This window comes from Thrips palmi, unplaced genomic scaffold, assembly GCF_012932325.1.
Source record: "Thrips palmi isolate BJ-2018 unplaced genomic scaffold, TpBJ-2018v1 HiC_scaffold_5, whole genome shotgun sequence".
NCBI lineage: Eukaryota > Metazoa > Arthropoda > Insecta > Thysanoptera > Thripidae > Thrips > Thrips palmi.
This window is the reverse complement of record NW_023144632.1, coordinates 184,620-253,470: the sequence shown is the minus strand read 5'-3', so window position 1 is coordinate 253,470 and position 68,851 is coordinate 184,620. Positions and strand designations below refer to the sequence as shown.

Here is a 68,851-nt window from a genome sequence, read left to right as displayed (position 1 = left end):
GAGATCCAAAAAAGTACCCAAATGGGTCTCAGATACTCAAAAAAATGCGCTCTTTCGAATGCCGTGTCGAACGAGGCTCTACGACGTCGGGTTTGGATGCTACGGGCTCTCAAAGTTGCTCAATTTCACTATTTTTACTGAAGATTTGAGCATATTAGGGCCGTTTGAAGTAGACCATCGGCGATTTCGCTCCTCTTTGTCTTAAATGGTGCCTACCCATAGGTAAACACCCCCACAAAATTTCAGCCATGTCAGGCAATTATTAGAGGAACTGTGAACAATTTAAGTTTTGGGTCATTTTACCACTGGGCCTAGGTGTTTTTGGGTCCAGAAAAAATAATTTTTTTAGCTATCTACTTTTGATCAGCACCTCTTGAAACGCCTTTTTAACATGGTGCCTCAAAACCCTCGAAAACAGCTGTTTTTGGGGTGTTTAGACCCCTACCAAAGCCACAGGGGGTGTCGGATTTCGTCCAAGTGTCTTTTCGGCAGTTCGTATACTCAGAAGGAACCGATAAAACACCACAAGCGCCCGCTCCTAGGATGTCGCCGACCAAGTGGTTTTTTTTGTCTGGAGCTTCTCATTGAAATCTTTTTATGCGGACACATGCCGCTAAGGGCTCAACTATGGCAAAAAAATGATTTTGAATTGGTTTTTTCTGGAAGGTGAAAAGAGATATACAGGGTGAGTTTTTTCAATATGTCAATAATTTGTAGGTAGCTTGGGCACCCCAAGAGGATCTTTTTTCACCACTGAACTAGTGGGCGCAAACGTCTAGGTACGGAAATAATTGATATTTAGAAATGGGCATTCACACCTGCCAGATATGCACCTGCTGTCAATGAGGGTCACAAGACCTCACGAGAGGATGTCGTGGGTCTAGCGGGGATGTTTTGAAGGTCGCAGTGGTGCGGCGGACCTTTCAATTGTAATTTCAGAGGGGTTGTCGAGGTTTTCAAGTGGCTGTCGTGGTGGCCTGCGTAACAGTGAATCTCGCGGCTGTCTTCACGAGGGAAGGAGGACTCAACGGTTTTCCTGTGAAGCCAGTGGCCCTCCCCCGAGTACTGCGAGTCCCATGACACCTACTCGTGAGGTCCCGCCACCCTCAGTGGCGGCGGAAGCCTACCTCGTGGGCGCCTAGGAAAATTACAAAACACTTTGTATCTCAGTAACTGGACGTTTGCGCCCACTAGTTCAGTGGCGAAAAATGATCCGCTAGGGGTGCCCAAGCTTCCTACAAATTATTGACACATCGAAAAAACTCACCATGTAGTGTTTTAACCAAGTTTTTCACGTTTTCATGGCTACTAGGGTGGGCCGTGAAACACGATTTTTCGATATCGCAAACGTAATAGCGCGCCAAAGTTACTTCATGGCATTACAAACTCAACGCGATCTGGGGCAGGTCTGTAACTTAAAGCTTGACCCTCGCGCATCGACGTTGAAAATTCGAAAATTCGACTTTTACGGGTTTTTCTAAAAACATCCATAGAAACTGAACCAGATGTCCAAATGATGTTTGCGAGACGGAAATGGAAACGTCTGATCATGCTTTATCAGTTTAAGACCACCGGGACCCTCTCCGAGCAGTAGGGGACCGATGGGAGAAAATTACAAAATTAAAATTTTTTTTTCCGTTTTTACAAAATGAAAAAATTGCCTTCGGGGTTTTGATACGGCCATCCTGACGTCCCCGTACCCGAACCATCCCCCGAATCATTTCTCTAAGGGCCCCCTTTTCCCCTTTTAAGCGCACGGGGTACTCCGGGGTCCGTTCACACGTTAGGATTTGGACGCCATAAAAACATGTTTTACTAAAAAAGCAAAATTTTCGGTACTTAGGGCACTCGTCACGTCCGTATGAATGTAGTGACTCAAAAGGATTACTAGATGGTGTCTTTGCGTCACAGGCACCTACAACCCATGCGATGGATAAGAATAACCTGTATAAAAGTGCAGCGACCTTCTGTCGTTAATCCAGACGAGCCAAATACGTTTTTAAATCTAGATTAACCAGTTTTCAGTGTAAATAGCGTTCTAAACGTCTCTTCGTCCGATTGTCTATATAGGTGGGTTCCTGCGACGCAAAGACACCATCTAGTAATCGATTCTGAGTCACTGCAGTTCATACGGACGGGGCGAGTGCCCCACAGTGCCCTGAGTACCGATAATTTGCATTTTTAGTAAAACATGTGTTTTTGGCGTCCAAATCCTAACGTGTGAACGGATCCGGAGTACCCCCTGCGCTTAAAAAGGGAAAGGGGCCCTTAGAGAAGATGATTCGGGGTATGGTTCGGGGCGGTGACGTCAGGACGCCGTATCAAACCCCGAAGGCAATTTTTGCTTTTGTAAAAAACGGAAAAAAATTGTAATTTTGTAATATTCTCCCATCGGTCCCCTACTGCTCGGAGAGGGTCCCGGTGGTCTTAAACTGATGAAGCATGATCAGACGTTTCCATTTCCGTCTCGCAAACATCATTTGGACATCTGGTTCAGTTTCTATGGATGTTTTTAGAAAAACCCGTAAAAGTCGAATTTTCGGATTTTCAACGTCGATGCGCGAGGGTCAAGCTTTAAGTTACAGACCTGCCCCAGATCGCGTTGAGTTTGTAATGCCATGAAGTAACTTTGGCGCGCTATTACGTTTGCGATATCGAAAAATCGTGTTTCACGGTCCACCCTAATGGCTACTGCTCTTGTCTTGTTTCAAAATGTGATCATTGCCGGGGTTTGACCATAAAACCGAGATAAAGGAACATTTTGCCGCAAGCCCCATTGAATCATCTCAATTCTTGCGCCTGTGAGGGTGGCACAAAGGTTCAAAAGTTGTGTATTGAGAAAGAGGTCTTTAAGGAGAAAAAGAGATTGAATGTGTTTTTGCATTAAAAATGCAAGTTTTGGCTTATTTCAGTTCAGTTTGCACCAAAATGTAGCTTTTCTTAGCCCCGATTCAAAAATTCACGGAACAATATCATTGATCTTTAAGCACTGAACTGGTAGAGGAAAATTTGCTATTTAAATGAAGTCAAATTCAACTTTTACACCGTGAAAAAAATGTACAGTATTCACCGTTAATTTATAAACAGAATTTGCCTTACTTAGAAAGTACAGTGTTTACCGTACAGCGTTCATAGAAGAAGAGCGCTTACTCCCGACGGGCATGATTTCAGGAAATTACGTTGTCACAACGTGTCTTACGTTGGCCTTCGTTACGGGCCGTTTTCGTTGTCTGGCGTTGTTATGGCAACCATGCCACATGCGATGGTTGGCCAGATCACGTTGTGCCTGACTTAAAGAAACGCAAACGCAGCTACATCTTAAAGGATACGTCGTAGTTACGTTGTCGCAACACTCCCGCCCGTACGCAATGTCGTTCACGTTGCTGCAACGCTGCTGCGACTAGTGCATCGTAACCATACCCAGTATTGTCACCACAACGTAACAGCCATGTGTTCCGTCTCACGTTGGTGTGGACGCCTCTCCACAACGTTCAGTTCCGGGCCTTCCCTGTACGTCTCTGCGGCAGCCAAACGGCAACGACAATGCCACCTTTGGGGTCTGATGTGCTGGTGCTTTGGTCGCCGCAACGTTGCCCCGACGTAGCCTGTACGCTGTTGCCCCGCCGACGTTGCGGCCACAACGCTGCTCCTACGCAGCTATGGCCACTATCGGTCAACATAGCGACAGCCAAACTAGCCTTCAGTGTAACGCAGTCACGTTGCCAAGAGATTGAGTCAATGTCGCCGCGTCTAGGTAGGCTATGAAATGGCGCCTGTACGTTGTCGTGCCAACGGCGCTCTGGCCATCACATGGCAACGTAAAGGCAACATACCGGGGAATAGGTCTGTAGCACTACTCATGCAGTAACGTTACGGCAACGAAGCCACACACACGTGAAAGTGCTAACGTCACTCCAACGACGACGCGCTTACGGTGCCCTGGCCTTAACAAAAGCAACGTTGGGGCAACATAACGGAGGACAATCTGTAGCACTACCCATGTTGTAACGTTACGGCAACGATACCATATTCACGTAGTAGTGCTAAGGTCATGCCTACGATGGCGTGCTAACGGCGCCCCGGCCTTCGCTTGGCAACGGCGGGGCATCATTACGTTTAACAAGTATGCAGCACTACCACTGCTGTAACGTTGCGGTAACGATGCCCACATCTCGTGGAAGTGGCGACGTGACAACGACGATGTCGCCCCAACCACGCCCTGGCCGTCACATGGCAACATTGGGGCAACATAACGGAAAACAAGTCTGCAGCACTGCCACTCCTGTAACGTTACGGCAATGAATCCCTCATGACGTGGATGTGCTAACGTCACTACTACGCTGTTGCGCCGACCACGCCACGGCCGCCACATGACAACGTTGGGGCATCATTACGTTCAACAAGTACGCAGCACTACCACTGCTATAACGTTACGGCAACGATGCCCACATCTCGTGGAAGTGCTGACGTGACAACAACGATGTCGCACCAACCATGTCCTGGCCGTCACATGGCAACATTGGTGCAACATAACGGAAAACAAGTCAGCAGCACTGCCACTCCTGTAACATTACGGCAATGAATCCCTCATGACGAGATTGTGCTAACGTCACCACTACGGTGTTACACTGACCGCGTTCTGGCCGTCACATGCCATAGTCGCGGCGCAGACACAGTGTGGCACAAAACTACGGAAAAGTGGCATGGCATGTCAGTCACGACGTCATCTACTCGAGCGTGAATGACAATGCGTTTCATGAGAGAAGTACCAAAAAACCGGCATGACAGGAAATTCACGCCAATCAGATCTCGCCTACGACCCCAGTCCTTTGTGAGGCCTACCCCCACTGCTCCATCACCTACTCGGCAGCGAGTTGTTCGCAAGGCCGGGTCAGCGCCGCCGTCGAGCAAGCGAGGTGCTCATACTATGTTTACACGGCGCGCTCAAGTCAGCGACTAGCACAAGTCACTCGAAACGCGGTCGGTTTACACGCCAGTGACTAGCTAGTATCTTAATTTAATTTTCATTTAATTTTTCAATTTTATGAATTTTGCTTCATAGCTTTTTCAATAATTCGAATTTTCCGACTATCAGAAACATAAAATACCTCAAATTATTTGAAATATGAATAAAAAAGGTTATGTCATGGAAAGTGACTGACTTGCTCTGAAACACTCTTTATGTGACCTTTCAATTTTTTCTGGACCTCAATGATGGTTAATACATTTATTGCTGCCCATATTTGACAACCTGTTGCCTTCAATTACGGGATTCAATCAAATATATTTGTCCACAATCCGAAAACAACCTTTGCTCTAAGTCATCATTCCCGTTTACACGGCTTTAAGTCAGCGCCTTACGCTGGTCAGTCACCGACTTACGGCTGACCGCCTTACGGTTGGTCACCAGGCGTTTACACGCAGTTTTGGTGCCTCACTAGCGCTAAGTCACGCACTATACTCTGTCTCAGGTCGGAAGAAGCCTGGCGAGGTTCACTTGCCTCCTCAGCCACCGCAGCAACACGGCTACCTGCGTGCGGAGGCGGAGGCCCTCGCCGGGACCCTCCCGACACCCCCCATTGTGGGGGTCCAAGCGAGGACAAAAGAGGCTGGCTTTTAACTCCAGTTCAACTACAAAATTTTAGCTTTTAAAAATATTTTTCCCCGTTGTTGCGTGGTAGAAATAGGCGCTCAAAATGAAGTATTTTCGTGCAAACGGGACGTTTCTGTGACCATTTTGAGGCACCACGGAGCTGAATGGCGTCGGAATTCCGGCACTCAACTTAGCACTCAAAATTGAGGTACGGATTTCAATCTTTTTTGTAATCCAGCTGAAATTTTCTGTTCAGTCCATTTTTGAAATCAGACTGGACAAATTTTATGTCAATGCACTTGTTCAATACGCACTGCTCGATGCTCATTACCAATGCGGTGCCAAGTCGGGTGCCAATGAAAAGGGACAGACCCTTCCCGGCCCGGGCCACCACCCTCAACAGCAGGTAGTGGCACTACCACCGCGCCAACGCGACCGTCGCCAGGCTTCTTCCGACCTGAGACAGACTGTAGCGGCGGCGTGTAAACATAGTACCTGCCGTCGCGCGCTCCCCCGCTCCCCCGCCGAGGAAGGCGCGCGTGTTTCTAAACACTCTGGCCCTCGGCTCGGCCGCCCGCCCCGCCCGCCCCGACCGTACCGTAATCGACGAGAGGAGTACGCACCGTTCAAGTCAACAGCGCCTCGGTGGATATTTCATCTCGAATCATTTCTGTTGAAACGTAACTATCGCGTGTGACGTAGACGTAAACAACTGACAACAATATTTTTATTGATGATTTGAACAGCCAGTGCGAGCGCAGCGAATCAGATCTCAAATACCAGGCAAGTCCATTGCGGGGGGGGGGGGGGGGCGTCTAACCTTGATGAATGACCTTGAGATGAAAGAGATGTACAGAGGCACGCAGATATGAATACGGGAAGGCAATCATACCTAGGCCTGCCCCTCCAGGGGCTGTGTCGCTACCATATAGCTGCCCGGTCTCCCAGCATGCATCTCGGTTGCGAGTGCGAGAGGGACAATGCATGCATGCGGCCGCCGGCAGAGAGCGGCATTGGGCGTTGCAGCTCTAGCGCGCCCATCGCAACTCGGCTGCAAAAGCCCGCCCAGCGCCCGCCCATCCAATGACAGCGCGTCTGGTCCGGCCGCAGCTATCCGCAGCGCCGGAGCCAATCAGAGCGCAGTTTCGATCGACGGCAGCAGATCAGTGGCGAAGGTGTCGCAAGGTCGGAGTCGGCGCTACCGACCCCACCTCACATCACGTTGCCTTTCGGTGTTCTAGGAAATTTTATCCACCCGATGCCTCTCTCTTGCCGCTGGCCGCTGTCGACAGACACGTTGGCGTACACCCGCTCGGCAGTGCGCAGGGCCCGAGGCCAGGCAGAATAAGCAACGGTCCGGCGAGCTCCGGGTCGGCTTTGCCTGCTTGCATGACGCTGCAAGTCGCTGGTCGCCTTGTTCACGGTGCTCAGGTGCAACACCGCGACGGATTCGAGGTTACGCTCCGCCGGTCCACCGTATCTCGGTACCTGGCGAGACATGATCTTGACTTAAGGGAACCCCCGTGCGCCTCCTGTGCAACAGGAGGCACCAGGCATGGGCGGCTAGTCCTATCGGCCGCATCGCCAACTCGGTGCAAACCCACGACCAAGCGCCATAGTCGCATTGATAACGGACGATACCGCACGTGAAACAGAAGACAACATTAATTCACGTACAAAGTGGCTAAGTCCAGTGGCACGGGGCTACAAACAAAGTTCCTGTAACGCGTTAATTTCATCCTACCCTGTAATCGTTGCTGAGTTCATGCGAATTCACGGCGTTTAGCCGGGTCTCAGTATCACGGCATTCACGTGATCTCGGTTCTGTTCACCTGTAATCTGGCCACATGTACACGGTGCTCATGGTGTTCACACCGCGCGGCGAGGTTCCGCTCCCGCCGGCTCCACCGTTCTCAGAGCCCCTGGCGAGCATGGGGTAGGCAACCCACCTCCCACCTGTGCCGAACAGGAGGCCTACCCAGCAGGGCGGCTGAGAGCCACCCGCCACCCACTCCGCGAACCCACGAAAAGCGCCATAGTCGCAGTAACGGAATACCACTGAAACAGTAAACAACCAATCCTACAAAGTTGTATCCTATGGTAGCGCAGTGGCGGGGTGTCTCAGGAGACGGAATTCCGCACTGGTTGGTGGTGGTTCCACGCTAAACCAGCATGTCGCATGACATAGATGCCCGGGAAACAATATAGTCAATATCGTCCATTCCTCTCGAACTATCTTTGAAATACTGCTCCGCATGCAGACGCAATAGGCCGCACTCGCGCAGCGGGACAAGGGCAAAGAGGCCCGCTTAGTGGGCAAGCATCTCTAGTACGTGCGCGGCGGAGCCCCTGGCGGCCGGGGGATAGGCAGCCCACCAAGCACATCTGCACAACAAGCTGCCCAGCGCCAGGCATCAGTCTGCAGCTCTTTGCAATGCTGCGAAAAGCAGCGCGTTCAGCACCGTCCTTTGAACAGGACTCACCGCCGCCTCCTCACCACTCTCTGCATCAATTTAGCCTTAGCCTTGAAAACTGCTAATACCCGGCAAGTACATGGCGGTAGGGGGGGACTTCGAGCTATTGTTGTGACGCTGTGCGAGACAGATGTCGCCTACTCAACATTCAGTGCTACCAACTGTGGAAAAGGTGGCGGCGAAATACTTTCCACCGGTCTGGGTGTAGAACCCGAGTCTCTCACCACTCTCCCAGTCGGAGTGACGCTTTTTACCACACGACCACCGATCGCTTACAAGTGTCCGGGAGCTGGCCCGGTACTAGAGCTGCCCTGGACAGCGGTTGGCCAGGGGTCTCAGACACGCGGCCCGCGGGCCGCTCAGGCGCCTCTCGGGCCGCACTGGGAAATATAGGCGAGAGACACAAGTCCAGGCCGGGCCGGCGACGGCGGCTGGCTCGTCTCCCTGCTGTCGAATGTGTCGAGCGGCCGGCAGTGAGGCTGTCTCTCTCGCACTCCCACGGTTATAAGGGAGGGACAAGGACAGACAGTGTGCTCGCGCGGCCGACGTGAGCATCTTCAGGACGCATCGCACGTAACGCGCTCAAGAGACACCCCCCCCCCTCCATAGCTGCAGCAGTGCAATTCTCGGATGCGGCAGTAGCGTCTTGCAGGAAATGGGGGGGGGGGGTTGCCTCCGGAGCATCGCCACACAGGTAGGCTCTGGGCTATGCTAGGCAGGAGGCAGCAGACACCGGAGCTCTCTTCACTCTGTCTCTCTTGCACCTATAGGGGGCGCCCCATGAGTGCGAGAGAGACAGAGCGACAAGCCGCCGGCCATTACCCATGCCGCCAGAGCCGAACCCAGCCACTTATCTCCTGACTATCGCACCTCGCTACTCGCGAGTGACGGAGCCACAATAGGACAGTGGGATTACCGGATTACAGACGTGGGGTAATGAAACGGTAGTTGTAAAAGCGCACGACAGAACCTGCGACCCGCCAGTCTGCCAGTCTGGGCACTTTCTCTTTCGGTACATACACTGCGTTACTTTACTCGCGTGGGCAATGGCTGTTGTTCGCGCCCGACTGGGCCTCGTACCGGGACCGCGTCTGGGCCGGTCGCGGTCGATTCCATCATGGGGTGGTGGGGTGGGGGAGGGGGCGGGCGGGCGGGCGGGCGGGCGGGGGAGGGAGGCCTCGCGGCTCGACGCGGCAGCCGCCACGTCGCGCCGCTCGCTAGTCTACAGTCTAGTGTCTAGGAAAGCCACAAGTTTAGGAGGGACGCTGTGAGTAAAACAAATCGCAATCAATTCAGTAATTTCAAAGTGTTCGATGGGTCTCAGCTGGAGTAACACCGACGTGGCCCGAAAAGGCATCTACGATCATTTGCGGTCCAGCCGTCAATAGCAATTAGCAGCAGGCAGGAGCATCCAAGCCACCGCCCGGCTGGTTGCCTACCAGCGCGGCGCTACAGCCCGAAGGGCGCCGGGGCTCCGAGGGCCAGGGCCACTACGGCCGTCAGCCGACTTGCACAGTATATACCTACTCCCCAGGTGGACAAAGAAGAGGAACTTCTTGGCCACCCTCTGTTGAGTAACCCCTTTCGGAGCACCCTATACCACACCTGGCCGGTTGGATCAAGGATGTAGTTGGGAGAGGGGGAAATCGTTATTTTCGGTTCGGCCTGCCTGCTAGCCAGCCTGCTGCTCTGCTCGCTGTCGCGTCGCTCGTTCATTCGGCCGGAGGACAGCGAGAGCAGCACAGCTCCCATGCAACGTGCATTCGACTCGAAAACTGGAATTCACATAGCAGTAAGTCCCACAGCGCGTCGCGCGGGAGTCAGGATGGGTGAGAGGGCGTGGGTGTGAAGCGTGTAGCGTCTAGGCGAAGGGGAGAGGGGAGGGTGCCTTCCCGGCCGCGGGGGGAGGGGCGAGGGGGGGGCCTTCGCGGCCGCGAGGCGATGCGGCCCGGGGGAGGCGATGGCGATGCGGCCGCGGCCGCGACGACGCCATCGTCCGCCATTACAGTGGCGCACCCAAGCTGCTGGTGCAGAGTGAAGTGGGGAAGCACAGTTCAGTCTTGGGTGAGTACATTTATATATTTTGGAATGCATATCATTCGGCCATCCAATTCCATGTAATGCTCTAAAAATTTCAAAATCAGAAAACGCATTACAGTTTATATTATGTTGCATAATTAATTAGTGGTTTGACTGTCGCTGACGTGTAACTGTCAGACTCAGTTGGCTCTATGCAAAACAACAGTCACAGCAATATATATACATATTTATGAAAAAAAAAAAAACCAAAAAGGTCTTTGGCCATTGGACAGAAAAATTCAAATCAGTGAAAAACACAGCAACCTCTCAAATTATAAGGTTGCTGTGTGGCATACAAAAAATTTGTAGGATCAAAATGAATGAGGTTTTGAAGAGCAATGTCACTTGATATTGTTTGAAATAAGTCACCCAGCACTAATTTCAAGAAAATCAAGTATCTTGTCCCATTGACACATAGACCACTAGAATTCATATCTGAACATTATTAGGGCAGAGGGTTATCAAATCACTGATGCAAAAATTAAGGAAATAGGCTTAAAAATATTGATTTTGAAAGGTCTTTTCATGGAATGTGTTTGGATGGTAACTGCCCAGCCGCTGCCTTGACTAACCTGGCTATCAGTAAACCCAAATAGTGGTGCAACTGCTTTCACGAATCATATTGAACCATTGACCTTGATGAGTCGTCAGGAATGCGCCTATGAGATGTCATGGTACCTGCAAACAGGGGTCGTCATTAATTTTCTATGCTAAAAATGAGATTGAAAGAAAGGTGGCCATTTGATTGGACAGAATGATTCAGCTCCTTGAAATTATTCAAAACACAACTTTGTTTAAAGAAATTCAGAACCAAGAGAAGAAAGACTTCAACTATGAACGAGGGGCAGAAGCATGATTTTGAAAATAATATAAGTATATATGAACTACTATGAAATACTTGGAAATTCTACACTACAATATTTGGGTAAAAAGTCAAGTAATTATGCAAAATTTAATTTTTCTCTAAACTTTTATATACAGTCTCAAAGTGCTACTAAAAATATGATGTGAAGCAATGTGAGTAAACTCTAAAACCAGATATTGAGGAAACAAAAGTAATTCCCACTGCATTCATATGTTCAAGGTCAAAATCTCAAACTGATGAAAACCTCCACAAATAGAACATTCTTCTCAATGTTTTAGTGTTTATCATGCAAAGCAAAGCTTCTTTTGCATAGCAGGCGTCATAACTAATTGGTACTAAGTTACAATAGACAGTTGTAAGTGGAATAGTGAAACACGCTTTATTGGTCTAAAACCTAACCTTCTGTCCAAATGATTTTGTCTTTTTATCCTAAATTCATGCCAGAGTGGTTCACAATCTGATATAAGACTAGAACTGATAGTCTTGAAGTTCTCTGCCAAAAGATATTGAGAAAAGAAAATATGCCGAAACTCGTGAACTAGTTCTCGTGGAATTAAGTTGTCACAAGTGTAAAGATTTTTATTCGTGAGTTGGTTTACTGCCAAACATTGTCAAACTTACTTGGTGCACCTCAATATCCAGAGCTGCTAGGTGGCTGAGTCTGCCAGCCAGCAAATGAATAGCTGCTTGAATATACAAATGCTTGCTTTCCATCCAACGCAAACGGTCTCTCCATAGCTTCCAGAAGGGCTGTCCGACACATCGGCTAGAAGATGCAGCGACCACTCAAATTCACAGACTGTTCTGTCTCCTTGGGCAACAGGGACCGTTGAACCTGCAAACGAAGACAAAACGGTATAACAAAGAGCTACCTATTGGCAACATTTAATCCTCATTGACGTAAATCAAAAATCGATAATGTAGTAGTCAACATGCATAAGATTTTCCATATAATCAATAACCTTGAGTAAAACCTAAAGCCAGTTTTGCCTGAAATCATGTGAAGCATTGGGAAGAATGCTGGTACAGTTAACTCAAACATAATAAACATAATATTACTAAGTAAAGAGGACACTCAGTCAGTACAGAATCAATTTTGAAATGGAACTATTTTGAAAGAAAACAAGGCTATCTACTCCAAAAGATGTAAGTGTAGCTCATACATTGATTGATAAAGAATGGTGGAACAGGAACACATCTGTTATATAAAGCTAAAATGGTCCAAAAATTACAAGATTTGCTACATGTAAATATCTGAAGGAAAAGTATAAAATGGGCAGTGCTGGAGGTCATTAATTTCTAATTGAAAGAGTGACCAGACTGTAAACATACCAGATCAGTGACAACCATTTCTTATTCCATAGCTTGTAGAAGGTTAGCCCCACACATCAGCTTCATCCGGATATGCAGCGCGCACTAAAATTGACAGCAGCTTGATTTATGTTGGGCAAGAGGGCATGGTGAACCTGCCAACAAAGACAATACACTACATTCAGATATTTCTGCTGCATTCAGATGAATTGAATTACTCAAATCGACAGATCAATTAAGAAAAGAGAACAAAAAAAATGTAAATATGACACGTGATCTAAAAATTGTACGTAACTAATTTGCCTGAAATAATACAGTAAATCACTCAGCACTTACATTGACTGGATCAGGTTGCACACATGGAGATTTCACGCGTTTCAATAGTCTGAGTAAAGGACAGACAGAAATGGAATGTAAATATATCTGACCCTCCTTCCCAGCTTACAATTTGGTTCCTCACATAACCAAAACAGCACCACAATCAAACCACAGAGTAACACTCGAGCACACTCAAGAAAAGCCTAGCATTTAAAACAAAACTATCACCAAGGAAATGTAACCAACTTCTGAGGAAGCAGTTTAGAGAATTGAAAACATAATCTACATGAAAGGAATAACTCACTAAACACAACTGTACCTGCATATATTTATTTATTTATCCGCATGATCCGGTTGAGGCAGCTTTTCTTGGTGTTCGAAAACCTAGCTTCCGCTATCAATTTGAGCTCGATGCCGTTCCTGAGCTCTCTAAAATTGACTTGAACCATGAGAGCTTGAACCTTGAACATAGAAAACTTAACCCTTTTTTTCACGGCCTTGCGTTTGCGTTGCGTTGCGCTTCGCGTCGCGCGAACAAAAAGAAGAACGGGCAACGGGCCCGTGCCCGTAGTATGGACCATGGACGGGAATTTAATTTTATGCGTGGATGCAATCTGCTCTGCACCAGAAACGTTTCGTAGACGAAACTGATTTATTGAAATTGATTATGTTAGGCAAAGACGATAAACATTGCCGTAAATTTGCCAAACGTGCATTCCTTTCTGTGTAGACGGTTGGCACTCTGTTACCAACTTAACGAGAAAGTCACTTTGCAGTTCTCCTCTCCACGAGCTTTCTTCAACAAAAGTAACCGATCAGTCCACAATTCTTTGTCTCATGATGTCATGCGTAGTTTTGAATTTTTTGTCAAAGGCGTGACAGCGGCTAAAGCAGAAACAGTTACCAGTGTACGTTACAGATTTCCGTGCCCGCGGTAGTGGTATGGTTGCATCTGACTTCTGCTCTGCTTTCTGCTTCTGCTTGCTTGAATCCGCTGTCTGCTGGCGGTGTATTTCAACATAATTTAAGTAAATTCAAAATTCCTGAGAGATGCGGTGCTGGAAATTAAGATCAAAAGTCAAAAGTATCTTATGTCCCCGAGTCTGTCCCCGGACCGTGTCTTGGAACGTCTCATTGCCTCTGTTTTTGACTCACCTGGAAAGCACAAACAAACATAACCTGAGGCCAGATGACATTTATGCATCAAGAGCCATGAGGGTGAAGATCCAAGTGAAATTGGTCGTTCGCGTTGTAGCTTATATCTTGTTTACTCTTGCGTTATGTGAATATTTCATGTACTACCTCGTCATATACCAGGTTGGTGATTTCTTCTCTCAACGGTTGCTTTTCTAAGTCTTATGTTGTCATTTCACACAATTTAAAACTGTCAGTGCTAATTCACATTTTTCTTCTGTTTCAGTGTTCTTCGCTTGAGCTCAATTCAGAGGGGCCGAGCTCATCTCCACCTTCCAAAAATGATAGTGAACCAGTTCGGGCCCTGTTTTTGGCGGACACTCATCTTCTTGGGTTTGTCTATGTAGGGTCTCGCAATGGACACTGGTTCGACAAATAGGAGGGAGGGAATGGCAGATGTATCGAGCATTTCAAAGTGCTATTTCCCTGCATAAGCCTGAAGTAGCATTTTCTTTGTTGCAGCATTTTCCAATGTCCCGAGACTCTGACAAAACTTGCGATGAGCCTGATGAAGCCCCAGAGCATCTAAAAAGGATGAAATTTCGAGAGCGATGGGAGTGTCTCTCTCGAGAAGCAACAGAAAAGGTGAGCATATTGTCACATTCTTCAATGGAATTATTTACTGAGTTGATTTATGGAAGCTAATCTTGCTACTGTTCTTTCTCTCTTTTTAGATATTTGATAAACTGGATCCAAGAGCTGTATTCTCTGGGCACACACATCGTGGATGTCATGTTGTCCATGGCGCTTCTCAGGACATCCATGAGTATATAGTGACATTTAGCTGGAGAAACAAAGACAACCCCACCTTCCTTTTGGTAAGTATAGTTGGACTGTCACCATCACCTTTTATTAATTTTTTCAATATTTCCTTTCATTCTTTCTTTTCTTTATTTCCAGGGTATGATGACCCCCAACAACTATTCTATTTCAAAATGTCATATGCCACGTGAATCAACTATCATCTTCCTGTACATTGCAAGCCTTGTTGGCTTTGTACTATGGTTGGTTCGTTGCATGTACCTTTTCTCATCTTTTCGTCACCACTCTGTCTGTGTGTGAACTTGCGGCTGTTAAGCTAAAATTTAAGAACTATGAGTGTGTTGTCATGGGAGCCTATAGATCCCCATCAAACCAATCAGTAAGAAATTGGAATGGTTTTTTGGACAGACTGCTTGAAGCTATTCTACTGGTCAATCCTAATGCCACTAAAGTGATACTAGCTGCGGACTTTAATGTAAACATCAGTAGTGATAGTACGTGGGCTACGGATCTGGTAACTTTACTCAACGCCTGTAACCTGCCTGTATTGTTTAGGGAGGCCACTAGGCTTAATTTATTATCAGGTAAAGACTCATGCATTGATAATATCTGCTCTAATATGCAGAGTGGTCTAGTGCAGAGTCGTCAGCAACCAGGGCCTGCTGGACCATGAACTGTTATTGGCCAGCTTTAAAATTGATAAAAAGAGTATGGTTGCTACTGTCCAAAAAAGGAAAATTAATGCATCAACACTAGGTGACCTGGAAACAGCACCTAGTAAAGACAACTGGCTTGATGTCTTAAAAGAAAGTGATGCAAATCAGGCATATGATGCTTTCTATTAAACTCTAAAATACAATATGGATATTTATTGCCCTGTAACCAATGTAAAGTGTAAAAGAAGTATGAACCCCAATATTAAATGGTCGCTAGTGATGTTAACGAAATCAGTGAATGGATAGGGCTCCTCAGGGATTTGAGAGGCTTAAATCCGATAACTTACGAAGAGCAGGCTCTTATTAAAGAGTACCTAATGAACATCATAAAATAAATCTATTCTTATAAGAAAGGGGTAGAATGATTCATTTTCTCCAAGACAACTCAACCTAAATTCAAAAACATCAATATTAAGAATACTATCAAAAAAAAATAATACAGTAAAAGAAAGTGAGATTTACGTCTTTCTTCAACTTTTACAGCTAGACATTAACACATTCCATTGACACATACAATCCTATGTTGAGCTTGTCCATTGATAACATTGAGATCACAAACTCTGTCTACTTGTCTCCCAATAACAATCCTGCTAGATCAAGATGCAGGACCAGATGTCTTGTATGGACAAACAGTAGATGTCCTCAATGCTTGCTAATGGCCACATTGGCTTTCTCACTTTGGAATCATCAACTTAACAACAAGTATTTACAATATTATAAAAATAGAGAGTGCAAATTATTCTGCTACCATGGGTGATTGGGGCAATGAACAAATCAACCTGACACAGAACAGAAACCAGACAGAACTTTAAAGAGGCAGAGAGAACAACACATTCTGTGAGATCAAGCTTCAGTCTTCACATTATTATTACAGTTAATATGACATCAATCCCTTGTGATGACATTCATTCAATACAAGTAAACAAGAATAATGCATAGAACAGCAAACATTGTAACCAAATTTATACTTTATCACCCTGCTGCACAGAACTAATGACAAGAAATTTTCTCAGAAACACCCCCAGACTGCATTTTGATGCAACATAATTACACTATAGCCTTCCAAGAAGACAATTAAAACTAATTGATTCCAAAGTACCCTAATAATCTTTGTTATTAACAAGTTATCAATAAATGACAATAAAACAGTTTCAATACTGAGTGCTTACTCATCAAAACTAAATTTGTAATATGGATTGGTCTGAATATATAAACTGTGGTTTAACATTTTATAAGCCTATCAGAAAAACATACATCTTAAACTAAAAAAAAAACTTAACACATGATGCAGACTTAAGTACTTCTACACAGGTGTATCTTCTTTGGTTTCCATCCTGATGTCGTTGCCATTGATATACTCAGAAGAAACGTTGTGGTTAATGGAGGGGTTTTCGGTGCCGCCACACTGCTGGTCTCACTGGATTTACCGCGACCTCCACCAGCTGCAAACAGCAATAATGAACTCCTGTCATGCAAAGTCTCCACACACCCATGGCTCAGGGAACAGCTCCATTTTGGCTCTCCGGAATCTCCAAACATTGGCTAAATTTTTTGTTGAATAGTTCTGAGTCAGCCCAATAAAACCTTATTCGAGCCAAATATGACAGGAATTCTCTAAGTTTAGAACACACAAGCAATTCTTTAAAAATAAAACTGCTCATAATTGCTTCCAGACTAATCTGGAAGCAATCTGCTCAGAACAGTTTTATTGTGCACTACAAGGCACAAGTGCATTGTAGCTCAACATGCTCTCAGATATGCATCCTCAAAATGAAATAAATAAATCACAATGAAAAAGGTCTAGTGAGAATCATAATTAGACGGTGGTGCTGTAATAAGTATCAAACCATAATTTAGAAACCATAAAAATGAACTGCATCCCAGTGAACACCAACTATAAAGGTGTTTTTCCTTTCTATTTCTTTCGTCAGTATACCAAATGTCTCAAACAACACTCTATGATCAGCAAGACTTGCAAATCAAGAAGAGGAGAGATAGAGTCAGAACATTAACAGGTATCACAATACTTACAATCACCTCCCCTACCTCCCCTACCTCCTCCTGTCAAGGATCCTCAGAAGGGCTGCAAACAAAACAGAAAGGCACACTGTGAACGGAATGAGTAGAAGCCAAAGACATCAACACGAAGTTGATGAAAGGTGGACTCGTTGGACTGGGCGGTATTTGCATTTCAATGTCGATATCCAATAATTCAAATTTTTTCAATACATAACCAATATCAATATTTGATATTGAGTGTTGAATTTTAGATTATAATGAGGTACCAATACCAATATTGAAATATTGTTTCTCAATATATTGGAAAACTACTCGTATTGACAACCTAAGGTAAGCTTCATTTTTGGCACAAAAATAAGCTACTCTGGCGAAGTAAGAAGAAGAAAGGAAGAAGAATCAAGTAATTTTCAATGTTCATTGAATATTGTTTTACCAATACTGATTGGTCGAACTTGTATTTTAGGGTCTGAAACTTGACGCATGTAAATTTTGGTCAGCAAAGAACATTCAGCCTGCGAAAATCTAATCTATCATCCTGCCTGTTGGATGTGGTACAACTTAAAAAAAAAAAAAAACGAAATTAGGAATTATTGGCCGATCCATGGAATAGGGCCAGAAAAGGTCCTACTCTCATGGCCGATCACAAGGCATGGGAAGCACATGCGGAGAGGCCGCGCGAGGTCGTAGAGTCCTAGGCATGGATCATGGATGTAGTATTTCTAGGACTCTAGTCGAAGTGTCTTGCTGACTCGAACCGCTCGGTCAAGGATTGTATTGGGGGGGAGGGGAAGGGGGAAGGGACGGGGACGGGGACGCCGCGCCGCAGCCGCAACAGCTGACTTACCCTTGAGCACCTCCGCCAGGCACTCTATTATCCTTAGGCTCTCCTCCGGCCTCATCCATATGCCGAATATCGCCGTAGCTATTAGTCCCACCATAAGACTTAACACCGCCCATGGCCTGGAAATGCAATTTTCAATGTAAGTATTATGAGGAAACGAACCTAACCTAACCATGCACTAGACGTGTCGACTTACAGAGACAGTTCAATGAAAGAAAAATGTTCAATGGTGCAGTTCCAGATGGTTCAGGCTCAGTTGTACAGTGCTGAGAAGTGTTCTTCGAGTCTCACAGCCTCTAACTGGACAACTGAACTTAAACCATCCTGAACTGCACCATTGAACAATTTTCTGATCATTGCACTGTATGAAGAACCTCTGTAAGAAGGACTTCTCCCTCAATCTGAAATTATTGCTCTCCAAACAATTATTTATTTTTCTTTCGATTTTTTTTAAATCTTTAGCCATTAGCATGACCACCTAAGGTTTCGAAACAACGGTTATGAGCTGTATGAGACACTTTCCCCTCCGGCCTCGAGGGAAAGGACAGTCGTAAACTATCAAGGCTGCACTCTCATGGGATACAGGTCAACTCCTCTTCTTATCACTGTGGCATATTATTACTTGTAAGTATTGTCCCATCCTCATTTTGCCTGAAATTATTGCTCTCCAAACATTTATCCATTTTTCTTCCCCCCTTTTTTTTCATTTCAGCCATTGGCAGGACCAACAGAAAAGTTTACTGTCTACTGAGGTCTGTAACGAACATCTGGCTGCTGCAGCCATGAAGAAATGACTTGAATTGGAAAGCTTGGGTCGCAAATGAGAATAGACTATGACTGAATACTCGGACCACAACTGTAATCCTTAGTTCATCAGTTCTTTTATTTTTTAATTTTGTAATGTTCTTTTAACTGGAGGGCAAACCCCTTACTTGAAGCTACATGTGTGATTAAGGTTCCTAGCAGTTGTTTGAATCATTAACATAATCACCATATACACTACTGGGTTTGAATTAAAGAAATATGAAGTACAATTTCTGTCACTCCTTAGCCGCTCCAATTAGTATGATGTGACTCCCTTTTAAAGGCTCCTCCAGATGGCTTAATTGGTCGGTTCACAAATAATACTCCAAGCAATTCCTCTCTCTAGTAAATGTCCGGAGAGCCAGCCCTGGCTACATGACACCGGCTGGTCAACCCGCCAACTGTGACTGAATAGGCTTTATAACAAGTGGCGTTACTGAAACATTATTTAGAGTTGAATGCATAATTATTTGAAAACAGGCATTTGCGTGTCCATCCCTGCGAAAAAATGTGGCAGGCAAAGTGTTAAACCAGGAGTCACCTGACTCCTGCCTGACTGACGACTTGATTCAATGAGGTAGGGGACTATGATGAAAACAACTCCGAATGAATTAAATGACAGGGGGGAGTAGCAGAAATTCAAGGGAGGCTCGTCGAGATGCCAGAGGGGTCCAGTTGCATCACTTGCCAGTCGGCCCAAGAAAGCCGCATTTCAAACCACGGAGCTTAATATTGTCATGATATTGTACTTACGGCATTAAGAAGGCCGCCTCCGCCTTCTTAGGTGTTCTTTTGCGTGGAGCCATTGGGAAATTTAAACAAAAAGACCGCTTAAAAACTAGCTGAGATGCTGAGCCAGAGAGCTGACAGCTGAACTACACACCAACACACCTCGTCACCTCGTCGTCCTCCTGCTTCCAGGAACTCAAAATTTTGCACTGCGAAGCACTAAAGCCCGGCAACCTTCGCAATGGTAAAAGTGAACTTTGTCGCCACAATCATCTCTGAATCGCAGCTCTGTTGATTTTCAAATGTTGTTTTAATCTTTTGAAAACCAAATTGACATGATATCTGTTAATTTTTTCCCACCTTTAAATTAATTGCCTGCTCTTTTAGATGTTTTAGGGTGGCGTTTTGGGGGTGCGAAATATGGCGGTACGAAAGTATGACAATTTCACGACCTATGACCAGCAGACGACGTCAGTAGACGCTCAAAACTAGCAATATTTAAAAACCCTGATGATTCTTTACCAGATCTATGTTGCGAGTTCGTTCCTCAGCACACAAACAGCACTCCGTAATCTGAATTCTTCAATATTTCCCTCAAAGGTTCGAATAAAAGTGTTACGTTAGTGATCTGACCCCCCAGCCCCCTTTGAACTGCCGCGCCTCTTTTCTGTCAAGCCTAGTTTCAGAAAGTATCAACTAAGCTTTCTGAAGCACTTTTGGTCAAAGAAAAAAACTTTATGTTTCTAGACAGGGTTTTTTTTTGCTCAAGAGGCAGATTATTTGCAAGATTCGATCAATTTCTTTGGCGTCGGCTGCTCCATACTCAGTTCGCGACAGAACGTTTTCGTTCGAGTCCTTTACCCGGCAGTGACATAACGGTACACAGACGCAGGCAGAAAACAATTTTGAGCCTAAAGATCTGCTGTAAACTCGAACTATTCAAGAGTTGTTCTCAGTGTTTTGGGGGCATGGCTGGAAAAAGGCAAATCTTGTCCTACCTGCAATCGTGTCGGTGAGCTGGTGCACGGAACAACGAACCTCTGAAATCATGCGTTATTGGAATACCATAACCTAACCTGCCTTTTTTTTTCGTAGGAGAATTATGGAAATATTTCAAGGATGGTCTATATACGTTGTGGGTTTAGCCCTCCTCGTTCCTCAAGATATATTGTTGCCGTTAGTATTCTTTTATATTTCGTCATCAAAACTTTCATTTCCTTACTTTGCTTAAAAAAATTGATCCCCTGCAGGATTTGTGGGGCATTGGTAGTCATCTTTTTTCTGCTGATTTTGCTGATTATTTGGCGACCATCATGTGCTTCCCCCATATATCATTGTGTGTGAGTAATCACTTTTCAAATGTGTTGATCATACCATTGGCCCTCTAATATATGCAAAACTGTGTACGTTCCAGGACCTTCCTGCTTCTACCTTTCAACCTGGTAACTTGTTGGTGTTTGTTCACCAAGATTGCGCTGCTAACAAATTCCAAACCTTGCCCACCCAATTTGGACTGGTTTAAGGTATTGGATGGTTAATTTCAAAATTAGTGTGTATGAGCGTCCTTCTATACCTCAATTCTGTATTTCCTTGTAGTTATTTATTTAAATTTGCCGCCAATTACAAAATGATTATTTATTTCAGCTGGCACATGAAATTGTAAAATGTAATTTGTATAATTATTTATATCTTATCTATATACCTGAATATTCTACCCATTTCTAAACTCTGCAACGAGTTATCTTTTACGTTTTCATATCCCGATTATATCTGGCATGAAATATGAAATATGAAATGTCATATTTATTATTATTTAAAGCTTAATGATCCACTAATTTGTGGGGAGATTATTGCAAGATCTGATCTCAGCAATGATTTATCTTTAACTTCAATAGGAATAAAATATCGGCTCAAGATCTTCAGTTTAAGATTCAATTTTCATGGCTCGCATTGGCTCTTGAAGGCATTGAAGTTTTGAACTGCTTGGTTTTTTAAGGATATAGTCCTAATTATCTCTGCTAGGCGATTAAAATGTCTTTTCATTTTTTAAAATGTTGACCTGCAATCATTCGCATAGTAAAATGAGTAAAATAATTGTCTGTGACTGTTTTTTTTTTTATTTTTTCCATAAATACCACCAACATTAGAACAAGTTATTATGAATTCTTATGAAAGACTTTTGTTCTACATTGAGTTAACATAATGAAAAAGCTTCTCCAGTACAGTTTAAGTCACAACTCTTTTGGAATTAAGTTGAAAATGTTACATTTTCTGTCATACACTATTATGAGACAAAATACAACTTTTGAAAAGAAATTCAAAGTCGAATTTGCTTAGGATCATACAAGAAGAACTAAGACATGGCTTGAAAGGCAGCAGACAACATATTCAAGACCTCCAACCAAACTTGAGGCAGGTTCCCGAACTCTCAGCAAGCTAACAGATGACTCCTGCGTAAACAACAAACAAACCACATTATTATCCGAGCAAAAATCAGGGACACAAGAACTAGGACACCCATCAAAAGAGGAATCCTGATCAGTGTACAAAAGAAATCTATAAAAAATTAACATATCAGAAAATAGATAAAATCTAATACAGTTACACTATGATCAGAAAGAGTCTGCAAATGCCCATCCATTATGGTAGCAAAACATTATAATCTACATCATGGTCCTACAAGTTAAAATTTTAAAAAATGTGGCAGTAAAATATTCTGCTCTAAGGGCCAAAGACATCTAACAATAAGGATGAGAAAGCAACCTTATTGCTAACTCACAAACAGAAATAAAGTTACATCTGTGATCGAAGCTTGCTCTGTAGCATCTGATTGTTACCATCTGTCCTTCGACCCACGATTTTCTTTCAATCAAAACACATTTTTTTTAAAGATAAGTAAGAAGGACTCAGACATGGATTGCAAGCACTTAGAATAACATTAAAAGACAGCACATGGAATGTCAAGTCAATACTAGGTCTTGAACAAAAGCAGACCAACACAGTTAAAAAGCCAAGTTATTTTTCAAAATGGTTCATCTTATAACTTTATTTCATGCCAGTGTGTCTCAAACTTTGATCTTAAAGTAAAACTGAGAGTGTGGAAGGTTTCTGTCCAAAGTTAATAGACTTTCAAAACATGCACATGTAATGTGATACACATAAGAATCGACATTTAGAAGGGATTTCAAAAATATATGGGACCAATTCTTTCTCCCATTCTCTTGAAGGCGACAGCAACCTTATGGCTAACTCACAAACAGAAATAAGCTTACCTTTGTCATCAAGTTTGCTTCAAGTGTTGTCATATGATGCCGCGTTCCCAAAAGCCAGTGGATTTGCTGTCTTGAGACACCTTTCGCCTTTGGCTTGCTTTCATGAAGTTCTGTTGCCTGTTGATATAATCAAAATCATAATGCAATTGGCAAGTTAAACTTTACATTACGAACAGTAAGGTAAAAAGAAAAGAAAACACCACTCTTACCTTATCTGTGACAATCCATAACTTCTTCCAGAGAAGAGTCTCTCCAAAGTTATACAAGAAAACAAATATCAGGAGTTCTGTAAATTGGAATGGGAAACGGGTACTTAAATTTTAACAATTTATGATAATTTCTAATGAAAGGCATAGAGACAATACTATTGCAAAGCTTCTCCATCAGAGTTAAAGCCTTAACTTTTAATAATTTGGATCAAAAGTTTGAAAACCTATGTAACAACTACTTTGAAGAAAAGTCATAAAAATTGTGCTAAACTTAGATTTTCTCCAGCTTAGTAGCAGCATTTACACACTAAGACCCACTAGGGAAATGATTAAATTAATGCGAATATCAAAACAACTAAAAGTGAAAATTTAACCATAAACGAAAGATAAAAGCAAGCCCTCAATATTTTAAAAGGTGGCTGATCAAAGCATAGAAATGGATTTTGTTTCCAAGAGTGTTCCTTGCTTTTGCACTTCAGATGTGTTAAACTATCATCAGTTGTTTTTCAAAATAAAGAAAGTGGCAAGAAAGGGAAAAGTTGCCAGAGCCACAGGTGTCTTGCTTGACAGAGAAATCTCAGCCTCAACACTTTCGTTGATGTACTCTTCAAGCTTGCTGACTCTGTCGTCTACATTTCCTCCTCTGGACTTCTCCACATAAGCCAACATAAAAGCACGCAATGATTCATGGCTGGCAATATCTCCCAGCCACAACTCTTTGCAGTCTTTGCCTGACAACAGGTCAGCATGAATCAAAAACAAAGATTGCCTTTGCAAAATAGGCCACATAGCAAAGACCTTCCTCCAGTCATTTGCACTGCGTGCTGAGTTAAAGTGAGTCACTCAGACAGACGAAAACTACTTAAGATCTAAACAAGACTGATAAGCAATGACATAAAGGCAATGCAATGACATATATAAAATACATAAGGCCTGACTTGGTTGGAATGAGTGAGATGTTATCTATTTACAAAGACAATAGCATTTATGCCTCTCCATCAGATTTGGAGTGTGAACCTCCTACTAATTATCTCCAAACTGCGCAATTGATGAAAGCAGCCATTGGAGTCTGTACACAACATTTTGTTAAAATTAAAATTTCTTTGGGATAAATTCATGTTGCCCGAATAGTTGCGTAGCTTCCTTCAAAATTGAACAAAATGTGTTGCGTCTTGAAACTCTGCATTCTGAAAGAAGAAAAGATGAACATAACATGACAAAGGAAAGCAGTGGGTGAGTAATGAGACATGCTTTCAATATCTACTTACCAAGATTTCGAGCATTTCAATAGAACTAAGATGGATATCGGAGGACTGATGAGAATGCAGCAAGTCGGGTCGTGGTCCACCAAATGTTAATAGGAGTAATGAAAAAGTCTTCCTCCAAAGTTGGGAAGCACAATCAAGAAGTGACTTCAGTCATTCCAAATGCAACAGCTTTTTTATTCAAACAAAGCTCTAAAAGGGAAAAAAAGTTACACAGTTAGCTGCAACAGATCAAACTATGAACTGGCATCAAGTTGCAACCCCCCATTTAAAGATCTTGAAGGGAGTTTCTCTCATGTAAAGCAAAGATGCTGCTAGCAGTGACATTTATTTTTTATTAAAGTGATACTTGTTTTTCAAAGATCTTTAACAGTATATATTGAACTGTGATGAACTCACCTGTTGGTGGAAAGCCCCAGAGAAGAACTCTGCAGTAAATTAAGTATTGGCAGAATATTTGTCGCTACAGTTGAATCAGAACTTTCCTGCACTGTTAAAAAATATTTATAACATTTTCAAGGTTGCTGTAATGATGTCCATGGGCATGACTGGGTACGCACTTCTGGTGTTGCACCTGTCACCTGCAAAATAAAAGAAATCAAGTTAGCCATTCATGCAGTTAGATGTGTAGCCTGAAGCATCAATATCTTGGTTGAAGTAATATTTCACAAAAGCATCAAAGAAATGTTCAATTGGTGACTTCTGTAACAACTTTTGTCATCACCAGTTTCCACTATCCAATAAGCTACCTAATTAGAACTCGCACACACATGAAACGACTCAGAAAGTAATTTAGACTTAAACTCTTAGTTTAAATCAACGTCTCACTTGCAAATATGTCTAGACCACTTAAAAACCAAACTAGGAAAGCACTCATGAGATAAATCTTATTTTTATTGCTGTCATATGAATGTTTCTTTATATAATACATACTTTTGATGCTTTTGCTCTGGTTTCATGAAGAAAGTCTCTATGAGACAAATGATCGGTGCACATGCGCAAACCTGTAGGTCTTGAAGTGGGAGTTTGAGGCTCCACACTGCGCTCTGTATTCTCCGGCACTGGAGTCAATGGGGAGCGAGGAGTAGTATGCCCTTCAGATACACAGAAAGGTAGGGAAAATTAATAAACACACACACACACACTAAGCAATTTACTTCACAGAAGGTTCACCTCAAAAACACAAACTCACACACCTGAGAGGTAAATGTGTTTCTGGCCATCAGGTGCCATGAAAAAGGCAATCTTTTGGCCCATAGATTTTGCATCGCTGATCAATGCTTTAAAAATATCATCAACACACACTTCCACACCAGCGTCAAAGCCAGACGAGTCCAGGTACAGCTGTTACAAAAAAAAGCAGGTAGTACATACATTTGTTGTTTGCAGGTTTGGATCATACTGTTCGGATACCTTGCAATCCTCGGTGACTTTCAATGCTTCCTGAGCTGCTTTGATCACATCCTGAATCGTGTCGCCCATAACATAGGTACCTCCTCTACGATCCCACGCAGTCACAAACACAAGCAACGGCATAGTTCCTGAGGCCAAGGTTAAATAATGTCAGTAACAAGTGCATTTAGCACCTGTTTCATGGAAAGGCCAAGAGCAAGGTTAGAATGGTCAAGGCTGGTGAAAGAAGCTTGGATTCGAGGCTGAGAACACGTTAAAATTACACAGACTTTAGAATTCTGAATGCCCTGAGCCAAGCCTGTAATGAAGATAATCCTAATACGCTCACAGCTCTCTTACCTAAAGAAACAAGATCCAAGGCAGACTCCAAGGATGAACAAAGCTGGCTGGGTGCGATTATGCTGAATGATTCCGAGAGCCCTGGTACTTTCGTGTATTCCAATCACAGCTCGACAGTTCACGTTCCGGAGGACACACGACCTAAGCCACAAATAACATTAAATATTATAAAATCGTGAAAAAGCAACTCTCGGGCTTTGATGATAGTGGCAACTGGCAGCAGCAACGTGTCCCACTCAGCCAGGGTTCGGTGCACGAGATTCGTTGTTAATCGAAAATATGTCACTCCTCTTTCGTCCATATCATACAAAAAACGAAGGATACAGCATATATCGGTCAACAACGGAATAATCGGTTCAACATTTACCTTGTTTAACCTTGGTGTGACTTGTGTCTGACCAGGTTTGACCGCGGCGCGTGTAGGTTAGGAGCGTACCCATTGGCCGCCGTTGTTTACTGCTTCTGCTGTCTGCTGTTTTGTTTGTGTACATTCGTCTCTTTCGTCCGCTCTAAATCAAATTACTTGCCCTATTGAAATGACACAAAACCAAGACAGGCCGAAAGCTGGGAGCCTTTGGTGCGGCTGCACGAATGAAGATAAGGAGGAAGAAAACTTGCTGGTAATTGTGCTTTACTTGCTTGTTGTTGTGACGCAATAGGCTGTCAGGGGTCAGTGTTCACATTTCTTTTCTAGATCTTGGACTCCCTTGCTTCTAGAGGCGTTCCCCTCATACCCGTGCAAGTTTCGCACTTCCGCTGTAAAGATTTACACGGCTGGGCCATGACTGCCTACGTCAAAAGTGGCTACCCGTGCGCCACCGATGAGCAGGCAACCCGACCCTATGTTGCATGCAAAGATGATAACAAGATCTACCAGTGGGCATCCGTAAGAACAATAAAAGACTCAATGTACTCTACTTGGTGCCCTTGCTGCTTAATTACAATGACGTATCCTTTACAGTTCATGACCCCGGTATCTGCAGAGCTGCAAGGAGTGGGAACGAGAAAGGCAATACCGTCAATCAAAATGCAAGGATTGCAACTTGTGAACACCCGAGCAGAGAGTGCTGAGCTCGTCGCACAGGGCCACACACTCAAGAAAATTGGGAGGCACACTTTCTTGCAACTGGGCGAGCCAAGGCACTATCCATTTGTAGTGTACTGGACAAAATGCAGCAAGTGCTTAAGGTAATAAGTGCATTCTGACACTACAATATCTTAATTGTGATTTTACTTTTAATGTTAAAAGTTCCTCTTTGACTGAAAAGTTTTTCTTAGATTAAGGTGCTTATGCACAAATTTGACTGACAAATATATATTGATTTATATATGTTAAGTTCCTTTAAAATACCACTGGTTGTGCTGTAGGTTGTTATAAGCTGTAGACAAGTTTCATCAAAAAAATCAACTTACCTAATTATTGTGTATTGTTTCATCAAAAAAATCAACTTACCTAATTATTGTGTATTTATACAAAGGAACCTACCTAAAGTGTTTTTTAAATGTTCCTTAGCATTCATTTTATGATGAATCTGTGATATAAGGGACAGCTCATTGTTTCTTTAAAAAAATTCCACTTCCATAAAATGTGTAGCTTTTTATTTGTGGTTGTCCCTTGTTGCCTCCGTCTGAGTCACAAAACACATCAAACCGCAACAGTCGCATTGTATAAGTTAACCCACATAGTGCAGGCGAAAAAATCTGTTCACTGTCACACCAACAATTAAGTAAGCTTTCCCTTTTCCCTCGCTCTGCTTTCAGAAAGAAGCGAAAGTCCACTCTGTGATTGTGCACGAGCCTTATCAGAAGGTCAATCCATATTGCCGACAAATTGACAGATGTAAGATTTAAGTCAAATTACTGAAAATAATACCTGAACAGTTTATCGCACTCTTAATGGTTTTTATTACTTTACAGGTCACTTTTCATTTGCAGACATTTGTGCCTTCCTTTTTTTAAATTGTTGTAACTTCACTGCTTCTTTGAAAAGGGGGCGTGAGGTACTTAAATAATAAAAAATATGGTACTTTCGGTTGATTATAATAAACAGACAAAATCAAAGAACCTAATACATTTTAGAACATACTTATTAGGTTGCACTTGTGTGTACCCTTTGCTGAAGTTTGGTCTTGAATATAGAACATAAAAAATGTAGGAGATCCATAATTACCGGTACACACCAAGATTTTCCAAGAAGCTTCCTTCTATCTGTTACAGAAAGATTAGGTCCGTCAGTGTAATGTGGAGGAAAACCAAACAACTCTTCTTGTTCTGTAATATACAGATGTGACGGAATGCCCTCCTCTGTTACTGGAAGACATTGTTGTTTCCCTGTTAATGTAAAGATAGGAAAACATTAGTTTAATAGTTAATCGGTTTCAAGCTTACATGACCACTTAAGTATCCTACCACTTCTCTGAGAATGGGAGTTTGTTGTTATAGTAGGCAAGTGATGAATAGTTGCTTCTCTATACGGCTTTAGGAAATACTGTAGGTCTATGCCGTCACTGTAGCTTTCTGCAATGCTTTGTGGTGGGAAATTTCCCCAAAAAAGCCGCCTTCTTTTCATACCTACATATTGAGAAGCACACCGGACTACAGGTGAGCACTGCAAAACCCTACAGTAGGTGGAGAAAAGAAAAACAAAGGCTAAGTAGCAGATATTTAAACATTCATTTGTTTAGTTTGGTCAGTGGAATAATGGGATGAGTCAAATGAGATCGATGAAGTATAAAACATAGATAATGTTGACCCCACATAGAAGCATTAATATGTACCTCGATATTTGTTCTTTGGTTTGTAATTCCATAGAGGAGGTATTTTCAAAGAGCCAGTAAAACTGATGACCCTTTTCTTTTGCTGATTTGGTAAGATATTGTAGAATTCAATGATATTCAAAAAAGAGGTGACCTGAGGAAGAAGGGTCTGGAACAGAAAGAGTAACTGTTTGAGTCCGACACATAATGAAGCACATAAAATAATAGAGTTGGTACCATTAAGGCCAAAGACAAAATTATAGAGTATATTGAAAATGCAGCCTCTTGTTTTAAAAAATCTTTATAAACCATCATTTGAGACACTTCAAAAATGCTGTCAGGTATTATGATTAATTGCAGCAATTTTAATGAAAATTGAAGACTGATTACATTGTGTCAGATCGTATACTTGAAATATTTTGATATGGAAAGTAGAATAATAAAAAGAGTGTTGATCAATTGTTGTCACATTTTATTTCAATAGTAAAACCTTTTCAAGATCAAAGCTGGTACAGCAGTATTTCGGATCTGTTCCACTCTGAGCTGAGGGAGAGGTGGAGAAAGGGGAAAGGGGAAATGAAATTGCCTATAACTGAGGATGACCAAGATGGCTACATGTACATCACAGAAGAAGAGTCAATCTTTGGGTTTGAAGAACATTATACGGATGTTAATTTATCTATTACTAACAGACGACGACTTATGGGTCGCTGGTGTATTCCTGTTATAAAATCACTTCTTCAACCCCTTGCTGATATACTGAGAGAAGGTGGCTTCAGGGTGTAGTTAAAATTAATTAATCCTTAGTCCCTAGTACCAAATTATTTATATTTTATACTTAATTTTTACAAGTCATCATCTACATCAGAGTCCTCTTGTTCAACATCTTTTTCAGCCAAACCAATGGCACAATATCTGTAAAAGAATAAAATTCAAAAAAATTATTATAAATCTAATCAGGGCAAAATTGTTTGCAGTTACTACCTCTTGAGTCATCAAGCAGTGCATAAAAATGGCTTTATCTCATCAGATTATAAACTTGAAAATTATGTGATATTTTAAGTAAAATCTCATCAGAATTCAAACATTTGAAATGTAAGAAAGATTTCACTACTCCAAAAGGACTTATGCAGGAAGGGTTCTCTCTGGGATGGACTCTCTACAACATTTTATTGAACAAATCTCTTCATTTATTACCTTCTTTCAACATGTGCTGCCCAGTTCAGTATTTAGTATTATAGTAAGTGGATTAGAAATTAACATCCTGATAATAAAACTGATACTAAATGGTGTGTACTAGTAAAGCAATATTGATAGCTGCATCAAATCTGTTTAGTTTTAGAAATACTAAAATATAACTCCTTGAAGCTGACAGATTGTGGGTAGTCCGCATTGGTACAATGAAAAGTACCAATTCTGGTAACAATATCAAAGTTATACTGAGCCTAGTTAAGATAAGGATTTGCCTCAGAAATTTTTGATCTGGGTAGCACAGAAAAAGAGACAGGCTATAAAATGGCATTACTAATTGTTTTACTTCTAAAAATACTATGAAAGGAGTTGCATTACAAACCAATAGAGTTCTTGGCATGCAGAGGAACATTTAGCCCTGAATCAGAGGGCATGGTCTGTGAAGTTCCATCATCGTTCTGCAGCAGCAATGGACCTCTCTTCCTTGAGCCAAAACCTGAGTTTTTGGCAAAGGCAATGGTACTTAAATAAATCTGCCCCTAACACCTTTAGAAACAACACACAAAAATAAACATAAATTATCTCATGTATTTGCAGCAGGTCATGGATAAGTTAATGTAGGCAGTACACATTTGTACTTACTCTTATCATATGTGGATTTGGTAGTAGGAACATTGTGGGAACAAAGACCATTCAGACTATCAATGTCAAAATTGCTAGAATCATCATCTTCTGGCAAGACTTTCCAAAGGAAATCCTAACCCAGATGAGTCTGCGGGAGAACAAAACCAAGCATTATCGCAAGAATAGTCTACGAGCTCTTATGAACTCATGAAACTCATCGATTATCAACTTCACACTCGTATCGTATTGTGTGTTTCATTAGTGAGGACTGTTTGGCCAAGTGGTTGCTTTCTGTGATTAAAATGTTATTCAATCTTGTTGTGAAAACATGCCCTGAAACTCTTTTCAGTCTTTTTATGGCCACACTCATTATGTAGCAAAAATAGAATTTCCTTATAAAAATTACTTAATGTAATAAATTCATTTTTGCTATATCATCATGAGTGTGGTAAATGAAAAGACCCATAAAGCCTATCAGGGCATGTAGAATTATTTTCTCTAGAAGACTTAATAACATTCTGATTACAGCGATAAGCCAGGCCAACCAGGCCAACTAGAGGCCGACCACCTTGCCTACAAACAACATGGAACTTGAGCGTGAAATGAAAATATGGTCAGCGATGAGTTTGATGACTTGATTGTAGGACCACCTTATGAAAGGAGTTGCAGTACAAACCAGTGGGATTCTTGTCATGTAGAGAAACATTTGGTACTGAAGCAGAGGGAATAATGGTCTGTGACGTCCCATCATGTTCCCCAGCAAGAGACCTCTCTTCTCCTTGGGCCAAAACCTGAGTTTCAGGCAAACGCAATGCGGGACTGAAGTAAAACTGCCCTTGACACCTTAAGGAAAACAAAAAAGAAATAACATTTATAAAAATCTATCCAATTTATTTGCTAGAGGTCGGACAAAGTAGCGTAAGTCCAGTTCTTTTTAAAAATGTTCTGGAGCCGCTACTAATCAGGAACACCTCCAGAATCAACGCAGAGTTTGTTCTACATGTACATCTAGTCACTGTGCTTTCTGAAGGTGTTCCTGATTAGTAGCTGACCAGTGAAAAAAATATGGAGAGAGTTAACAAAAATCATTCTTATTTTCAATGTCAACATACATACCAAACTTACTTTGTTCTGTTTCAATGAGTTGTGATGGCAGGGCTGGAATAGCAGGAGTGCTGTGCTGCAGCGATCCGTATTGCTTCTCAGTAGCTTGCTTTACTCCTCGCAACCAGCTCTGAACTTTCAACGAAGGATCTTCAAAATGGGACAGAAATCATTATCTTTAACCACACTATTGTAAAGTTACTATGAAATATAACTATTTGAAATGTTACAATTTACCTGTAGTATTGTGCTGGAGCATTCCCTTTTTGGGAGATCTTGAACTTGATAGGCTGGACCAGGAATGATCGTTAGATACTCCAGACTCGGGATGCGCTTTCTTGGGTGCCGCTGGTAAACTTAATTTCTTAAGTGTATTGTCATCACCTGCATTGCGCATGAACCAAATCAAGTATGTCAGTTTATTTCACGATAATCATGCAAGAGGGCAGAAATAGAACTTGAAGAATTACTTACATTTTAATAGAGGAAGCTGCTGCCTTGCTCTCTTGGCGCAGTTGAATGCATCAAAATCAATGTTACAAAAGTATGAACTGATTTCTACCAATTTTTTTTTCAAAGAGAACTATTTTACAGTCTTTCTTCTTCCCCTCAGCTTGTCGCTCTGTTGTAATTGTGCTGAAGAGCTCCTCAACACCACCTAAAACAAGTGTCATTTAAAAATTTAGAATAAAAATAGAGGCCTTGGGTGACTGGGTTAGGATTTCTTGTTTACATGGGGAAACACGGGTTAGAAAGGTTGATTTTTTTTTTAACAAACTATTAACATCCAATGTTTAAGGGAAACTTGATGACTTCATTACTAAAAATCACTGAAACAGGAGTTATTTTACAAATTTAAAACACACTGCAACTGCAGTGCACTTTGGAAAACTAATAAAACGTCAAGTGTTAGCACTGCAAAAAAAAAGGATGCCTATTTCTTACCTGGTTTAGGTGGGGCCCCATTTTTGTTTGTCGCCATCAATATTAATCTAGTAGCTCTATCCGTCATGTTGATGCGCCCCTAATCAAAACATTGAAAAACCACCTCAAACACACACACACACCCCAGGGATGCCAGACTAGGGCTCCAAGTCGCCACCAGAGCGCGCCAAGTCGCCAACTGGTCGCCAACTCAGTGGTGGGGGGTGGCGGGGGGTGGGGAGGGGTAGGGTGGGGGGGCGCGGGGTGTTGGGGAGCGGTAGAGTGCGGCTAGCGCGCGCTTTCGACCGTAGTTTGAAAATGCGACTAGCCTTTCCCTTGGGTTTGGAACTGTGAAAACCCAGTTTTGGCTCCCAAATTGGCGACCTGGCGGGAAAATCTGTCGCCAGCTGACCATCCCAAATCGCCAACATTGGCGACTTGGCGACAAGTCTGGCAACCCTGAGCCAAGCACGGAAGTGTTTAAAAATTAACTGCAGTACAGCTATACTGCATCCAACGAGCGAATCGTTATGTGCAGTGTGGCTCGGAAAATTTCCATACTGCATGCAAATGCCCAAAAATTAACTGCAGTATGGCCATACTGCATCCAACGAAAAAATTACTATGTGCAGTACGGCTTGAAAAAAAGTAATTCTGTTCATAACTGGTAAATGGATTACTTACTGCATCGTCTGCTAAATACCTTATTCACAGTGCGATGTGGAAAAGAGTATGATCTGAAAGCCACAGCCCGTTCACATTTCTTTTCAAAGTAACCTTTCCTCCTCCACCACTATCGTCGCCATAGATGCCATTCAGACATATGCTGGGGTGGTTTGAATGGTTCAAGACTGAGGGAATCCCTTCAGATTTTTTGCAGTATCGATACTTTCTGAGGGTGAGCTGCACAAAAAAAGCACTGTTTTTCCCCTCCTTTTCTCCTTTTGAATTTGGCCCCACCCCGCCCTGCCCCGCCTCACCCTACCACACCCCGCCCCACCCGGGGGCGGGCAGGGGGTGGGTGGTGTGGGGTAGGGGAGGGCTAGGCACCGCGGGGTAAGGTGGGTGCGGTTGGGGGGGGGGGGGACTCGCAGCTTCCTGTCAAGCTGTTGAAGGGACCGTGAGCTTCATGTGTAGCTGTGACGGACGAGCGGGCCAGCAAGCGGGGCCAGCACGAGGGGCTGTTCCCGGTTTATTGCGGGCGGCCCGCTCCAAAACAAGGCCGGACTGAAAACTAATTTCTTACACGAGAAACCTAAACAACCCACTTCTTTCCAAAAGGGGGGGGGGGGGGGCTGAGAGACCAATCAAGTCGCCAGAGAGCCGCCGCAGCTTCGCTTGGACGGATTGTTGAGCTAGGTGCGCGCTCGTCCAGACCCTTCGACCCTTAGTGTATTGTGAAAGTTTTCTATAACATTCGAGGAGGGGAGGTCTCTCTCCCAAATTTTACCGTTACAACAGGATGTTTGATTGTGTCGGATTGTTTGGGCGCATCGCATCAGTCTGCAGTCGGCAGCGAAGCAAGGCCGGGTCAGCGGCGCCGCGGAGCGGAGGGAACCGCTTGGAGAACAGCCTGCGTGTTTCTAAACACTCCGGGCCTCGGCTCGGCCGGCCGCCGCCCTGCCCCGCCCCGGCCGAGCCACGCAAGGATGTTGTATACAACATCCTTGGAGCCACGTCGGCCCAAGCTGTAACTGACGGAGTGCTTTATGTGTAGCTGCGACCGAGGACACTGCGAGACATCTCACCAATTCTCACATCTCACCAGCCACCGGGGCCTACACTGTCAAAGATGAGTCGCTGTTCCCGGCGCGGCGCGGGGGCTGCTCTGTCTCTCTTGCACCTGTATGGACGCCGCATGAGTGCGAGAGAGAAAGAGCGACGAAAACGACTCTCGACTCTCCCTGAAAGCACACACCCGTCGCTGGACAATCGCCTTCGACGCGGCGACGCTCGGGAGTCGCCGCGGCTCGCGTGTAGCCAACGCGAGTTTTCACTTCAAATTCCGAGATTGACTCCCGCGGTTGGTCCCAGCGGCTTTGGCTCGTCAGTCCTGCGGCCGCCTCCACCCCACGGGCCTATCCGTTACTAGTGCATACATGCCAGGTACACGCTTCCTGATGCTGGCAACTCCCTATCCCTTGTGCACTAGATGCATGCTTCAATTAGCGTCTACATGGCAAGTATGCACTAGTAAGTGCATGCTTGGCAGGCATGCGCTAGCTGGAGCTTGCTTGCAGGCATGCTCCAGTTACAGCATACAGTACAATGTACGCTCTTCGATTTGTAGAGCGAACACCACTTCGGAGCGGCCCTTTCGCGGACAACTTGTAACATTTCAAGATGTTCAAACTATTTTACATTTCCTTGAATGACTTCTATTCCCTCAAACTTGTAATTTCGGGTTCTAATCGCACACTCAACGGTAAAACATATTGAAAAATGCACTTGCAGAGTATGATTCTTCACTTAATAACCTCGCAGAATGCTGTTTTTAATTGCACGAATGAGGTCTCCCGCCGAAAAAAAAGGTCGGTAGCAAACGCAGAGAAGCAAATAACTGGCTCCGATAATATGAAGCAGGCAGCGGGGAGGCTCGGCACAGTGGGCCAGAAGACCGGCGCAGGCGGCAAAAACTCTCGACGCGTTTTTAACTCCAGCAGGACTGGAAACGAACATGTGACCCCACCGATGGACTCCTCGTTCGAAGAGCAATCCAATGGTGGGGTCACACGTTCGGTTCGAGTCCCATTTAGCGACTCTGGAGCTCAAACGCGTCTAGAGTTTTGGCCGCCTCCACCGGCTTCTGGCCCACTGTGCCTAACTGGTAGTGCCACGCCCCCTTTTCATTGGCACCCGAGTTGGCACCGCATTTGTAATGAGCGCCGAGCAGTGCGTATTAAACAAGTGCATTGACATAAAATTTGTCCAGTCTGATTTCAAAAATGGACTGAACAGAAAATTTCAGTTGGATTACAAAAAAGATTGAAATCCGTACCTCGATTTTGAGTGCAAAGTTGAGTGCCGGAATTCCGACGCCATCCAGCTCCGTCGTGCCTCAAAATGGTCACAGAAACGTCCCGTTTGCACGAAAATACTTCATTTTGAGCGCCTCTGTCTACCACGCAACAACGGGAAAAAATATTTTTAAAAGCTGAAATTTTGAAGTTGAACTGGAGTTAAAAGCCAGCCTCTTTTGTCCTCGCCGGGAGGGTCCCGGCGAGGGCCTCCGCCTCCGCACGCAGGTAGCCGTGTTGCTGCGGTGGCTGAGGAGGCAAGTGAACCTCGCCAGGCTTCTTCCGACCTGAGACACCTCCCCTCTCTCTCTCTCTCTCTCCCTCTTTTTCTCGCACGGGTGGGCGGCCCGTATGGGTGCGATAGAGACAGAGCGACGGGGGCTCCCGTTCGGAATCAGCCTGCATGCCCGCGACAACAAGTCGGAGACACGAAGACACGTGCATGCGGCCTGCGGCACCACTTCACAGTGGGCCGGCCCCGGGCGCGTTTTGATGCGCTAGGGGCCTCGAACCGAACGGGTGACCCCTCCAATGGATTGCTCTTCGAACGAGGAATCCATTGGTGGAGTCACACGTTCGGTTCGAGTCCCATTTAGCGACTCTGGAGCTCAAAACGCGTCTAGAGTTTTGGCCGCCTCCACCGGCTTCTGGCCCACTGTCCCTAGCCAGCCTCGGCCAGCCTAGCCAGCCGCCCACGCCGGAGACCATCATCATCATCAACGCTGTTACAGGCCTTTAGCGGTTCGAGTCAGCAGCACTCCGCATTGGTGGGGTCACACGTTCGGTTCGAGTCCCATTTAGCGACTCTGGAGCTCAAAACGCGTCTAGAGTTTTGGCCGCCTCCACCGGTCTCCTGGCCCACTATGCGAGGCTGAGCCACGCCGAGCGCGAGGCGATGCGCCTCAAAGCAGTCCTGTCTCGTCCCGTCCGCGCGCGTCCGCGCCATCGGACATGGAGGCTCCAATTTGAAAGTGAATCGGCCGCCCTTTCTCGCGGCACCGCCGCCATGGCCGGCCACCGCTCCACATCGCCATACAGCGCGCGGCGGCTTCACAGAGCACTGCCGATCGCGCCAATCAGAGCGCTGGCCGCCGCGAGGGCCGCCGCGCATCCGGACAGGCTCCAGGAAGACGCTCCGGCCGCGGCAGCCTCTCCAGCGCTCCAGCACTCCAGCGCGACGAATGCAGGGACTTGGGCACTTCGCGCCGTTTCCAGGAACGCGACTCCATGCTTCTCCCGCCTTACAGTGGGCGAAGACCGGTGGAGGCGGCCAAAACTCCAGACGCGTTTTCAGCTCCAGAGTCACCAAATGCCACTCAAATCGAACGTGTCACCCCACCAATGGATTGCTCTCCGAACGAGGAACCCATTAGTGGGGTCACACGTTCGATTTGAGTCCGGTTTAGCGACTCTGGAGCTCAAAACGCGTCTGGAGTTTCGGCCGCACCGGTCTTCTGGCCCACTGTGCGCCTCGCCCGCTCGCCATGCTCCAGCCGCTCACGCTCCAGCGCCGCGGTGCCGCGCAGTGCCGCCGGGACTCCAGTCAGGCTCCAGTCAGGCTCCAGCGAGGCTCGGGCCGCCAAGCTCCAGCGACCACAAGCCCCCTAGTCTCGCGCTGCGACACGCTTGGGGAATCAGAGAGGGTTAGTTGGCGTCCCCCGCCCCGCCCCGCCCCGCCCCGCCCCGCCCCGCCCCGCCCCGCCCCGCCCCGCCCCGCCCCGCCCCGCCCCGCCCCCCCCCGCCCCGCCCCGCCCACCCCGCCCCGCCACGCCGCGCCACGCACATGCGGTGACAGCAACGCGTTCACGTATCTCCTCTCTGAACGGTGAATTAGCCTGGGACTTTCACGCCGGCTCGGCTGGTCGCTGCTGGTCGCTCCGTGCAAGGCATGACAACGCCGAGATCATCCCTCTCTGTTTTCTGTTTTCACTCTCCGTCGCCGGCCCAGATTTTCCTCGTCGCGTTCAAGGCCGCAGGCGCTGCAGTGCCGGGCTCCGTCTCTCTCGCGCCCCTGCGGAGCGCGCCGCGAGTGCGAGAGAGACGGAGCGACCGCAGGCGGCACGGTTTGGGGCGCACAGTGGGCCAGAAGGCCGGCGCGGCGGCCAAAACACTTTGAGCTCCAGAGTCACTAAATGGGACTCGAACCGAACGTGTGACCCCACCAATGGATTGCTCTCCGAACGAGGAATCCATTGGCAGGGTCACACGTTCGGTTCGAGTCCTGTTTAGCGACTCTGGAGCTCAAAACGCGTCTAGAGTTTTGGCCGCCTCCGCCGATCTTCTGGCCCACTGTGGGGCGGCAGCTGCGGCGGCCCTGCCAAGGCCCAGCTGTTGCGCGGCCATGGCGGCGCTCGCTGCACAGGTGTCTGCCGGTGACACGGAGCGTGAGTCGTTAACGCGATGAAGGCTCGCGGCCGAAAACCGGAACTTTTACACGTAAAGTGCGGAATTTTTTCATACCGGCCTTCTGCCTGGGAGGGACTCTTCATTGCGAGCCTGCAGACCACTTGGTCTTACAGGGCTCCCGGACTTTGCATTGGGCCCTGTAAGACTCTCCAGGAGACATCGGGACTCTCCAGAACACCCACACATGTCCGCCGCCAAGTCCGTCCTTTTCGCAGCGTATCAAATGGCAACACAAAGCGGCGGCGCCGGGCGGGGCGGGGCGACCACAACACTTCACCCGCACTGCGGAGCACTGCGTTGTCCGCGGGACTTTCTCCCTTCTGTACGAGGACCCGGGCCATGGCCGCGGCGGTCAGGGAAAAGTAAAAAGAAAATAATAATTCGGCGCCGCTGGTATTTGAACCCGGGGCGAATAAGGGACTCGGAAAGGGAGGCGCCAGCGATCCGTATCGGGCCGCGCCGAGAAGCAGCGAGCAGCAAGATTTCGGCGCCAAGGTCGACGAGGCCCCGATCAAAGGGGTGGACCGGTAGGAATTCCGCCGCGCGCGCCGGCCGATTGGTACGCCGGGCATCGCCTCTGCGCGCCCCCACCCCCGCCCCAAGTTCAAGTTCAAGAAGACCGGTGGAGGCGGCCAAAACTCTAGACGCGTTTTGAGCTCCAGAGTCGCTAAATGGGACTCGAACCGAACGTGTGACCCCACCAATGGATTCGTCGTTCGGGAGCAATCCATTGGTGGGGTCACACGTTCCGTTCGAGTCCCATTCAGCGACTCTGGAGCTCAAAACGCGTCTAGAGTTTTGGCCGCCTCCACCGGTCTTATGGCCCACTGTGCGCCCCCGCCCTCGTCGGGGTGAACGTGTTACGTAACTTTCAGGGCCGGGGGAAATGAAATCAGGCATAGTGGCGCTCCGGCTCACACAACCGTCTTGCACGACCGCAGAAAGGGCGCTCGGGGTGGGGCAGGGCCTGGGGCATGGCTGCGCGAAGGGGCGGCGCCGAGGGTGGAGCCTCTCCGAGCTTCGCCTGCCGGAAGTAGGGTCGCAATCAGGCATGGGCGGTAAAGTAAAGTAAAGTACCGCGGTACTTTTTTGGGTAAAGTACCGGTACCGCGGTACCAATGTCGCGAAAAGGACCGGTAAAGTACCGCGGTACCGATTCCCGAGTAAAGTAACGCACAGTACCGAGTCGGTCCTTTTCCCTTTGGAGAGTAGAGAAAAGAGCGAGAAAAATGGCCTTGTCCTATCTCGCCTGCATACTTGTTTGTCCGTCTGTCTTTATTGTTTCTTTGAGTTCCCGCAGTCCTCCTCGGGGTCCCGGAAAGGGCCGGTGCAGAGAAGGGGGGAGGGGAGGAGTGGTGCGGGGAGCCGATGGCCACCACGTGCGGATTCCGAAAGGGTCTCCTCGTTGCCCTGTCTCTCTCGCACCCCCATGTGACGCCCCGTGAGCGCGAGAGAGACAGGGAGACAAAACAGACCCTCGGAATCAGGTAGCAGGCCTGTGCAGGTCACCGGCCCTGCCGGCGGCCGCCGGGGTGCGCTATGAATGACGCGCAATAAACATGCCCTTCGTCGCCGCTCAGAAAGAACTGGAGACCAATAAATGGCAATGTTGGCGTTCGCGTGGCGGACACTTCTGTTGCCGTTCCGGCACTTTTACTTGATCTGAAATTTATCTTCGATTTTCTAATTATTTTTTTTAAAGTACCGCGTCAAGTACCGTCGGTACTTTTGAAAGTACCGGTAAAGTACCGCGGTACTGAAAATTTCCATAGTACCGGTTAAGTACCGCGGTACCGTGCTTATCGATAGTACCGGTAAAGTACCGCGGTACCAATTTCAGAGTACCGTGCCCATGTCTGGTCGCAATGAGAAACTTGGTTGATGATGTATGCGCGGCCGCCCCGCGCGCCACTCCGCAGTGCCTTATCCCAGCGCGCGAAAAATGGAGCCGCCTCGGGCGGGACTTGAACCTGCGCCGGGACGCAATGCCTATCTTGCGAGCGGCGCGCACGGCCACTCCATAGCCCTTCCCAGTCGCTCCACTCTTAATTACAGTGTGGTACCTCACCTTCCTAGTGGTGTGGGTGCGGCCCGGCTCCCTGCGGGTGTTCCATACAGTACACTGCAGTGGGGGCAAAAGATCGCGCGCGCCGCTCTGCCCTAGTGCTCCCGCGCCGCCCCCGAGGCAGCCTCCGCGTTCCCCGCCATACAGCGCGCGGCGGCTTCACTTACAGAGCACTGCCGATCGCGCCAATCAGAGCGCTGGCCGCCGCGAGGGCCGCCGCGCATCCGGACAGGCTCCAGGAAGACGCTCCGGCCGCGGCAGCCTCTCCAGCGCTCCAGCACTCCAGCGCGACGAATGCAGGGACTTGGGCACTTCGCGCCGTTTCCAGGAACGCGACTCCATGCTTCTCCCGCCTTACAGTGGGCGAAGACCGGTGGAGGCGGCCAAAACTCCAGACGCGTTTTCAGCTCCAGAGTCACCAAATGCCACTCAAATCGAACGTGTCACCCCACCAATGGATTGCTCTCCGAACGAGGAACCCATTAGTGGGGTCACACGTTCGATTTGAGTCCGGTTTAGCGACTCTGGAGCTCAAAACGCGTCTGGAGTTTCGGCCGCACCGGTCTTCTGGCCCACTGTGCGCCTCGCCCGCCTCGCCATGCTCCAGCCGCTCACGCTCCAGCGCCGCGGTGCCGCGCAGTGCCGCCGGGACTCCAGTCAGGCTCCAGTCAGGCTCCAGCGAGGCTCGGGCCGCCAAGCTCCAGCGACCACAAGCCCCCTAGTCTCGCGCTGCGACACGCTTGGGGAATCAGAGAGGGTTAGTTGGCGTCCCCCCCCGCCCCGCCCGCCCCGCCCCGCCCCGCCCCGCCCCGCCCCGCCCGCCCCGCCCCCCCGCCCCGCCCCGCCACGCCGCGCCACGCACATGCGGTGACAGCAACGCGTTCACGTATCTCCTCTCTGAACGGTGAATTAGCCTGGGACTTTCACGCCGGCTCGGCTGGTCGCTGCTGGTCGCTCCGTGCAAGGCATGACAACGCCGAGATCATCCCTCTCTGTTTTCTGTTTTCACTCTCCGTCGCCGGCCCAGATTTTCCTCGTCGCGTTCAAGGCCGCAGGCGCTGCAGTGCCGGGCTCCGTCTCTCTCGCGCCCCTGCGGAGCGCGCCGCGAGTGCGAGAGAGACGGAGCGACCGCAGGCGGCACGGTTTGGGGCGCACAGTGGGCCAGAAGGCCGGCGCGGCGGCCAAAACACTTTGAGCTCCAGAGTCACTAAATGGGACTCGAACCGAACGTGTGACCCCACCAATGGATTGCTCTCCGAACGAGGAATCCATTGGCAGGGTCACACGTTCGGTTCGAGTCCTGTTTAGCGACTCTGGAGCTCAAAACGCGTCTAGAGTTTTGGCCGCCTCCACCGGTCTTCTTGAACTTGAACTTGGGGCGGGGGTGGGGGCGCGCAGAGGCGATGCCCGGCGTACCAATCGGCCGGCGCGCGCGGCGGAATTCCTACCGGTCCACCCCTTTGATCGGGGCCTCGTCGACCTTGGCGCCGAAATCTTGCTGCTCGCTGCTTCTCGGCGCGGCCCGATACGGATCGCTGGCGCCTCCCTTTCCGAGTCCCTTATTCGCCCCGGGTTCAAATACCAGCGGCGCCGAATTATTATTTTCTTTTTACTTTTCCCTGACCGCCGCGGCCATGGCCCGGGTCCTCGTACAGAAGGGAGAAAGTCCCGCGGACAACGCAGTGCTCCGCAGTGCGGGTGAAGTGTTGTGGTCACCCCGCCCCGCCCCGCCCCGCCCGGCGCCGCCGCTTTGTGTTGCCATTTGATACGCTGCGAAAAGGACGGACTTGGCGGCGGACATGTGTGGGTGTTCTGGAGAGTCCCGATGTCTCCTGGAGAGTCTTACAGGGCCCAATGCAAAGTCCGGGAGCCCTGTAAGACCAAGTGGTCTGCAGGCTCGCAATGAAGAGTCCCTCCCAGGCAGAAGGCCGGTATGAAAAAATTCCGCACTTTACGTGTAAAAGTTCCGGTTTTCGGCCGCGAGCCTTCATCGCGTTAACGACTCACGCTCCGTGTCACCGGCAGACACCTGTGCAGCGAGCGCCGCCATGGCCGCGCAACAGCTGGGCCTTGGCAGGGCCGCCGCAGCTGCCGCCCCACAGTGGGCCAGAAGATCGGCGGAGGCGGCCAAAACTCTAGACGCGTTTTGAGCTCCAGAGTCGCTAAATGGGACTCGAACCGAACGTGTGACCCCACCAATGGATTCGTCGTTCGGGAGCAATCCATTGGTGGGGTCACACGTTCCGTTCGAGTCCCATTCAGCGACTCTGGAGCTCAAAACGCGTCTAAGAGTTTTGGCCGCCTCCACCGGTCTTATGGCCCACTGTGCGCCCCCGCCCTCGTCGGGGTGAACGTGTTACGTAACTTTCAGGGCCGGGGGAAATGAAATCAGGCATAGTGGCGCTCCGGCTCACACAACCGTCTTGCACGACCGCAGAAAGGGCGCTCGGGGTGGGGCAGGGCCTGGGGCATGGCTGCGCGAAGGGGCGGCGCCGAGGGTGGAGCCTCTCCGAGCTTCGCCTGCCGGAAGTAGGGTCGCAATGTCGCAATGAGAAACTTGGTTGATGATGTATGCGCGGCCGCCCCGCGCGCCACTCCGCAGTGCCTTATCCCAGCGCGCGAAAAATGGAGCCGCCTCGGGCGGGACTTGAACCTGCGCCGGGACGCAATGCCTATCTTGCGAGCGGCGCGCACGGCCACTCCATAGCCCTTCCCAGTCGCTCCACTCTTAATTACAGTGTGGTACCTCACCTTCCTAGTGGTGTGGGTGCGGCCCGGCTCCCTGCGGGTGTTCCATACAGTACACTGCAGTGGGGGCAAAAGATCGCGCGCGCCGCTCTGCCCTAGTGCTCCCGCGCCGCCCCCGAGGCAGCCTCCGCGTTCCCCGCCATACAGCGCGCGGCGGCTTCACTTACAGAGCACTGCCGATCGCGCCAATCAGAGCGCTGGCCGCCGCGAGGGCCGCCGCGCATCCGGACAGGCTCCAGGAAGACGCTCCGGCCGCGGCAGCCTCTCCAGCGCTCCAGCACTCCAGCGCGACGAATGCAGGGACTTGGGCACTTCGCGCCGTTTCCAGGAACGCGACTCCATGCTTCTCCCGCCTTACAGTGGGCGAAGACCGGTGGAGGCGGCCAAAACTCCAGACGCGTTTTCAGCTCCAGAGTCACCAAATGCCACTCAAATCGAACGTGTCACCCCACCAATGGATTGCTCTCCGAACGAGGAACCCATTAGTGGGGTCACACGTTCGATTTGAGTCCGGTTTAGCGACTCTGGAGCTCAAAACGCGTCTGGAGTTTCGGCCGCACCGGTCTTCTGGCCCACTGTGCGCCTCGCCCGCCTCGCCATGCTCCAGCCGCTCTAGTGTAGTCGATTCGTGCTTCAAAATAGCTGAAGTGAGGAAAAGCAAAGGACAAAGGGAAAGCGGCTTTCCACCCATGCATTGGACCTAGGAGAACCCGATTCCGTTGAGTCCCACTCGATCGCGGCTGGGCAACTCCCGTAATTGAACAAAAGGGCCTAAATACAAAACTTGCTCTAGCGTGCCCGCAAATTAAGCTAGAAGGCTCGGGCTGGTGTCAAACTGTTCGGGAGGAACAGGGGAACAGCCTGGTATGCGCAGGTTTAAGTTGCGCCGACTGGGGCGGCCACAAATTCGAAATTTGTTCAAGAACAATTTGAACGCTGTTTTCTATCTCGCCATATTTCGGAAATGAGGCAAAAACTCGGAAATTACCCTTAAACAAACGTTTTGTGCCCATTCTTCAGCTCGACGACGGTATTTTTACTTTCTCTATAACTTCAACCAGAGCTGAGAAAATCGAGCAGGCGGTGGGAGGCTGGCCCCGCCTGGCCCCGCCTGGCGCGTGGACCGGATAAGCAGTTTATCTTCCCGGCGGTGGCGTCGCGGCGACGCGGCGTCGGCGAAACGCCATTCCGGGAAAAGGGAATCGGGAAACCAAAACGGACCGCCTCGGCACCACGACGTGCACGTGTGGGCGGTACTCGCCGACGCCATCAGAACCGTGCTGGCGGGCGGAGGCAAGGCGGAGGCAAGGCGGAGGCAAGGCGGAGGCAAGGCGGAGGCAAGGCGGAGGCAAGGCGGAGGCAAGGCGGAGGCAAGGCGGAAGGCAAGGCGGAGGCAGGGCGGAGGCAAGGCGGAGGCAAGGCGGAGGCAAGGCGGAGGCAAGGCGGAAGGCAAGGCGGAGGCGGAGGCAAGGCGGAGGCAAGGCGGAGGCAAGGCGGAGGCAAGGCGGAGGCAAGGCGGAGGCAAAGGCAGGGGCAAGGCGGAGGCAAGGCGGAGGCAAAGGCGGAGGCAAAGGCGGAGGCAAGGCGGAGGCAAGGCGGAGGCAAGGCGGAGGCAAGGCGGAGGAAGGGAGGCAAGGCGGAGGCAAGGCGGAGGCAAAGGAAAGGGGGGAAAAAGGCGGAGGCAAGGCGGAGGCAAAGGCAGGCGGAGGCAAAGGCGGAGGCAAGGCGGAGGCAAGGCGGAGGCAAGGCGGAGGCAAGGCGGAGGCAAGGCGGAGGCAAGGCGGAGGCAGGGCGGAGGCAAGGCGGAGGCAAAGGCGGAGCCGTTCAACACTGCTAATAAGAGCCCTCCAGGACGCTTTTCGCCCTGTTTACGGTGTTCGCGGTGCATTTACACCGACCGGCAAAAGGTGGCAAGTGGCAGCTCAGCAAAATCTTAAATGACGCCGGATTGTTCTTGACAGTGCACAGGCGGCAGCCGTTGGCGCGAACCGCGCCGCCATACTGTTGCCGAGCAGAAGGCAATAAGACACGACCGCTCGGCCCGTCCAAGGCCGGCGTGACGCACTGAACGACGCAGACGCAGCGAACGGGACTGGGACTCTTTTCCCGCGAAATTCTGCGGGCCATCAGGCTGCACTGACTCGCGTGGCTGCAGCCACCATGCGAGTCACTTAAAATTAGTTAAAATTTGGAGATTCAGTGATTGATTTCCAGTTGCTGCCAGCGGCTTTGGCTCGCCATTCCGCCCTGCAGCCTTGCCGAGCCCAGGGGCCTGGCGGCGGGCCCGGGCCGGTCGCGGCAAGGGCAGTCTGCTTCGAGACTGACGACTGGCAACGCTGGATCGTTTTCCAGCCCAAAAATACCACCTCCCCACCCCACCCCCTCCTCAGCCCCAGCAGCCATCGAATGATAAAAAACTGTCTCACTCGCACTGTCTCGCTCGCTCGCGCCTCGACCGAGCCGTGCCGTGAGTGCGAGGTCTGATTTTAGACAGTCGTCGCACCGTCTCTCTCGCACCGCAACGGAACGCCCAACGAGTGCGAGAGAGAGAGAGAGAGGAGAGAGAGAGAGAGAGAGTTTTTAGTTTTACAATTGTTTATTGGGGGGATTTTGTTTACAATAAGGGCCGGGGGGGGGAAAGAGTCAAAAATGTTATAAAAGCATGCCGTTTAAAGTTTCTTGAGGTGTTTTTGAAAAGTGATGAAGTGCAGTGTTTTACATTTGTTCGAATTTTATTTTAAACAGTTAGCAAAGAAGGTTTTTTTTTTTTTTTTTTTTTGAAGTTTTCTTTTTTCTTGTTGAAGTTTTCTTTTCGAGAGAGAGAGAGAGAGAGAGAGAGAGAGAGAGGAGAGAGCGCCTGCATGGCCGCGGGCCACACTGACGCCGCGTTTTGTGCCGCCGGGCTGCAAAGCGCGCAGAGCACGTGGACCACGCCATTGCCAAGCAGAAAGCCGCGACCCGCGGCCGGCCAGCCCGCGCCCTGCCCCAGCAAGTTGCCGGTCACCTGCAGAAGTCCGCTCGGCCCTCTGAGTAACATGCGGCCGGGCTGGTCTGTGGGCAGTGCTAGTGCCACGTCTATGTCGTTATTGTCGGGGAGTGCACCCCGCCGGGCCCACCTGACCGCGCGTGCGTGCGCGGGGCCACGGTGCAGCGTCGTTGTCTTCAGAACCGTTTCGTCACTCGGTGCGAGGGAGACCGATGGCCGGCGATGAGGGCGGCTACGGGTGGCGCCGTCACTGCAAGTGCGTGTGTGTGAGTGAGTGAGTGCCGGGCGCGCTGCCGGGCCGTCGTCGAGGTGCGTGCCTCGTGTGGGCAGACAGAGACAGACAGGGAGGGAGAGGGATGCGAAGTGGTGCTGCGGAGATCGGCGACGAAGACGCGATGACGGCGGCCATGGTGACCACGACGGAGAGCTGCTGCTGCTCCTCGGGAGGCCGGCGGGAGGCGGGACACGGCACGGCAGCGTCGCGGTGTGGTGCGGCTGTGAGGCCCCTCCCCGCTCCGTCCCCCCCCCCCCCGCCACGCCCCGCCACGCCACGCCCCGCCCCTCAGCGATGCCCCGCGGGATAATCAATTCCCTAGAGTTTTGGCCGTCTTCCGGCCCACTGTGGGGCCGACTGGTCATGCAGCCGTGACGCCGCATCAGTGCGCGCCACCGGACCACCGGACCCAGGCTGGCGACCGCTCGACCGGCACGCGGCCCAGACTCCAGGATTCCAGGGGTGTTCCGGGAGAGGCGGCTTCGCCGGGCTTTGCTCGCTACGAGTCCCAGAGGGCCAAGGAGCAGTGCAACTCGGCGCCAAATTCTACCGGCCGTCGCACAGTGGGCCAGAAGACCGGTGGAGGCGGCCAAAATCTAGACGCGTTTTGAGCTCCAGAGGCGCTAAGCAGGACTCGAACCGAACGTGTGACCCCACCAATGGATTCGTCGTTCGGAGAGCAATCCATTGGTGGGGTCACACGTTCGGTTCGAGTCCCTGCCCGCCTTGCCCGGCTGTGGGTCACCGCCTTCTGGTCTGCAGGGCCTGCACTGCAGGATGGCGATCAAGGCGGTGGTGAGTCACTGCGATTGCCGTCTCGCCAGTGGCCGCCCTGCCTTTCGTCCAGTGTGCCGGGAAGGCGGCTGCTTATTGCTTAAGCCCCACCCCCTTTCGAACACCGGCTGTCCGGGGCCTTTCGCTTTGAGCAAAATGCAACGAAACTCCATGGGGCATTCCTCCAGTGTCCAAGAAGACGTCCCAGCGAAGAAACGCGGTGCCGGACGACTGCAACCCCTGCGGTGGGGGTGTTTACCCCCTTGCACCCCTGCACGCCCCTGGAGGGGTTGGAAGCCCCCCGACGAGCGGGTTGGTCGAACAAGACATGGGGGAAGCGATCCTCAAGTTTTCAAGACGATCCCACCCACCGTTCGTCTTCCAGAGCGAAAAAAGCGTCATTTCCAGTAAAACCCACCCCTCACTTCACCCCCTTCCAGCGACTGTGAGGCCCCTCCCCGCTCCGTCCCCCACCCCCCGCCACGCCACGCCCTGCCGTGCCCCGCCACGCCCCGCCACGCCCCGCCACGCCACGCCCCGCCCCTCAGCGATGCCCCGCGGGATAATCAATTCCCTAGAGTTTTGGCCGTCTTCCGGCCCACTGTGGGGCCGACTGGTCATGCAGCCGTGACGTGCCGCATCAGTGCGCGCCACCGGACTCACCGGACCACCGGACCCAGGCTGGACCGCTCGACCGGCACGCGGCCCAGACTCCAGGATGCCAGGGGTGTTCCGGGAGAGGCGGCTTCGCCGGGCTTTGCTCGCTTTGCACGAAAATACTTCATTTTGAGCGCCTCTTTCTACCACGCAACAACGGGAAAAAATATTTTTAAAAGCTGAAATTTTGAAGTTGAACTGGAGTTAAAAGCCAGCCTCTTTTGTCCTCGCCGGGAGGGTCCCGGCGAGGGCCTCCGCCTCCGCACGCAGGTAGCCGTGTTGCTGCGGTGGCTGAGGAGGCAAGTGAACCTCGCCAGGCTTCTTCCGACCTGAGACACCTCCCCTCCTCTCTCTCTCTCTCTCTCTCCCTCTTTTTCTCGCACGGGTGGGCGGCCCGTATGGGTGCGATAGAGACAGAGCGACGGGGGCTCCCGTTCGGAATCAGCCTGCAAGCCCGCGGCAACAAGTCGGAGACACGAAGACACGTGCATGCGGCCTGCGGCACCACCTCACAGTGGGCCGGCGGAGGCGGCCAAAATTCCGGGCGCGTTTTGATGAGCTCCAGAGTAGCTACAGGGGCCTCGAACCGAACGGGTGACCCCTCCAATGGATTGCTCTTCGAACGAGGAATCCATTGGTGGAGTCACCCGTTCGGTTCGAGTCCCATTTAGCGACTCTGGAGCTCAAAACGCGTCTAGAGTTTTGGCCGCCTCCACCGGCTTCTGGCCCACTGTCCCTAGCCAGCCTCGGCCAGCCTAGCCAGCCGCCCACGCCGGAGACCATCATCATCATCAACGCTGTTAGAGGCCTTTAGCGGTTCGAGTCAGCAGCACTCCGACGTCGCTCGTCCTCTCCGCAACCTCAGATGTGGTAGGATTTAGTCGTAATGCCCGCTGCCCTACTGGGGAGTATGGGGTCAGTCTGCGCTACACGAGTAGGCACGAGTACATAACACAGACATCACGCATCTCAAGAGTTTGTTCCCACGGCGAGGCGTGTCAATCTGCCGATTTTATGACTCCACGCTGTCGAGGAAGCACCTCTGCCAGGGCGGGGTCAGGTTACACGCGCCCCGGGCGTGGTCGGGGGCGGGACCCAACACAACGCAGAGCTACGCAGCGACCGGGGGGGAAAGGGGGGGGGGGGGGGCGACCCCCGGCCGAATCCTTGGAACTATTAAAATAGTGCGCCCACTTTCTGCCTTCGCGTTCTCACTCTAGTGTGACCGGAATACAGTAATGTGAGTGGCTTTGTGTCCCCTAGTCCGCCTGTGCGCCGCGCACTGAGGGGGCGGGTCCGCGTGGGTGCGGGGGCACCGCGACCAGGCGTCGAGAGACCCTAATTCTCGGAAGGAAAGGCCACAAAAGAAATGGGATCAATTTCCTGAAACTCTTTTCTTTTGACTTAAAAGTTTGATGCGGCATGCCATTTTTTCCGCCACAATTTGAGAAACAGTATTGGAGTTGGGAAAAATTATTGCCTCCCTATAAAGGCGAGGGTGCCGTGGGGTGCCGGCGCCCTCGTCAGAATATCAAAAAATTGTCTGAAACCCTGATCAAAAACTGGGAGCTCGGCAAAATCTTTACTGAGACTGGATTCTTAACTGTGCACAAGGCGGCGCAGCCGAGCGGCAGCCGTTTATGGCGCGAACCGCCGCCATGCTGTTGCCGAGCGGAAGGCAATACGACACGACCCCAAGGCCGGCGAGACGTGCTGGACGACGCAGCGACACAGCATTCTTTTCCCGCCAAATCCGACGGGCCGCTATATATAGCCGTCTAGCGCCGTCCAGGCCGTCAGGCTTGCACAGGCTCGCGTGGCTGCAGCAAGCACGCGACTCTTCACTTCAAATTCCGAGATTGATTCCCGTGGTTGGCTCGTCCGTCTTTTTCTCGCACGCGTGGGCGGCCCGTATGGGTGCGAGAGAGACAGAGCGACGGGGGCTCCCGTTCGGAATCAGCCTGCAAAGCCCGCCCGGCCCGGCCCGGCACTTCAGGGCTTCTAATTAGCAAGAGTCCTGCAGTGGCCGGCACAGAGTCCTGCACTGGCAGGGGCACGGCCCGGGGCACGGCCCGCCGAAACGCCCAGTCTGCAGTCGGCAGCTACAGCGGCGCCGCGGAGGGAACAGCTTCGAGAACACCCTGCGTGTTTCTAAACACTCCGGCCCTCGGCTCTGCCACGCGCCCTGCTCTACCCTGCCCGCCCCGGCCGAGCCACGTCGGCCCAGCTTCCTGCTAAGCTGTAACTGGCGGAGTGCTTTATGTGTAGCTGCGGCCTGCACTGGCACGGCCCGCCGAAACGACACTCGAAGTCTGTCCAAAGGTGGCAGCCAGCCCAGGCCAGCCCGACGTGACTGCACAGGCGCAGGGTCCAACTTAGAGAGCCTGCCAGGGGCGCCGGAAGTGTCCTCAGGGGGGCAAACAATTTTAAATCCTACGTTCCTAATTACCCCCTACCCCACCATTCATGCACCGCGGCCTTTGTCGTATTCCCTTCCGCTTCGCGCCAACGGCTGCCGCTCGACTGCCGCCGCCTATGCACTGTCAAGAAGAATTGCGCTGGGACGGTATAGTTGTGGGCTGCACGGGCTCGACGGGGGCCTCGAGACGAAGAGGCCCTGCACGTGCAGACGCAGAACAAGGGCGGTTGTTTTCGAACGGCGGGCCGGCGCGCTTTTTAATAGCTCTATGAATCGGCCGCCGTGCGGCGCTTAAACTAAGGACTAAAACAAATGGACTAAAAACTAAGGAACTATAAAAAAATTTACAACCTCGAAACCGAGGAGTCGACCCTGGACGACCCCCCCCCCCCCCCCAAACAGACTGCCAATGCGCGAGTTCAACGCCGTGGCAGGTGGTCCCGTTCTGCGGGAGTGTCGTCCGTGCGGCGTGCTGGAGCTCAAAAGCGTGAGCAGGGATTTCGACCGCCGCTTCACTGCGCGTATCGGCCCCGAATGATCTGCCCTGAGGGCCCGGCCGCCGCTTTCAGCACGGCTATAGAGAGGGTATGGCAATCTACGACACCAACCGCACAACTAATTGTCCAAAAATATCGCTTTATTTTCCAAACTTTTTGGTACAAACCAGCATCCTGCTATCAATTCTCATCACTGGATTCGCTGGAGCTTGTGTGCTCCGAGGGCCCCGTAGTGGAGTCCGCCCGGGCCCTCGTGACGACCTTACTCCGCACCACCTGGGCCGGGAACCAAGTGTGTGCGGCGATTGTCCTGGCAGAATCAGGCCTGGGTGCGGCCATTTGCCTCGGCGGTGCGCCCATGGCAGCCCCGCTGTGGTTGAGGTTGTCTCGGCGCAGCCCCGCGTGGGAGTGCGACGGCCCCGCCTGTTGGGATGACCCAGCCTGGTCGTGAGGTCGCTCCACGGCGCGCGCTGAATTACAGAATTAGAGCGTTCAAGTTCTCGCCGATTATCCAATCAATTATCTCAGACTATCGGATGAAGAAAACTACCTACCAGCCATGCAGTTTTGGTAACACTGCACGGCGTCACGAAGCCAGTCGTGGGTTGTCCAGCACAGCCTGCAAACTACCGGGTAGATTGCCATTCCCTCTGAAATAAAAGAGTTGGTTCAACACAACTTTCCTTGGCACGACCACGGCGGTGGGTAGTTCTTTCTCAAATCGCACGACCCCCGAAATCGATGTCTCGGATTCGGACCAAACTTGGTGGACTCATTGCTTGGGTCACCAAAACCAAGTTTCTGACCCCGAAAAATTTTTTTTTGCTCTAAAAATATTTTTCTCCCCTAAAAGTGTTAAAAAATATACCCAAAAAATCGAATTTTCGTCCAATTGACCCTTCATTGTGCAAAGTTGTTTTTTCAACGTCTTTTGATCTTATTTTATCCTATTTTCACCTATCCCACTCAGAAATGATTTTTAACACCACTAAAAACCATGAAAACCGACAAAATTTTAACGTTTTCTTGAATACCCAAAAAATGAATCCGAATTTTTTCATGAAAATTTGTTTTTAAATTCATCTTTTGGTCCTCTAACATGTGTCAAAAAATTGGGAGAGTTAAATTTAAATTGCCTTTAAAATAATTTTTTTCCACTTTTTTCAGTGAAAATTTTCACTGAAATGACTCAATTTATCAAGTTTTCAGCAAGACTATTGAAGTCTCATGGCTTCTGGGTCCTCCTGGATGGGTAGGGATGTTGGAAATGTATTACTGAGTAGATAGTAGCTTCAAGATGTTTATTTTTAATTATTTTGGATGGTTGACAGGCAATACCGGTAAGTTGCCCTAGACTCCGACGAAGTCCCGGCCTGTAGGCCCCGATCCGACCCCGACCCGGTCCCGACTTGGCCCCGACCCGGCCCAGACCCGGCCGAGACCCGGCCCAGACCCGGTCGAGACCCGGCCGAGACCAGGCCGAGACCCGGCCCAGACCCGGCCCAGACCCGGCCCAGACCCGGCCCAGACCCGGCCGAGACCCGTCAAAGACCCGGCCGAAAGGCCGGGTCGGCCGACACCCGGTCGCCCTATAGGAATCCGAATCCGGCAAAGCCTTGGCTAAGCCCCGGCAGAGTCCGACCGAGTCCGGCCAAGTCCGGCCACGGTGTAAGAGTGCACCACCCGAAGAGCGGTCTCCCTACACCGTGAGTCCGGAGTGGGGCGGGTTCCGCCGGGCACAGTGTAGGGAGACCGCTCTTCGGGTGGTGCACTCTTACACCGTGGCCGGACTTGGCCGGACTCGGTCGGACTCTGCCGGGGCTTATCCAAGGATTTGCCGGATTCCTATAGGGCGACCGGGTGTCGGCCGGCCCGGCCTTTCGGCCGGGTCTTTGACGGGTCTCGGCCGGGTCTTTGCCGGGTCTGGGCCGGCCCCAGATAAAATTTTTCCGGGCAACTACTAGCAGAGGTGAGCAGGGGTTGGGCACAGCCAGAGCCCTGCCCGGCACCGGGCGGGCAACTCCCGGGCAACTACCGGGCAACACCCGGGCAACACCCGGGCAACTTCAGGCAACGCCCGGGCAACACCCGGGCAACACCCGGGCAACTTTGGGCAACTATGGCGGGCAACTTGGGGCAATTGTCCGGCAGGTTGAGGCATAACCCAGGCAAAGCCCCCTGCGCGCAAAAGTGCGCACCGAGTGACCACAGCGCAGCGCCGCACCTGAGGGGCGCTGCGCCGCGTTGCAGTGACTATGCGATTTGAATCTGACCCACGGTGTAGGGCCCACATGGGGAGCAGCGCATCCTGGCGGAGCGTTTGGAACTACGGAACGTCCAGAAACGGGCTTCACTCGGCTGCGTGGCGGAAGGCCCAAGTGTCCCCACCGTCTCTCCCTCCACAGTGATCTGACCGCACCCTCGTCGCTCTGCCTCTCTTGCACACTTCTGGGCACCCAATGGATGCGGGAGTGCGACAGAGAGAGAGAGAGGGGGGGGGGGTTGCCTCGGAATCTGAGCCTTCATGAGCGTAGTGTTTTGGGCCGACTTTGAGCAGCCACTGCGTCTGATCCAAGGCGGGCCTTCGTACTTTTCCAACGGGCAATTGGTCTTTGGATCTTCCTTTAGCATGCCTTTCTTACGGAGTCCATTTATCCGCCTTAGTTTGTTAGTCAAATCGGTTATTTGACTAACACCGGCACTAACACTGCTCAGACTTGCGGCGGTCTACAAGGCGGGCAACGCTCTCATATTGCGGAGATATTTGCCAACGACATAGGGTACTTACCACAATTTATGTGAGACCGGATGTGCAGTCGACCCTCATTGTACGAATGCAGCCATCGGCCGCAAGTCTCGCAAAGCAAACAGAGTCCGTCGGACATAATAGGGCAGCTCAGGTGAAACTAGAAAAAAAAAACACACTAGTAAATCGACCCTTTTCATCGAAGTTTCGTTCCAAAGATTGAGGTTTTTTTTTTACAAACCACAGAAATTAATAAACCTACCTTGGTTGATTCCGATTCGATTTACCTTATGCACACAAGAAATCGGTTCGCCGGCGCGATTGTCACATGCGCGGCGCGGTTTCAGCGGTGAACAGCGGCGTGTGCGTGTGCGCGCGGTGGAGAGTCGGAGGCCACTTGCCCTGGTCCTGGGGCTGCTCACCCGCCCGGGCGGCAGGCGGCCAGAACGAGGAAAATTCGGCCGGGCGGTAAACACTAAAAAACCAGTCAAAGAAAGCAACGCGCAGCACACGCACAAGCACACCAGACAAGTGACGTGCTTACCGAACGTGCTTTGCTCATTCATCATTCCGGGTTTTTGAGTGCAAACTCAACATTTTCCGCGTGAAAGGTGGTGGTAGCGATGGTCGGTCTACCTGCCATCCCCAAAGAAGGCGGGCCAATTTTGATGTTTGCTGGACTTTATTATTTTAATGGTAACGTCTTATTCTTCATCTTTGCGAAAAAATAAGAAAAATGATACCAATCACAAGGTTCTGCGATTATTTTGAAGAAGCGTAAAAACAGAGCACATATGCGTGTTAAAGTTCAAACGGAGCGTCGTAGAAACATGATTCAAACATGTTCGTTTTCGCTATTTTGAATGGATTCCTTGATCGCAGAGGAATCCATTGGTGGTGTACTCGTTCGATTCGAGTCCCATTGCGAAGCTCAAAGGAGTTTCAGAACTTGATTGCAGCCCCTGGTTGCGGATCTTCGTTTCCGGATTCCAGGCCGCTTGTCCGCGCGGCATACTTTGTCGGGACGATCAGCTCCCCGCCTGCCACGCCCTACCACGCCCCGCACGCATGCCGCCACGCCCCGCCACGCCCCGCCACGCCCCGCCCCGCCCTGCCCCGCCCCGTCACGAGGGCGCAGATACACAAGAAAATGTGGTCCTCTAATTCCGTATCAAATTGGGTTAAAACTCAAAAATATCACAAAATCCAAAAATAAAATATGGCTTTAACCGCGTGGACATGAGGAAGCAGAATATGGCGCTTAAAGTGTTGAAAAATTGAAAGCGACAAAAGTTAAAATTGGAGACAATAGGAGTGCTTCGCGGCAGGCAGGCCGACCCTCGCACCAACACACATTCACACACACACACACGCACACTGGCTTACTCTCGGGGAAGAGAGAAAACAGACGACAATGTCGTTTTACAATGAGGGGTCTCTGGGATGAATAGTCTTTGTTCACAAGTGGCTCACCCTAGTGATCTAATATTTTGCTTGACATAACAAATCTGAAAATTTCAAATTCGTCTTCCATTCCTTTCACTGGTTCAGAAACATGTTCGAACGAATTTCTAAGCCAATTTTGAGGGCAGCCGAGGTCCCAATATCCTGACGGCGTGGCGGCCGAGGGAGGCTTCTCGGCCCAAGGATGCAGGTCGCCACCCCGGCCGCCTCCTCTCCCCTCCCCCTCCCCCCTCTCATTCCTTCCCTCGGCAGGGCTCCTTGACCTTGCCTAATTGCGGGAACGTCTGCAAACAGTGTGTCACTTCTCTGGAGACTGGGCCTTTTCCCTGGCCGTTCTTTAGCGAAAACCTTCTCGAAACTTCTGGAACGGCTTTTGGACGGCCCCCCCTGGCCGCCCGGGCATGACGTAGAGTGCTCACAGCACGCCTAGCAACGCGACGGAAACGCGGGGATACATTCGCGCCAAGCCAAGGGATGAACAAAAGGATTCTTCCTCATAGGCTTGGACTGCACACCCCCGCCTGCGTCTTTGGCCGGGCAGGTCCGGACCCGTGCCAGTCTCCCTGCAGCCCTTGCTCAGTGAAAACGTATCCGTGCGCCGCCGTGCTGTGCGTCTCCGCGTGCGTCTCCGCGTGTTTTGTGATTTGTTTTGACTCGCCCACGGATCTGGCGCCCTAAACGGCCCGTTTACCTGTTTCGCTGTCTCACCTGTACCGGCCCCTGCCCCCCTTTGCCGTGCAAGCGGCGGGGTGCCTTTACCTGCAGCACCCGGAGCACCTTTTGTGCGGCGCAGTGGCACGCGCGCCCACCCTCCTCTCCGTGGACAGCCGATCGGCTCCCGCCCGAAGAACTCAACTGTTTATTTTTTGTCAGGTAAGTACGTGTTTTGTGTGGTCGTTGTGCCCCAAGGTGTGCCCCGTAATTTTGTCCTGGGCCGCCAGCCTCGCGGCCGTTATGCGCCACCCGCCGGCCCACCGGGGCTTTGCCATCAGTGTCCGTACTTTTGGCGAAACCGACTGACTGGTGCGGCTGTCCGGCCGGGCTTGGCTGACCTTGTGGCTGACGTGGCACTGCAGCCAGTCGGCCACTGGCTGACTGGCTGCAGCTCAGCCTGGGCGCCTGGGCTACGTGCAGTCGGAGGCGCCTGACGCCTTGCCTCGAATAATCGGCGTGTGTGTGCATGGGTAAAGGGGGCCGGGGGAGGGGGGCAGCGAAGACGCCGGCGGTAACGACAGTGTCGTAGCGACAGTACTGATTCCAGCGGATTCCGAGTGGGTCTCGCTCTCTCTCTCTCTCTCTCGCTCTCTTGGGGCGCGCCGCAATGGTGCGAGTGAGATAGAACAGAGGTGTGCAAATCCATCCGTCGAGCATCCGCTCCATCCGCAGCGACGTTGTTTCGTCTAGCGAACGCAGTCCGGGCGACACAGGTGAGGCAGCTACGCCGGCTACGCCACGCCACGCCGCCGCTGGCCGGGCGAGCGAGACGGAGCGAGCGGCGCCACTGGGAGAGCGAGAGAGACGAATGGCCGGCCAGCAGCCGTCTGATTCCGAGCTCTGCTTTCGTCGCTCTGTCTCTCTCGCACTCATGGGGCGGTTCGTAGGGGCTCGGCGCGAGTCGAGCCGGTCCGGTACGCGCCGTGGCACAGTGGGCCGGAGGCGGTCAAAGTCCCGGACGCGTTGTGAGCTCTAGAGTACTAGAGTCGCCAAATGGAACTCGAACCGAACGTGTGACCCCACTATTGGATTGCTCTCCGAACGAGGGATCCATTGGTGGGGTCACACGTTCGGTTCCAGTCCCATTTAGCCAATCTGGAGCTCAAAAAAACCTCTAGAGTTCTGGCTGCTGCGCCGGTCTTCTGGGCCACTGTGCGTGGCCCTGCCGCGCCTAGGTTGCCGCTGCGCCTTGGTTCACCGACCGGCGTGGAACCCCCGCCACGCCTCGCCACACGTGGGCCAGAAGCCAACGGCGGAGGCGGTCAAAACTCTGGACGCGTTTTGAGCTCCAGAGGCGCTACATGGGACTCAAATTGATTGCGCCGGCGGCGCGGAGGGGGTAGTCGGGGAGTCGGGGAGGGCCATGCGGTTTCCGTTTCGGCGCGGTGCTCGGCCGCGTCCTGGCTGCAGGTGCTAGCAGGGTTGCCACTCGTCCTCGTAGGGTGGCCACATGGCCGCTTGGTCTGTTGAGGCAAAGGCTGTCGGCCATCACATCGAGCCGGACTTGCACCGATTACACATGCAGGTACACGCTACAGCGTGACGTCGACGTACTGAGCAAGCATGCCAAGTGAACTTGGCAAGCACGCTTCAGCGTGGAGTTTACATGCCAGGTTGGTGGAGTGTACGCGTGCTATGCATGCACGCGTTTGAGTTTGTAGAGCAGGAGGGGGAGCCACCACGCCGCGGTGATACCTGACATTTTTCCTGTGTCTGCATCTTACCCGAATCGAACAATGAGCCACCACTGGCCAGATAGCGGCGGCCGGCGACTTGGACTCACCTCACCGTCGGGCCCCCCTGGGCCGCCTCTGGCAGCCTCAGATCGGCTAAGCCTGCCTTTGTCTCTATAGCGCCATATTGATTCAATCAAAGGCCGCTCCTGCCGCCGCCAGTTCGCCAGCGGACTGATTTCAAGAGTCGAGGAGTCGTTTTTGTCGCTCTGTCTCTCTCGCACTCATGCAGCGTCCATTTAGGCGCAAGAGAGACAGAGCAGCCTCCACTCACGCCGCGCCGGGAACAGTGACTTGTCGTTGACAGTGTATAGGCCCCGGCCGCCATGATGGCGGGGCCGGCAGCGCGCGAGAGAGGGAGTGTCGCCGCTACGTTGCTACACCCTGCCCCACCAACGCGTCTGAAGAATGGAGGGGGCACGGTGGCCGAATCACAGCCAGCCCCTAGCCCCGGCCAGTCGCGCAGTCTCAGTCAGTCGTCAGTCGCTCGTCGCCCACGCCACTTCACAGGCTGCAGGTCGCAGGACACAGTGTCGAAGTCCCTTAGTCCCGTGGCGGCGAGGTGCGCGCGAAGCAGCTGTTTTCGCTGAAGAGTGTCGAGGGTCGGCTGCGTCGTCGAATCTTTCTGAGAGGTAAGTGTGTTTAATTTTTATGGATTTTGTTAAGTGCACTAGTTTACATTGGCAGAGCGGGGGGTAGCGCGTAGTGGGGTAGTGGGCTCATGCGTTTTGGTGAGCAGGGTGGTGGAAAGGCAAGTGAGCGGTGAGTGGGCTCGCCAGTGTGATAGATTTGGCCTCTGCCAGGGCACATCCGGCACTCCCACGGCCGCGACGCGCACGCCCAGCGCCCAGCGCGGCGTGAAGCAGTTGCTTTTCGTCGAATTACCTCCACTTTTCCGTTTGGCCCGCCGCGGCCCACTCCTGCAGGCTGCAGGTCGCTGCAGGCCTGGCCGGCGCGAATGGCGTGGGCAGAGTCCCTCTCTTCCTCCTCCTTCTTCCCTTCACTAATTTCCCGGAATGCATTCCGCGTGCGTCGCGTGCGCGGGGAGGCGCACGCACGGCAGGTTGTGGCCGTCACGGGTCGCGGCAAGGGTCACGTGACGTGACGTCACGCTCGTCACGCTCGTCACGCGGCACGAGCACTGTGACTTCATTCGGCGAGCGGTGGCGGCCGGGTGGCCGCTTATGCCCGCTAGGGGCATATTCCGTTGTCGAAATCGAAAAGTCGCAAATGTCGACGGCCCCTAATGCCCGCGGCGGCCTGCGCGGCCAGCGGGGCCTGCGGTCAGCGATGAGGCCTGGAAGGGCTGCCGCCAAAACGACCATTTACTCTGCGAAACGGGATGAAATAAACACACGAGCGGCCTTTGCTGCGACGCGTTCGAGGTCGTTCGGGAATTTGTGGCCTCGGTTCGTGACCACGGTAACCTGACACCGCGGTGCCATGCCCGGCCGTGCCGTGGCGGTGGTGCACCGGACCGCCAGGCCGTGCCACCGGGCCGGTGCAGTGGTGCACTTTGTCTACGGCAGTGTCCTTGCAATTATGCGCTGAAACCGGCAACGCCCACGCCCGCCTGCCTGCCAGCCCCTCCAGCCCCGCCAGCCCCTCCAGCCCCTCCAGCCCCTCCAGTCCCTCCAGCCCCGCCAGCCACGCCGCCAGGCAGGCCCTATTGTCGCCCCGCACGCACCCACAACTCTTTGGCGGCGGCGGCCTCAAGGGCGCCCTGCTCGCCCTGCTCCGCTACATGCACCGTGTCACTGCGGTGTCACTGCGATGCCCCGAGGCCCCGCCCCCTCCAGTGTCAACACGCGGAGAAAGCGAGCGCGAAGCCCGGCGGAGCCCTTTTCCCATTGGCGGGAGCCGCGACGTTTATTTCTGCAACGTTTGGTTTCGCCAATGCCAGTTTAGGTGATTTTGATGGTAAAAAAAATAGTCGTGTCTTGGACCAAGAGGATACTATGGCAAGATGTGATTTACTTGCATTGCAAGTAAATTTTCTTGGTTGAAGAAACGACTTTTGTGAGAGGATTCGTGAGCGTTCGTATTTCCCTTCTCAAAAGCCTGCCTGCGGATTTCTTTTCTTGCCTCCACGAAGACCACATCACTGTAAAGCACCGTCCCGGGCATGCACATAATTTCGAAAGCGAGCGCTGTAAAGCAGCGAAAACCCTTTGGGTCTTTTGGGAAAGTGGAATGGAGACGACGCGCGGTGTTCGGGTCGCCTTCAACGGCGAGGGGCGACGGGGCGACGAGGCCGCGGCGGGGCGTCCAAATGTTACTGTACATTCGCTCAAACCTGAGCCAGCGGCGACCCTTTGCTATGCAGGCCTTTTCTTGGTGCCATCATGAGTGTGGCAAACAGCCTCCAATAACGCACCGGAACAGCACTCGGACAATGAGGCCCCCGGTGGGGTTCGGCTGATTAACTTTTCCTTTGGTAGCCGCTGGCTCAGGTTTGAGCGAATGCACAGCCCGCCCCGGCCCGCCCCGCCCCTTGTCGTCTCGATCGACACCCGCACCTCGGTCGCTCCTCGCGGGCTGCGTGGCCGCCTGGCCGCGCCGGGGACTTGCACGCGCGAGACGCACGAGAGCGGCATGGCCCGCATGGCCTGCTGGAGGCATGAAGTAGGGCCTTCATGCCGGAGGAGTGCGGTGCGGCCCGCCAGATTGTCCCAGAAAGATGGACAAGACGGACCCGGCGGGAGGGGAGCCCCACCAGGGCCTCCAGGGCCTCCAGGACGTGGCTGCGACGCGGCTGGGCCCGCGGAACGCCTTCCTTCCTCCTCGCCCTAAAAGCGCCGTGTATCCGCCGGGGCATACCTGCGGAAGGTCAGCGGGACGCCCCCGGGGGGGGGGCGGGGCGGGGCGGGGCGGGGCGGGGCGGGGCGGGGCGGGGCGGGGCGGGGGGCGCCGCTTTCCCCTTCCGCGCTACATGTCCTCTCCCCCGCCATTAATTTACACGCGCTAATCCCGCGATCGGACTACTTGAACTCCCGGAAACCACGCCCCACCCGCCACGCCCCGCCACGCCCCGCCACGCCCCGCCACGCCCTGCCACGCCCCGTTTAGCTGGGCTGACCCCGACGGTGTAGGTGGCGGAGGGCCGCTCACTGAGTGACACGACTTGGTCAAGGGCGGAGCCCTGCCCCGCCCGGCCCGTCGGAGCCGCTTCGATCGCCGCGCCGATACCGATGCAGCGGACTGGCTCCGAGAGTCGTTTTTGTCGCTCTCTCTCGCTCGCACCCACACGGAACGCTCTGTGAGCGCGAGAGAGACAGAGTGACGAAAACGACTCTCGGAATGAGTGTGTGGGTCCGCCTGGCCAGCTTATCCTCCTTCGCCGCCCCCACGCCCCCCGCGAGCGGCGCGAGCGGACCATTCGGCCGAAGCAGAAACAAAACGAGTCGGCAGTGCGTCGAATCCGGTCGAACCGCGTCGCGTCGCGCCCCCGGCGGCTTCCGGCAGGGCAGGGTGACCCAGGGTGCGCGATGACAGCGTCTGCGGCCCGCTCCCTTTGTTTGGGAAAACGGCGGGAAAGGAGAGGTCCGCTCCACACCACTGTGGAGGCGGGGGGCGGCCGGGGCGGCCGGGGCGGCCGGGGCGGGGGTAAAGTGTCTGATGGAGAGATTTATACTAAGATTCAGGATGGAAGAAGCCGCTGCGTAGCGCGGTGGTAGGTGACGGCCGACTACCTGACTCCGGCCTGGTGTGGGGGTGGGTCCCGGAGGGGACCGACTGGCGAGTCCTTTTGTCTCCATGCATTTATAATGAGCGTTGTAAAATCTCTCGAAATTACTTCAAAATTCTAGAATTGCTATAAAGTCAATGCAGATTCGAAACCACAGGAAAAATCTGAGCAATTTAAAAAAAAATTGGAGGTTTGAGTCGTTATTACTTGCCAGTGTGATAAACAGGTTCAATAGGTAAAAATTGTCGTAGAAACACGTCGTTTTCACAAAAGTTCATAAAATTTTATGGTCATTTCAAAACATTCATTAATTTCTGAAACAATTTAATATTTAAAGTTTCGACTTTTGCTGCATTTAAAAGCCCATTAAAATTCGACGGCCTCCTGTTCGGAATACGAGGGTCGCTCTCCACCCGCACAATGGGGCGGGGGCTGCGGGGTCCGTGTCAATGGGGCCGGACGGGCCAGGTCAGAAATGTTGTTGCGGTAGCAGAGGAAGCGTAGCCAGCAGAAAATTTGGCCAGCGGCTTCTTCCATCCTGAATCCTAGTATAATTCCCGGCGATGCCGACGATGTCCTTGGCGTGCCGTCCGCAAGTCGCGCACTCGGCGGCCACGGCGGCCACGGCCTCGCGCGTGGGCAGGGCGGCCAGCACAGGCCAGTAGGGCACAAGCGCGTCGCCGTTATCAACGCCATATAACACGCGGTGCCAGCAGGCCGATTCCGAGAGTCGTTCCGTCTCTCTTGCACTCATAGAGCGTGCCGTGTAGGTGCGAGAGAGAGAGAGAGAGAGAGAGAGAGAGAGAGAGAGAGAGAGAGAGAGAGAGAGAGAGAGAGAGGGAGGGAGAAGAGAGACAGCGATGAAAACGACTCTCGGAATCAGTCTGCAGAGCAGCCATAGTAGTCCGGTAAATATAGGATTTGACCTTGCATCAAACGGAGGTCAGTTGGGCATGTTGATAAATCGATAGAGTGGACCTATCTGATGATGCTGAAAAAAGTTTGCAGCGCTCAGACCCTGCGGACACCCCTTTTTCGAGCGTGAAGGGCGTAAGTGCAAGGTTTCCTGTTGGCGGTCACTGCTCGGCCGCTAATTGGTCTGGGAGCGATCTGGGAATGGGCTCAAAATGACCGCAAAAGAACAACGAACAAACTGGCTTCCCACAGGTGTTCAAAAGTTAAAGCACGGCTACACTGCAAAGCAATTTCCAAAAACTCGGCAGTTTTTTTGTCAGAAAACTGCCCGTAGTTTTTGATCCGCTGCCTAAAATGAAAACCCAACTCACATAAAAATTGTGCCCTATTCAATTACCCGTCGAACAAGCTGTGTCTCATCGCTGTAGCTCAAATAGGCGATGAGCTACCCCTCCGAGGTGCGCGCCGAGCGCGCCGCGCCGCGCGGCGACGTGGCCGGGCCTCCCGTGCGCGCTGGGGCCGGGCGGCCAGCAGCGGCCGGTGGCGCGCCGGCCGGAAAACCGGCTGAAAATTTGTAAAGTTGTCCGAATTGATCCGAACTTTTTCTCAAATGTTGGTATCATCATTGCGCACCCTGGGTAGAAAATTTGAGGCCGGGCGATTTTTTTCCTGGAAGTTTGCACCACAATTCAAAGTTTCTGCAATTTTTTCTTATAGTGCCGATAAGTTTTGTTTAAAATTGTCAAATAAAAAATGACCCCCCGTACGTTCATCTATAATTGTTGCTCTTTAAGAGGATATGGTACACCTCCCCAGAAGCGGCATTTCCAGGGCCGCGCAGGGACCTCTTTCTAACGCCGTCCTGGCCACACCGTTCGAGGTATCGATATGAAACTTGACACACGGGCTCAGAAGGGATCAATCTCAATGACGGTGCGTCCAAAAAAATTTTTGAACGCCGAAGTTAGGCCCCAGGGCAGTCCAGTTCTGGTCCAACTTTCGTTCACAACAAGTCCTCAGAAAATAGGAATATCCAAAAAAGGGCCACGGCACGTTGTAGCTGCAACTTTGCTCTATCCAGAGAACTTGTCCCCATCTGCGTGCGGTCAAAAATAGAGATCAAAACCTGGTAGACGGCGGACCTCTGCACGGCGGATTTGAACATCTTGCGAAGTTTTGAAAAGGAACTGTCGCAGAAGAGCTCTACTAACCCCGCCTCCCCCCGCCCACCCCTCCGGGCGGCCCGCCTGCAGCCCGCTGCTTTGTCTCTGCGCCGGGCCCCCCGCTGGCCCCCTCCTCATTCACGCGCCGAAGCCGAGGGTCGGCAGCGTGACGGCTCGATTTATGGCCTTGTTTTCCGAGAGTTAAATTTTTGAACGGATGACTCTAGACTCTCAGGACATGAACCATTGCACTCAGCGCGTGTTCCTTGTGCCAGGCGAATCAAATTTTAATTTTCTACGATAATTTTGACCTTTGTCATTGTTTCAACAGGTCCGGGTCAAATGGTCGTAGAAACTGAAATTTTAGTTGCCTGTCACCAGAATAGCACGCCAAACCTCTTCGTACAAGTTTCAAAACTAGAAAATGTCCCCTTTTAAAAGTTTGGCCGTACAGCCTAGAGCCATAAATCGACCTGTCACGGTGCCGAACCTCTCGGGTGAGGGTGGGCAGCCCGACAGTCCCCATTCAGTGAAACAAAGTCGGCGACAACATGTGCGGGGCTTGGAGACGGTACAGCTCGTCGGCACAAATATTGCACCTCCTCTCTCCAACTAGCTCCAAACCCGCCGTGCAGAGGTCCGCCGTCTACCAAGTTTTGATCTCTATTTTTGACCGCACGCAGATGGGGACAAGTTCTCTGGATAGAGCAAAGTTGCAGCTACAACGTGCCGTGGCCCTTTTTTGGATATTCGTATTTTCTTAGGACTTGTTGTGAACGAAAGTTGGACCAGAACTGGACTGCCCTGGGGCCTAACTTAGGCGTTCAAACAATTTTTTGGACGCACCGTCATTGAGATTGATCCCTTCTGAGCCCGTGTGTCAAGTTTCATATCAATACCTCGAACGGTGTGGCCAGGACGGCGTTAGATCGGCACGGCGATCGGACGCACGCACCTCCCGCAGGATTTTTTTGAAGTTGAAATTTTTGCGTTTTCTTTTAAAGCAAATTTACTGAATCACCTCTCACGCCAGGCTGGACCGTCGCATTGGCTCACAGCGATGCACAAAACTGCGCTCAACCTTCCTCTATCGCCCGCCGCCTCCCGTTTCATTCTAAGGGCAGCCGTTGCCGAACGGCAGCGCTAGAAGTGCGGCGCGGCGCGCTCCGGCCGGCGCGCGGCGGCTGGCGGCTGCGTCCGCGCCGTCCACCCGACTCGCTCACCCCCACTACTCTCCTGCGAGTGTGACGGCGGCGGGTCGCCTCGATGCGGACGCAGCCTCCGAGCCCAGCTCCCATTCAGACAGTGGGGGCGGTACGTCATAACAATCTTGCAAAACGTGCTAAAAGCATGAAAATTTAGAGTGTTGGTCGCAAGACCATTTGGAAACTTTTGGTCCATAGCGCATTTCGATATTTTGGTGTGGAGCCGAGATATTGAACACTTTTGAACACACCTTTATTTTAGTGTATCATGCGCTTCTGGCGTCGAAAAAGGGCCGAACACGTGTCAAAAATTCAGGTTTTGTGTCTAAAAGGTATGTTGTAGGTTAGACATGGAGAAAACTAGGTTTAAACAAGCCCAAGGCCAAAAGTGTTCAATATTTGAACACTTTTGAACATGTGGCTAAAATTGGCCAAACTTCGACTCCAGGGTATGCTGTCAGACTAATTCGACCTCGCTGAACACGAATATGATTTTTAAAAAAGAGATTCAGCCAACCGCAGGGGGGCCGAGGGGGGGGGGGGGGGGGGGGGGTCCCAGGGGGACTTGAGCCCCCCTGCGGTTGGCTGAATCTCTTTTTAAACATCATATTCGTGTTCAGCGAGGTCGAATTAGTCGGACAGCATACCCTGGAGTCGAAGTTTGGCCAATTTTAGCCACACGTTCAAAAGTGTTCAAAAATTGAACACTTTTGGCCTTGGGCTTGTTTAAACCTAGTTTTCTCCATGTCTAACCTACAGCATACCTTTCAGACACAAAACCTGAATTTTTGACACGTGTGCGGCCCTTTTTCGACGCCAGAAGCGCATGATACACTAAAATAAAGGTGTGTTCAAAAGTGTTCAATATCTCGGCTCCACACCAAAATATCGAAATGCGCTATGGACCAAAATTTTCCAAATGGTCTTGGGACCAACACTCTAAATTTTCATGCTTTTAGCACGTTTTGCAAGATTGTTATGACGTACCGCCACTGTCTGAATGGGAGCCGGGCTCGGAGGCTGCGTCCGCATCGAGGGGTAGTTCTTTCTCAAATCGCACGACCCCCGAAATCGATGTCTCGGATTCGGACCAAACTTGGTGGACTCATTGCTTGGGTCACCAAAACCAAGTTTCTGACCCCGAAAATTTTTTTTTTGCTCTAAAAATATTTTTTTCCCCTAAAAGTGTTAAAAAATGGACCAAAAATCGAATTTTCGTCCAATTGACCCTACATTGTGCAAAGTTGTTTTTTCAACGTCTTTTGATCTTATTTTATCCTATTTTATCCTATCCCACTCAGAAATGATTTTTAACACCACTAAAGACCATGAAAAACGACAAAATTTTAACGTTTTCTTGAATACCCAAAAAATGCATCCGAATTTTTTCATGAAAATTTTTTTTTAAATTCATCTTTTGGTCCTCTAACATGTGTCAAAAAATTGGGAGAGTTAAATTTGAATTGCCTTTAAAATAATTTTTTTCCACTTTTTTCAAAGAAAATTTTCACTGAAATGACTCAATTTATCAAGTTTTCAGCAAGACTATTCAAGTCTCATGGCTCCTGGGTCCTCCTGGATGGGCAGGGATGTTGGAAATGTATTACTGAGTAGATGGTAGCTTCAAGATGTTTATTTTTAATTATTTTAGATGGTTGACAAGCAATACCGGTAAGTTGCCCTAGACTCCGGCCCATAGGCCCCGATCCGACCCCGACCCGGTCCCGACTTGGCCCCGACCCGGCCCGGACCCGGCCGAGACCCGGCCCAGACCCGGGAAAGACCCGGCCGAGACCCGGCTCAGACCCGGCCAAGCGGCCGGGCCGGCCGACACCCGGTCGCCCCATAGGAATCCGGCAAAGCCTTGGCCAAGCCCCGGCAGAGTCAAACCGACCGGCCAAGTCCGGCCACGGTGTAAGAGTGCACCACCCGAAGAGTGGTCTACCTACACTGTGCCCGGCGGAACCCGCCCCAGTCCGGACTTACGGTGTAGGGAGACCACTCTTCGGTTGGTGCACTCTTACACCGTGGCCGGACTCGGTCGGACTCTGCCGGGGCTTAGCCAAGGCTTTGCCGGATTCCTATGGGGCGACCGGGTGTCGGCCGGGTCTTTCCCGGGTCTGGGCCGGGTCTCGGCCGGGTCCGGGCCGGGTCGGGGCCAAGTCGGGACCGGGTCGGGGTCGGATCGGGGCCTATGGGCCGGAGTCTAGGGCAACTTACCGGTATTGCTTGTCAACCATCTAAAATAATTAAAAATAAACATCTTGAAGCTACTATCTACTCAGTAATACATTTCCAACATCCCTGCCCATCCAGGAGGACCCAGGAGCCATGAGACTTGAATAGTCTTGCTGAAAACTTGATAAATTGAGTCATTTCAGTGAAAATTTTCTTTGAAAAAAGTGGAAAAAAATTATTTTAAAGGCAATTCAAATTTAACTCTCCCAATTTTTTGACACATGTTAGAGGACCAAAAGATGAATTTAAAAAAAAAAATTCATGAAAAAATTCGGATGCATTTTTTGGGTATTCAAGAAAACGTTAAAATTTTCTCGTTTTTCATGGTTTTTAGTGGTGTTAAAAATCATTTCTGAGTGGGATAGGATAAAATAGGATAAAATAAGATCAAAAGACGTTGAAAAAACAACTTTGCACAATGTAGGGTCAATTGGACGAAAATTCGATTTTTGGTCCATTTTTTAACACTTTTAGGGGAAAAAAATATTATTAGAGCAAAAAAAAATTTTCGGGGTCAGAAACTTGGTTTTGGTGACCCAAGCAATGAGTCCACCAAGTTTGGTCCGAATCCGAGACATCGATTTCGGGGGTCGTGCGATTTGAGAAAGAACTACCCCGAGGCGACCCACCGCCGTCACACTCGCAGGAGAGTAGTGGGGGTGAGCGAGTCGGGTGGACGGCGCGGACGCAGCCACCAGCCGCGGCGCGCCGGCCGGAGCGCGCCGCGCCGCACTTCTAGCGCTGCCGTTCGGCAACGGCTGCCCTTAGAACGGAACGGGAGGCGGCGGGCGATAGAGGAAGGTTGAGCGCAGTTTTAAGCATCGCTGTGAGCCAATGCGACGGTCCAGCCTGGCGTGAGAGGTGATTCAGTAAATTTGCTTTAAAAGAAAACGCAAAAATTTCAACTTCAAAAAAATCCTGCGGGAGGTGCGTGCGTCCGATCGCCGTGCCGATTGTACAGGCTTAAAGAGCAACAATTATAGATGAACGTACGGGGGGTCATTTTTTATTTGACAATTTTAAACAAAACTTATCGGCACTGTAAGAAAAAATTGCAGAAACTTTGAATTGTGGTGCAAACTTCCAGGAAAAAAATCGCCCGGCCTCAAATTTTCTACCCAGGGTGCGCAATGATGATACCAACATTTGAGAAAAAGTTCGGATCAATTCGGACAACTTTACAAATTTTCAGCCGGTTTTCCGGCCGGCGCGCCACCGGCCGCTGCTGGCCGCCCGGCCCCAGCGCGCCTTACGGGAGGCCCGGCCACGTCGCCGCGCGGCGCGGCGCGCTCGGCGCGCACTTCGGAGGGGGTAGCTCATCGCCTATTTGAGCTACAGCGATGAGACACAGCTTGTTCGACGGGTAATTGAATAGGGCACAATTTTTATGTGAGTTGGGTTTTCATTTTAGGCAGCGGATCAAAAACTACGGGCAGTTTTCTGACAAAAAAACTGCCGAGTTTTTGGAAATTGCTTTGCAGTGTAGCCGTGCTTTAACTTTTGAACACCTGTGGGTAGCCATTTTGTTCGTTGTTCTTTTGCGGTCATTTTGAGCCCAGTCCCAGATCGCTGCGACCAATAGCGGCCGAGCAGTGACCGCCAACAGGAAACCTTGCACTTACGCCCTTCACGCTCGAAAAAGGGGTGTCCGCAGAGTCTGAGCGCTGCAAACTTTTTTCAGCATCATCAGATAGGTCCACTCTATCGATTTATCAACATGCCCAACTTACCTCCCTTTAATGCAAGGTTGGCTATGTTATATGCCTATATTTACCGGACTATAGAGTGGAGCCGCCGCCACAGACCGCGCGCCATAACTTTCCTCGACTGTCTCCACCAGGCTGATTCCGAGTGGGGGGTCCGCCGGTCTGTCCCTGTCGCACCCACAGGGACGCCTCACGAGTGCGAGAGAGGCGGAGCGCGCGCGGCAGCAGTCTGCTGCTGGTCAGCCCGGCGGCCGGCCAGGCGGCACTAACGCCGCGAGGCCCGCGAGCAAGGACGCATCAATTACCTCGACGGCGAGGGCGGCGAGGGTGGCCAAGGCGCGCCCTGTCGACGGCGGCCCAGCGAGCACGCCGACGACGCCGAGCTGAGGTCCGGCGGCCCAGCGAGCACGGCGTCGACGCCGACCTGAGATCCCTCCCGGTGGCCCTGCAACACTGTCCGGGCACGGCGTCGACGTCGAGGCCCTGCCACCCTGCGTGGTCGTGACGCAACGAGGTGCGGGATGCGTCCTCGGTGTCAATAGCGCCAATCAAGGCGAAGAAGGCCTGATTGGTGGCGGTGCGGCCACGCTGCAGTGCAGTGCCGTGCAGTCGCCCTGCTGGCCTTACGCCACCA

General features: G+C 50.8%; 5 protein-coding genes across 6 annotated transcripts; 2 read left to right on the top strand and 3 right to left on the bottom strand.

Moving 5' to 3' along the window:
* Window positions 1–9,798: 9,798 nt before the first annotated feature.
* Window positions 9,799–15,203, top strand: LOC117651046 (metallophosphoesterase 1-like). The gene is made up of 5 exons (XM_034394764.1): window positions 9,799–9,859; window positions 14,061–14,177; window positions 14,297–14,419; window positions 14,509–14,652; window positions 14,735–15,203. Exons 1-5 carry the CDS (start codon window positions 9,818–9,820, stop codon window positions 14,894–14,896), a joined length of 588 nt encoding a protein of 195 aa, XP_034250655.1. The 5' UTR covers window positions 9,799–9,817; the 3' UTR covers window positions 14,897–15,203.
* An 11,346-nt stretch (window positions 15,204–26,549) lies between these two features.
* LOC117650694 lies at window positions 26,550–27,486 on the top strand. Its single transcript, XM_034394274.1, has 4 exons — window positions 26,550–26,823; window positions 26,898–27,089; window positions 27,165–27,391; window positions 27,453–27,486. The coding sequence occupies exons 1-4, from the start codon at window positions 26,740–26,742 to the stop codon at window positions 27,484–27,486; spliced, it is 537 nt and encodes a 178-aa protein (XP_034250165.1). The 5' UTR covers window positions 26,550–26,739.
* A 773-nt stretch (window positions 27,487–28,259) lies between these two features.
* On the bottom strand, window positions 28,260–29,092 carry LOC117650693 (DNA (cytosine-5)-methyltransferase 3C-like). The gene is made up of 4 exons (XM_034394273.1): window positions 28,981–29,092; window positions 28,613–28,821; window positions 28,374–28,534; window positions 28,260–28,268 (listed from the first exon to the last, which is right to left on the bottom strand). The coding sequence occupies exons 1-4, from the start codon at window positions 29,010–29,012 to the stop codon at window positions 28,260–28,262; spliced, it is 411 nt and encodes a 136-aa protein (XP_034250164.1). The 5' UTR covers window positions 29,013–29,092.
* Window positions 29,093–30,567: 1,475 nt separating this feature from the next.
* Window positions 30,568–32,890, bottom strand: LOC117650692. The gene is made up of 8 exons (XM_034394271.1): window positions 32,824–32,890; window positions 32,664–32,708; window positions 32,471–32,536; window positions 32,116–32,262; window positions 31,900–32,028; window positions 31,451–31,617; window positions 30,793–30,922; window positions 30,568–30,696 (listed from the first exon to the last, which is right to left on the bottom strand). Exons 1-7 carry the CDS (start codon window positions 32,888–32,890, stop codon window positions 30,908–30,910), a joined length of 636 nt encoding a protein of 211 aa, XP_034250162.1. The 3' UTR covers window positions 30,568–30,696; window positions 30,793–30,907.
* A 17,909-nt stretch (window positions 32,891–50,799) lies between these two features.
* LOC117651043 lies at window positions 50,800–54,416 on the bottom strand. Of its 2 annotated transcripts, none has more exons than XM_034394761.1 (4): window positions 53,654–54,416; window positions 53,434–53,551; window positions 51,200–51,295; window positions 50,800–51,115 (listed from the first exon to the last, which is right to left on the bottom strand). In XM_034394761.1, the coding sequence occupies exons 2-4, from the start codon at window positions 53,528–53,530 to the stop codon at window positions 50,826–50,828; spliced, it is 483 nt and encodes a 160-aa protein (XP_034250652.1). In that variant the 5' UTR covers window positions 53,531–53,551; window positions 53,654–54,416; the 3' UTR covers window positions 50,800–50,825. The 2 variants fall into 2 exon arrangements, with proteins under 2 accessions (XP_034250652.1, XP_034250651.1); XM_034394760.1 differs by having other exon boundaries at window positions 53,679–54,416.
* Between the last annotated feature and the right edge of the window lie 14,435 nt (window positions 54,417–68,851).

Excerpts from the sequence above, each read along its gene's own strand:
- LOC117650692 (XM_034394271.1), bottom strand. The coding sequence starts at position 32,890 with ATGACGGATAGAGCTACTAGATTAATATTGATGGCGACAAACAAAAAT. Across the intron at positions 32,537-32,663 it reads GTTTCCCTTAAACATTGGAT|GTGGTGTTGAGGAGCTCTTC; the intron begins GTTAATAGTTTG and ends CACTTGTTTTAG. Across the intron at positions 32,029-32,115 it reads GCTCCAGCACAATACTACAG|ATCCTTCGTTGAAAGTTCAG; the intron begins GTAAATTGTAAC and ends CCCATTTTGAAG.
- LOC117651043 (XM_034394760.1), bottom strand. The coding sequence starts at position 53,960 with ATGATGAATGAGCAAAGCACGTTCGGTAAGCACGTCACTTGTCTGGTG. Across the intron at positions 53,552-53,678 it reads CGATTTCTTGTGTGCATAAG|TTTCACCTGAGCTGCCCTAT; the intron begins GTAAATCGAATC and ends TTTTTTTTCTAG. Across the intron at positions 51,296-53,433 it reads CCGGTCTCACATAAATTGTG|AGGGAATGGCAATCTACCCG; the intron begins GTAAGTACCCTA and ends CTTTTATTTCAG.
- LOC117650693 (XM_034394273.1), bottom strand. The coding sequence starts at position 29,012 with ATGGAATTACAAACCAAAGAACAAATATCGAG. Across the intron at positions 28,822-28,980 it reads ACCAAAGAACAAATATCGAG|GGTTTTGCAGTGCTCACCTG; the intron begins GTACATATTAAT and ends CACCTACTGTAG. Across the intron at positions 28,535-28,612 it reads CTCCCATTCTCAGAGAAGTG|GGAAACAACAATGTCTTCCA; the intron begins GTAGGATACTTA and ends TTACATTAACAG.
- LOC117650694 (XM_034394274.1), top strand. The coding sequence starts at position 26,740 with ATGACACAAAACCAAGACAGGCCGAAAGCTGGGAGCCTTTGGTGCGGC. Across the intron at positions 27,090-27,164 it reads AGATCTACCAGTGGGCATCC|TTCATGACCCCGGTATCTGC; the intron begins GTAAGAACAATA and ends TATCCTTTACAG. Across the intron at positions 27,392-27,452 it reads AAATGCAGCAAGTGCTTAAG|TTCCTCTTTGACTGAAAAGT; the intron begins GTAATAAGTGCA and ends TAATGTTAAAAG.
- LOC117651046 (XM_034394764.1), top strand. The coding sequence starts at position 9,818 with ATGCAACGTGCATTCGACTCGAAAACTGGAATTCACATAGCA. Across the intron at positions 9,860-14,060 it reads AAACTGGAATTCACATAGCA|TGTTCTTCGCTTGAGCTCAA; the intron begins GTAAGTCCCACA and ends CTTCTGTTTCAG. Across the intron at positions 14,178-14,296 it reads ATCTTCTTGGGTTTGTCTAT|CATTTTCCAATGTCCCGAGA; the intron begins GTAGGGTCTCGC and ends TCTTTGTTGCAG.